We start from the raw sequence: 66,440 nt of genomic DNA on the forward strand, positions 1-66,440 counted from the left end.
TGTAAAAACCAAAAATAACCGATAATAACCGAAAAATAACCGAAAAACCGAACCGAAAATAACCGAATAACCCAAAAATAACCGAACTATCCGAAATAACCGACTTTAACCGAAAATATCCAAATATTTTGGAAAAAATATACCAAAATTAACCGAAATTTTTTAAAATCGGTTATTTTCGGAAATAAATTTGAAAACCGAACAAAACCGATAACCGACCGAACCGAAATTTCATTCGGTTTATTTCGGAATTTTTTTAGAACTTCGGTTAACCGAAAACCGACGGTTCGGTTCGGTTCGGTTCCGGAAAACCGAAGTCGCAGGCCTAGCTGTTAGGGAGGATAAAAATGAGAGATATTTTGTTTTTTTTTCCTTATCTTCAAGCCAAAGTCGTTTTACTTTAATACATTGTTAGATTTTGATCCGCCCTTAAAAAGAACAGATATATCTTTAGTTGGAAAATTATTTTACATAATAAAAATCATGACTTTTGATAAATTATATATTTTAACATTTTATGAAATTTATCTTAAATTTACCAATATGACTTAGTTTTGTTATTTTCAATATGACTAAATTTTAGAAAACTCTAAATAATTCTAACCCGTAATATGATTTTATTTATTTAAACTGAAGTTAAACTTATTTTACACTGATTTTTTTAATTTAAATAAAATATTTTATATTTTTAACACTCTTATATTGAAAAATTCATTTTTGCGTTTCAAAATATTTTCTATAATTTTACTAAATTTAGTTTATGTGATTTAGTTTTTATTTTAAATGAAACTATTTTTTAAGAAGTTGATATAATTGAAACCCGTATTATGATTTTGTTGATTTAATCAATTTTTATTTTAACTTGATTTTATTTTGAGTTTTCATTTAATAAATGCTTTCAAATGATTAATAATGTGAAAGATTTTTTGGAAAGATATGGTGCAAACATTTAAGAAACAAAATTTTCAAAAAGGTTAAAAACTGAATTATATTAAATATTTTTTAATGTAATTGCAAAATAATGACATTTAGTTGGTTGCAAATAATGCTGGGAAAAAAATACAAATAATTTTTGTAATTATTTAAAAATTTCAGACGCAGATTCATAAACAGTCATCTGCTCTAATAGTATATATATATAGGATTCTTAATTTTTTTAAAAAAAGATTCTTTAGTTTTAAAAAATAAGATTCTTTAATTTAGAAAAAAATATTCTTGAATCAAACAGAGACAATAACTTGTACAGTTAGTCGACGTCACTCTCAAATCTTGTTTGTAAGTTTCATTATAATATGAAAATTATAAAAATATAAAAATATGCGTGAGTGTTTAAAAAAGATGCGGACATAGAATCTGACGTGATTATGTAAACGGCCAAAAATAAAGAAGCATGGAAACTTGAAACTTGAACATAATGTTAATCTGCAAGTTTATCCGAAAACTGAAATAGACCAAAGTAGTCCGGAATATTTTTCTTCCCTCAAACAGCTAATTTATAACTCCATCCATTTCATGTATATTTAGAATTTTTACACTTAATAAAAAAATCACGTAAACAATAAATACAATATTTTCCTGTGTTTATCTATTTTCTATGATTTTTATCCAATTAAAAATTAGTAAACATAATTAATATTTTTAAAGTTTACAATTTTACATATATTAAAAATGAGAATTCGGCCAAAAAAAACTTCAACTTTGCACGAATTGCCAAAACAAACATGAACTTTTGGGATGGCCAAAAAAACACTAAACTTTCATTGACTTGCCAATTAATTAAGAATGTTTTCGTTGACTTGCCAATTTAGCACGCCGTCAGTTAATTTAACAAACGTCGTTTATTATTGGAGCTAAAGTGAAACGACGTCGTTTCATCGTTTTATATGATTTGAAAAATAAAACAAATAACCCCTGGATTCGAACTCAGATTGGGTAGAACATATGACAAGGTGTTTTACCAATGGGCTAGTGGCACTTTCAATGTACTTACTAACATATTTAATGTTATTTGGTGTTGAATATAATTTTTTTTCTAAGAACTTAAAAATATCTTTAAAATTAAAAAAGAAATATTTTTATAAAATTAATTTTGAAATTAAAATGAAAAATAAAAAAAAATCTTAAAAAAAATCTTAAAAAAAAATCAATATCTAGCTTAAAAAATCGAAATTTATTTTTTTTATAAAATAAATTTTTTTTTTAAATTTCGATTTTTTTTTTTTTTTTTAAGAAATTTTTTTTTTCATTTTAATTTCAAAATTAATTTTATAAAAATATTTCTTTTTTCAATTTTGGAATTTTAAAGATATTTTTAAGTTTTTAGAGAATTTTTTTATATTCAATGAGTACCAAATAACATTAAATATGTTAGTAAGTACATTGAAAGTGCCACTAGCCATGTGGTAAAACATCTTGTCATATTTCCTTCGCAACCTGAGTTCGAATCCAGGGAGCTACTTGTTTTTATTTTTCAAATCATATAAAACGACGTCGTTTCATCTCATTTAAAAATGATGTCGTTTTACTTTAATGCCAACAATAAACGACGTTTGTTGAATTAACTGACGGTGTGCTAAATTAGCAAGTCAATGAAAATATTGTTAATAAATTGGAAAGTTAATGTAAGTTTAGTGTTTTTTTGACCAACCCAAAAGTTCATGTTTGTTTCGGCAATTCGTGCAAAGTTGAAGTTTTGTTTGGCCGAATTCTCTATTAAAAATATAAAATATGAATTTTAGAAATAATTATTTTTCTAAAACATATATCATTCTTAGACGGAGAGAGCATTTAATTTTGAGGTTGGTCTGAAAACCCACACCAAAATAAAATATTAATGTAAATACAATTTTTTTTTTGTAACTGAAATGTAAATACAATTTTCTATAAAAGCTTTTTGGTATTTTAGTTAATGAATGTGCCAAAGGTTTTCAAAACGGAGAAGATAAATTATTAAATCTAGCCTCCAGTTTTGACAGCTACGCAATTGCATGGAAAAGCTTGACCATATTTTTGGATCCTGAATCATTGTGATTAGCTCTTTGAAGTCGTGTCAAAAACTTTACATGTCGACATTTGTAACATGCAATCGATTCCTAAGATATCGTTTCAGTTTCTGATGTAGAATTGATATCCTTTTTCTTTGATTTCTGCCACAACTTTTACGCTGGAATTCTTCTATGTCCATTCACAATCATTAAAGAGTAGATTATGTATCCGTGAGTCGTCGAATATGCAGACCTCTAAGATTGCATTTTGGGTGGTAGTTTTTCTGACTTCTGGTATATCATCTCCCCTGTTCTGTTTGTGTCAACCCATGCATAACATTCTGACTCTGGATGGCATTATTTGATTAAAGTTGCACGGGATTGTATAATCACAACTACTAGTTCGCAGCGTAAAACTTTAGAAAGTATCATAATACTGCATAAATATAAAAGGCTATTAGTTCAAACTGATAATCCGATCAAACCCAGCTTCAATTCCATTTGGTGGTTTACTTTGAATTAACAAAATTGTTAAAATTTATCTTCACATTTGATATAGTTGAGGTTTTTTCATAGTTTGTGGAGTTTTACATTGTTAGACAAGGTCTAAAGCGTGAATGGGTTTATTACTGGTTATATACATTGTTGTCCATTGAGTTTCCAAATCTTTCTAAAGTATACCTAAATTAATTGGGAACCAGCAAATTCCCAAGCTAAATAGTTATTCCCTCTCGCAAATATATTTTCCTAAGCCCTTCTTCAAAACGAAAAGATATACATATATATATATATATATATATATTCTTTTTTTAGAATTATATTAAAATAATGATAGATTCTATATATTTAATTAAATTTCGATCCGCACGTCTATACAGATAATTTTTTGTTTTATAAATATATAACTTTGATATTTACGCAAAAGTGTTAAATATATGATTTACATTTTAGTGCTATAAATTGTGTAACTTTATAATCATATTAGTTAAGTTTCTTATTCGATGTTATAAATATATAATATTTTTTATATATTTTAGTTTGTTATCAATTGTTATTATATATTAATATACTTTCTAGTTTGGTACAATAAATTCATAATACTAAGAATAATCAAATATAGAATCTTCTTCCATTTTTTTTTTGTAATTTCTACTGTTTATATACAATATATTCTAAAATATTATTTAGTTTTACTATACAAAAAATATCTTTTACAATAACTTATATTTCCACGTTATGTTTAAAAATAAAACGTATTATCTATTATTTTCTTATATTATGAAATTTTTTAAGTACACACATTGTTTAGTATGAGTAATTTAGCTCTATTATTTAAGTATATTTTAAACATAGAGAATCTATTATATTGTTTTAGTATATTTTATCAATATACTATACTTTGGATGGCTGACAAAAAAAACTATATTTTGGATGTTAAGATAAATTTTTGTTTTTTGAATTTTTGTTATTAACTTAAATTTTCAAAATACTATAACACTTTGATTTTGATAACATATATTTTTTTCTCGGGCTGAATTTCAGAAAAAAAACTTTAACATCTATGGTTTTATTTTTGTAAATTTGGAATATTATCATTTAAGTTTGAAATATTTATTTTCAAAATTGTATTTTTTATCAAGAAAATTTTATTATTTATTTAAATGAAAGTAATTTTTTAAAACATAGTTAATTTACCAATTTAATATAATTTTCATATTTAATTCATATATTATTCTATTTTAATATAATAGAAACTATAACAATAAAAATGATAAAATATCATAGAATTTCAGTTTTTTTGTATGATAAAATTTTATCTAATATTAATTAATATATTAATTTATAATATTAATATATTACTAATTATGAAATTAATCAATGCACTAATTAAAAAAAAAAATATATATATATATATATATATATATATATATGTTTAAATTTTTTTAAAGTTCTGGTAAGAGTTGTTTAAAAAATTCTCAACAGATTTTGTTAAACTAAAGGTAAAATTTAAATTTCTAGTGAAAATTTATTTATTATTAATGTCCTCATAATTTTTAAGATTTTTAAAAAGTTTATATATTTAATAGATTAATGTAAATAATCAAATATATGTAATTGATGAAATGAACCTAATATGACTTTTAATGGTAGATTGTTTTTTTTTTGTTATCAACATTACAGACTCAATTAAAACCCTACTAACCACTCTAGTGGCTCTGAATCCATGTGAACGATGAACGACGGTTGAATCCGAGTACCAGGCTATCCACTGTTGTGTTCTGAGTTATTGGTACATGGCGAAAATCCGAATAAGTAAAGCTCTCTCACAGACGCTTGATGTCTTCTAGATAAGATGCAAATGCAGTTCATTACGATGGTTCGGAAACCAGGTTCACCAATTGAGAATAATTTTTTGCAAAAGTTACAAGAAACTGCTTTAAATTCCTCATATATTCCAATATCCAGATGAGGGCTTCAAATTCTGTGTGGAGGGGTGACAAACAAGGTCTCATATTCCTCTTTCCTATTAATCCATCGAAACCTTCTAAAGTGTTATACCATCCTTGTACTGAAATATTTTCCTTTTTCGTTCAAGATCCATCTGTAAAACACCATCGCTCTCGTCTCTGTGGATTTGATTATGTTGATAAATGTCTATTCCTAGCAGTATCCTGAGCCATTTTATCATGTCCTCATACCATAGTGTAGATTCAGTTTCTGCTAAGGCAATGGTATCTCTTGGATCAATGTCTATATTACTAAACACTTTGTTATTCATCCCTTCCATATGTACCATATAATTCATGGAGAATGATGGTTATCTCCTCGTTGCAGAACTCTCCAAAATAAGTAATCCATATTAGTGTAAATCGACTTTGTTGGGAAAATATCTAGATTTGCTGGGATCTTTAGAAGTGCTCAAGTTTGTACTGCTGGTGGGCTTTTGAAGAAGACATGGTTTATTGATTCCTCCTCGGCTCCATATCTTTCACAATGTGTGTCTCCTTATAAGCCTCTAGTTTTTTATATTTTCCTTAACCGAAATACATCCTGCGATTAATTGCCATAAAAAAATATTTGATTTTTGGTGGACAGCATACTTTTTATACATAAGCTTGCAATGGTGTGATGTGTGGACCATAAAGAATGGGGGGTGGGGGGATAGCTCTATCCGGATACACTTGCTCGACTTCATAACCTGGTTTGAACATATAGTTTCCATTCTTGGTAAAATGCCATCCACTTGATCAAGCATCTGGGTCTGATTCAGAGGATGCTTTCGATTAACTGGGTATCTTCAGGGCTAACAATGGATCCTATTACTTGGGTGTTCCAAGTTCTCGCATTGACAATGATGAGGGAGTCCACTTTGAGAAGCTGGGGTGATGATTGGTTGATTATTGTTTGCTGGTTTCGGACGAGTAGTTGGAAGGCAAGGATAATTCTATACGGACATAAAAGTCTCTGATTCCACCTTTTTGATTAGTCTTTTGCTAATAAGAGATCTAGCTAACACAATATTATACAAAAGTTTTACTTCTCTGAGCATCTCCAAAAGATACTCTATAACTTCAAATATAGAGTTTTTTGCTCTAAAAAAAACTTCAAAACTTCAAATATGAAGTTTCATCTTTTTATTTGCATTTTGGTCCTACAATTACACATTCTATTTATGATTCTTAAATATTTTTTCATTTTTCATTTTATTCTTTTAAAAAAATTGTCTCATAAATCTCAGATTAATTTCTATAAATTTAAGTTTTACACATAAAATTAAATAAAAATTTTAAAATAAGCTTTATATTATTTTAAAGGTAAAATTAAACAACAAGAATATTACAAAACAAACTTAATAAAAACCTTTTAAAAAGATACATAAGACATAATTATTATAGAAATTTAAATATTCCAACAACACTAATAATCAACAATTTTACCTCGTAATCTACAAATTAAAAATAAAGAGTCATTTTTTACTTCGAAATGCACTAATTGATCATATATGGGAGTATTACGAAAATAATTTTGTGTAACAATGTAGTATTTTGCTTGTAGTTTAATATTTAATTATGTATTTCTATTTCTAGTTTTATATTTTAATGTAGGTTTTTATCAATTAATATTTTGTAATATTTTTATATTTATTAGTTATTTACTTTTGAAGAATAACACTTTAAAATTTCAAATATAGAATTTGAGAAACTTCAAAATAGAGAATTTTTGTAGATGCTCTCAAAATTTCAAATTTGAAGTTTTAAATTTTCTTTTTGGAAAGCAAAAACTTTATATTTAAAATTATAGAGGACGTTTCGGAGATGCTACGAGGACTGCCATTTATGCACGATTCGTTTTCAATTTTTTTGGGATGACTATTTGTTTGCCTCCAAATTGGTTTAGAACCAAGAAAGAGTGAGAAAGCATATGGAACAAAACAACAGCCAAAATATGTATGCTTCGTATTTATGGATATAAAATACAAAGACATATTATACAATATGATAAAAGTAAAATTTGTAACTTCACGTGTTAATCAATGTTAGAAAACCATGGGACGAAGTAATATCATCTGTCTTTTTCCCGCTCAGTTGATGCGACTTTCAAAAGCAGCCTCGTAATTAGATTTCGGCCCCTATTTATATCTTTTGGCTCCGCTAGTTTCCTCTTCAGTCTCTCATAAACTAAAAAACTCAATTTCCTTGAATCATCATGGAGATAAACAACAACGGTACTCATGATGAAGAACTATATTTACTGTCTGAGATAATCTCTTCGTTGTCTTCAGAACATCATAATGAACTAAACCCCTTGCAAGAGATATTCGGTGCGCAGTCGAGTTCTTCAGCGCTTTCCTTTTCCAAGCCTAAGGATGTTACCAATAACAGTGATCAGAGAGACAAAAAAGATAATTGCAACAAGAATAATCATGCTACTAAACGACAACGTTCCATGGAATATCGTGTGCTGATGGAGAAGGTTAGAAAGATCTACATTCTAAGTTAAAACTTACAACAATCTTTATATTTATTTTATTTTCTTGGTTTCTAAATTATGCAGAAAAGACGACGACTTATAAGAGATAAATTAGATATATTACAGGAGCTGACGCCTAATTGCGCAAAGGTTACAGTTACTTCATACAAATAGTTTAATTGAATACAAATATTGAGTTTCTAGTGCTTCTTTATAGTGTGTGTTTATTTACAGTCAGACCTTGCAACGAAGCTTGAAAGCATCGTAGAATACATTAAAAGCTTAAAACATCAGATAGATGTAAGCTACTTTTTCTCATCTACAATTCACACACACATTCACGAATTAAAGAAGTCTTATGTGGTCCAGATGATGTCTAAAGCATACACAGAAGAGCCTGCGGGTTACATGGCACCATTTTATGGAGCTCAAGCACCATGTATGTCTCCATACACCAGTCCTTGGTGCTATTATGCGCCAGGAATCCCAAAGATGCCTCACCAAAATATTCCCTTTAACCCGCAATTTCACCAGGTATAGCTCCTGCTATTCGATAATCACAACCCTATCTTTCTTTTTTTTTTGGTAAAAATCACAACCTTATCTTATTCAACAGTTTCCGATTTATGCCATAAATTTGCTAACAGGTATATGAAACGGCGCCGCCTAATCAAACTCAAATTTAGTATGATCTTTACTGCGTCTTATCTAAGAACCCGCTGGCTTTTGAACCGTTTCTTGTTCATGTAAATACTGTCGTTGTAAACTTATATATAAAAAAGTAGTCTTGAAATGGATAAAATTTCTTTTAGATATGAAGTTTAATTGATGCACAGAACTGTAACAACACTTACTTCCTCTGTTTTGCTGGACAAGTCCCATTGCCGTATGCAAAATTAATAAACACCTCCAACTTTTTTTTTCTTTTTTATTAACAACAAATTTGATACATATTAAAACAAGAAAGCAAGTATGATTTGTATTCAGATTCCTTGAAATTATTAATACATATTAGAGCAAGAACCTAAATTTGATTTGTATTCAAATTCCTCTAATCTGAACAAAACTGCCTCTTTAAAACAGACCCGTTTTAATTATCATAACCTACCAGTTTGTATTACTGCCGCCTTTGTGTCACCACTAGGCCGGATAATACACGATAAACTGCACCTTGTTGACAAAAAAAAAAATCTGCCAGCCGTTTTACCCTCCACAACCACCGCCACAGCCGGCGGCACATGCAGAGCCATGCACGTCGTCAGTTTGAGATTTAGAAGCTCCGTCGCTACAAGTGAAAGTCACGGCGGCTATGATGGAGAGAGCCAAAAGTGCTGCCCAAATGTAGAGTAAGATAGTAAAGCCTTCGCCGTTATCCGCCGCCACAGCCGCAAGTCCTTCTCTTACCATTGTACAAGTTTTTCTGCATCGCTCTGACGATTGCGACTGGTTGATAAAGAAAGAGAGAAAGGAGAGAGAGAGTAATTGGCATCTTTCAAATGTGTGGTTTTAGTTTATTTTGAGTCAGAAGTCACCAAAGATGCGAAGACTCTTTCTTTACTTTGGCCTTTGGTTTAACTCCAGGGTCAAACTAGTTTACCAATTATTCAAAAAAAAAAAAAAAACTAGTTTACCAATATGTATGTGGAGCCATTCGTCATATCTCACTACTGAATACTTGACTTCTTATTGTTACCAAACACAATAGTTTAAGAGTGATTACCTTTAAGAAAAAAATAGTTTTGAGTAAATTTAAGAAATAATGGCCGATGAAATTAAAAGTAACACCATAATTGACATAATTGTAAAGAATACGGCTACTTTAGTGTATCGATGGCCAAACATACCTTTAGAGACCACTCTTAAAGAACTCAACAAATTGATTTGAAATGAAAAAATCTGTGACGTAAAATAGCTCTACTCATGCAAAGAAATTTAGAGAGAGAGATATATAACTAAGGCTTCCAATGGTAATAGCAGACTGAGTGATGCAAGATAAGCGGTACAATTGCGATGCGGTTTTAATAGTTATGAAAACTTATATATAATATATGTATAGATTTTTGTTATTGTTAATTGCGGTGCGGTACGAAAAGAATTGTATCATTCGAAGCCTAAGTACAAACCAATTTTTCTCTTTTTTATTTTCATCTATTTTATGTTTCACAATAGCTTAACTCGAAAAATAAGTTCAGCTAACAGTTATATTAATCAAAATCGACGATAACAAAAGAACGAAAACATGAGTTACTTTGTTACTGTTTCAGTTTCTTTTTAGATTTTCAGAAAATCTAGTTTGTTTGATTCACCAGTTTTATCTGATTCACGAGTCTTTGATGGTTTTATAACATCTATAATCTCATTTTATAATTTACTATAAAATGGAATGAAATTGGAATAATGAACAAACAAAAAATGATTATTCTATTGATGGTTCAATACAATCATGGTTTTAAATTAAACCCGAACCGAAAAACTTACCGGTTCGTGCTTACCCGGTAGGACCTAGCTATCGGTCTAGTCAAGTTTTCAAACACTATAAAGATGAGGTATGCTTCGAGACAAAGCAAATAGATATGCTTCGAGGAGTGCCTTTGTCATTATTCTGAAAAATCAGGCTCTGATTAAGATCGTCTTTCCTAGAAGAATCCAAAGAAGCGTTGGCGTTTTCTTACGGAAAATCAGAGATTTTTTTCTTGAAAAAATCAGAGATATTTTAAACTATATAACATCAATTTATTTACCAGATATATAAATCAAATTGTGCTTGGTCATATATCATAATTACGGTAAGATGATCTTTCTCTGGAGTTGAGTTTTGAACATTACTAACAGAATAAGATACTGAAAATAACTGCACAAAACTGGGAGAATAAATAGACCAAGTGACAAACTGCAAAAAGATCACGATTACGCCTAACTATCATCCACTTATCTACTTCTTAAATAGCTATCTACATATTTTTTACTAGAGAAAATTTTATAATTTTTAGTGGAATAGATTTGCACACTACAAATCTATTTCCCATATAAATAATGATAGAAACCATATTTGAAAAGTGGAATAATAACAACTCAAAAGCTCCAAACAGATAATCTAATATATGTTGAGAATCTTTCTGACAGAGTTAATTTCAAGTTTCTTATACAAACATAAATGTATATTACAAATAAAAACAGAAGCTCCAATATACTCTTAAGTGGGATCATTGGAGCTAAAACCCGTGGAACGACCAGTCCACAACGAAAGTAACAAATGTTTTTTCATATAACATTTCTTAAGAAAATCCAATAAAATAAGAATCTAAGAAGTCTGAAAATATGTAAGAATTTAGATCCAAATTATAGTATCCTTGTTTCTATTTAACTTAAATAGTAGCTTTAAGGCGTGCGCGCACAAACACATATGAATAATCATTATAAAGATCATCATAATTCTACGTATTTTAAATTACATATGAAATATTTTTCTTATCATTTCGACAAACTTTTTCACCTTAAAAAGTATAATTTAATATGCACATTGAATCATGTCTTCCTGTTGGAGTATTCAGTATTCATGATTACTTGAACGAAGACTTATTATCAGTTTTAATATGAAATATGTACAAATTCAGAAGATTGATATAAATTTACATATGCCTCCTAGTTTTAGCATTAGCTTTAGGGATCTTGTTAATGACTTTAGAGTTGAAGTCTTTAAATAGCTTCTTCATGTCCCTCCCGCTTTTACTTGCTGCATAATTCAGCTCTTCTTCGTATAGCTCATACAGCATCGGTATCGTCTCCAGAGCCACGAATACTACACCAAAAAGTCACACAATGTAATTAAAGACACATTCTATAACAATCATCATGTTATTTTATTGCATGATATGATATATGTTATTATGCTAGGTGTAATGCACAGATGGATGTATCATTGTCCATTGAACATTGACTCCTAATTAGTTTTATAGCAAACTCTTGTTAGATATAATCATAAAGACTCACCGATGTATAGAAGAGTTAGAGAGCTGAAATAGTTTCCGACCACTGATAATATCCATAGTGAAACAACGGCCTGAAACACAATGTGTCGCAGGTTTCAATCCAAACAATATAGATGTGATTAATATTTCTTAAATTAAGGTACCAAAACCAGGAGTCTGAAGTCTTTTCCACTAGAAATTTCATACAATTTGATGATGAACCAATTGATCTTGTTGAACAAGAATCTCCAAGTTGATTCCGAAATCTTTAGATCGTTAATACTTGGTGGTTTCCTGAAAGAAATGGAGTGTTCTTTCAGTACTTGGTTTTATAAAGAAGAATCAACTGTTAATGTTCTTTTTACCGCTGAATTAGTTGTGAAGAGCCAATGTAAGACCAAATGAGGAATATAAAAATGGAGACCAATAGGATCTGGCAGATGAAAGTGATGAAAGGATATTCGACCACTTCAAACAAGAACCATATCAATGTGAATATCGCCAAGATTGTTCCCGACTCTTTCTTGTTCTTCCAGAACATTACATCAGCAACTACAACATTTCAAGAGTAAATCTCGTTCAGATAGGAAGACTAAAAACAAAAAAAGTAATATAAACAATAAGAATAAAAATATAATGTCACAGTGTCCTCCTCCTAGATTGTGGTACAGAGATCTTCGTTTCCTGGATGACGAAGCTCCATGTTCATCCATTTCGGGCCGTAAATCGCTATGATTGTTTAGGTTTCTGGTTTTATAACTAACTGTAGCCTTTTTACTAGCTATTAGCTAAGATCTAAAATTCAGGGTTTATATATATATAGTTCTCCACTCCGAAAATAAGCAAGGATTTGTTCTTAGATTCATAAAGAAGAAAGTGATTTGAGAAAAGGGAAAGGTATGGCTTTAGCATGTTGCAAAACTCATCCTTATATATTATTGCATGTGTAAACCATTTTTAATATCTTGTGAAGAATCGTTAGTTACTTGTACTGATCGAAAATGTATTCCAAAAAGTTATCAAACATTTGAGCTCTTTGTTAAACTCTTTCTCATGCAAGTATATTCCATATATTCCAAGTTGAGGTTAGGAATGTTGTCACTGGGCCTTGTAGTGGGCTATTAAATTAGGTCCGTACATTTATGATAAATGACCCCTGATTGTTAGCACCCATGTTGGAAAGCTAAGAGCATCGCAGGTATGTGATCGAATAATTTAACCAAATTTTAATATCCCTTTTTTATTAATATAGAAACAATTTTAGAGACTAAACTTTAATTTATAAATTATTTACATGCATGTCATACTTAGGTGGCGACTCACAATCATCCTAAACCTAAATATTAAATTGTCTTTTTTTCACTAGATTAATTACACAAAATACCACTAACATTCAACCAACTAAATTTCATTAATACAGAGACAAATGCACAAAAAATAGACATGGTAATTCGTATATAGGTAAAACAAGTTACGTTAAGTTCATCACTAACGATGACAAATACAAAAGACAGAAAAGAAAAACTTAATTTCTTTCATAGGTAATTTCAATGACAAAGATAACGAGATGAAACTTTTAGATGATCATGTCTTTGATTTTTGTTTTATTCTCTTTCATATTTCTTTTAACTTCATACAAAAATTAAAATATGTAATTCATGGTCTATTTTCCAGCATAGAAATAACCAATGGAAAATTAAAACATCCAGAAAATTCGTTGTCCTTATTTTGACTAAGTTCAGTGTCCATTTTCCACCAAAAAATAACCATTGGACATATTGCAACCATTTAGATTACACATTAACCATAGCTATTATTGTTTCATTGCAACATGCGATGAGAAATATAATTACGTCCTTAAATTTCATTTTATATCAAAAGAACCATATCATCTATAGTTTATTAATTAATAATTTATTTTAAATCACGTGAGGAGACAAAGTATATGCAGATTGCAAAGATAAAGTTTGATAATGTTTTTCTGGTATGGTTTAATGTTCGCAATTTTAAAAATTACATGCTCAAAGATATGTTATGCAACTATTCCTTTGTGTTATATTTGAATAAATGACTCAATATGGGAGTAATACATTACAGTTATGGCTGTCTTTAATTGATATATATTTTAGGCAAACAAATATATAGTATTTATTAAGGTATTTGCGTACACAACACTTTGCAATAATTTGGCAGTAATATACCATGTTTTTAGGTAATTATGCACAAATGGAGCAGTGAAATTGATTGTAAACGGATAACTATGCTAATCTCGGGTAAAACTTAAGATAGCCTTTGATTTTGGATTGATCCTAATTGCTATTGTGAAATGAGTGGTGTTGATTAACTCTTTCCTACTTTGTTTGTTTGATGAATGGAACAGAGATCCATGAAGACGAGGAATCAAAATTCTGGACACTAAGACTATTTCAGCAACTTCGATGCAGGTGACCTTCAGTAAGTGAGTGTCTCAGATGTTTCTAAAGAACATTATATGGATATGAATTGACTATTTTGCTATTGTGTTTTTCGAATGTTCTTTTGAGTGTACTCTTCTTCTGAATGTACTCTATATCAACTTATTCACAAGATTATCGTTTCAACTTGATGCATACTTTCTAATTTTTAGTTGTCTATAGATATACTACAAATATGTCCCATATTATATTTAGTAAGTTCCTCTAAATAATTAGTTCATTTTTATATTTTAAATGATATATATATATATATATATATATATATATATATAATATATATATAGTCACTGATGAAAGCGTTTTAAAGTAACTAAACTACCTGGTTTGCTATAAGCTACTAATTGATCCAGAGTCATTATAAAGATCGAATGTTTGGATATATAACAAATTTAGGTAGCTAAATGGAAAGAAAAAACTACAGAAATTATTTTCTAAAATAAACTACAGAACTTTTCAATAAAAAACTACAGAATGATAATTCTTAACGAACAAACTGATTAATTTACATTTTAAGAACTATTTGTTGAAAACTAAATAAATGATATATTCTAACAGATAAATTAATTTCAAACTAACCTCGTATACATATAAATTTCTTTTATGTTTTAAAACCTTGTATTCATATAAACTCTTGTTGCCTTTTATGTTTCATCCTAGTAGCATTTATTTTCTTCTCCTTTTTTGTAACTTCGGGTGATCCGGATCAGGGGGACAAGATTAAAGTCCCAATATTTGAATAGAGTCGATAAGTCGAAATACACTTGGACTGAGCCACCCTACTTTATCCAAAGTTAGGGTTGGAATTTCAGATATTCGAGTCGGTTCTGGGTAAATCGATATTTAGAAAGCGTATTCAATGAGTATGTGGTCGTTTTACAGTTAAGATTTATATCGGTTTAGAACGGTTTGGGTATACAAATATTAACCCAAAATTATATTTTTATATACTTTAAATTTTTAATTTTTTTAAATTTTCAAAAAAATTGAACACAAATAGACTATATATTATAGTATGTAATTTCAATGAAATAGAAGTGCTTTAGTGGTAAAGGTAATTATACATTTACCTTTCAACCTGGGTTCAAGACTCAGGAGATACAAATACATGTCTTGTAAAGTTTAATTGGGTATTCCAGCGGTTCTGGGTAAAACCGAAACCGAACCAATATCCACGTATTTATAAACATTACCGATTCTGGTCCATTTCGGGTCGGATTCGGTGTCCATTTCGGATCGGATTCGGTTTGGTATATTTGGTTCCGGTTAAAAAGTCGCAGGTCTAAGTAACTAATACGATCAAAAAAGTGAATCAACCCCAAACTAGGCTATCTAACACGCAAGTGAAATTATTTGAAAAAAGGATTAAAACTCAGAGAAAGCGATTCTACGACATGCCTCAAATTCTTTTTTTGCTTAAATTCCTGCTACGCCACCTTTATTATTACTTTGGTTATTTGATAGAGAATCCGGATTCCGGAGATCATTAATCGTAACATAAGACATGTTTCTCTATTCTCTTTTTATTCTCTTTCTGTTTACTTCACACATTGCATGAGCCTTTCACTATTAAATTATGAGTCACTAGGGAACGAACCTTGAAAATCAGGAAATGTTATATTTATTTATGTTCCTTTTTTATACTTAGATGTTGGTTTATGTATCTTAATAGTACTTAGATTCACCCTCTAAAATAAATTTTTAAATTCATCTCATCTTTAATAATCAATTAAAATGTTACGTAAAATAATAAATAAAAATATTAAATTATTAAAAAAACTCGAATAGCTAAAAATATAAATGAATTTAATAATAGCGATGCTAACACCGCATGCTAAAACCTTAGACCCTAAACTCTATATTCTAAACTCAATTCTTAAACCTTAAATCCTAAACTTAAACCATAGATCTTAAACCCAAACTCTAAATTCTAAATCTTCAACTCAAACTCTAAACTCTAAACCCTAACTTTAAACCCTAAATGAACAACATCAATATTAAGCTAAACCTTTAGGGTATAGGTTTGAGTTTAGAATTTACGGTTTGGATTTAGGGTCAAAGTTTAAGTTTATGGTATAGTGTTTGGGTTTATGATCTAGGTTTGGGCTTAGGATTTAAGATTTAGAGTTTAGAATTTAGATTTTAGGATTTTGGATTTAGGATTCAAGTTTAAGGTTTAGCTGGTAGCGTTAACGTCTTTAAAATTGAAAGTATTGATTTCAAGCTATTTTTTAAAAAAATTAATGTTTATTTATTAATTTACATGGCACTTTAATTGATTAGTCGACTAAATCTTGGTAGTTATGTCATATGTGATGAGTTACAAAACAAAAAAAAAATCTTTGTATTTTGAAATTCTTAAAAATTGTTTTTTCTTTCTGAACGCCTCTTGAAAATCAATAAATATGGAATCACATCTTTCTTCTTATTTTTGGTAACAATTTATAAATTTATGGATACATTCAGTTAATTCAGAAATTAGGAGTTTTCATACGAATAACATAAATAATAATTTTAAATATAACATTATTTTATTCTTTTTTAATTGGTTTCACTTTACCAATATTATTTATATATATTAGCTTTATTTCCTTGGAAAAAATAAAACTATAAATGTAACTATATAAAGTCTTGTTTATTTCTGTTTGGTTTAACTTAATTTAATTTTATTTAAACTTCAATAGAGTTATTATTTTTTCTAAAAACCCCAATTTTTATTTTAAATTATATTTAATGACTATTTATTTTAAATATGTGTCTTATTCCTTTATTTTAATTATGCCTATATTAAATAATAAAAATTCTAACAATTTTTGGCTTTTGCTTGTTTTAGTTTAAATGCATTCAATGGTAAGGTCATATTGTTAATTAACCTAATGTCTAATTTTTTAAAAATTTCTTTAACTATGAAAAAAATTATTAATTGATTAGTACTTTAGTTTGTATTTGTTAAGGCACACTTACAATTTATTCTGATAATATATATATATTCAATAATATTATATAAGTTAATGTACAAAAATTATATTTGTAATTTTTAAATAAATAGATATAATTTAACTAAACGTGATATAATAATTATTGTCATAAAACTGTATAGGAAATTTACTTTAATGGTGATATATAATTTATTATTAGTCATTATCATATTTCAAAAATTTTAACAAAGATATCAATATTTACAAAGAAATTTTTACATATCATAACTAAGTGATGTCATGCCACATTTTTGAAAAAAGTGTCATATTTTTCTTGTTTAAAATGAATATGGTGATGACAATTAAACAATCATTTCTAAAATAATATTTAGCGGATGTTTACTTTATTCCTAAGAGATAAATATTTCTTTTTAAATGTGTTTGAAGAAAAATACAGTATAAACTCTTTAAATTAATAAACTATAAATTAATAATACTAAAAATCTCTATAAAATAATATAATTTTATAATCCCAAATTGAATTTTTTGTTCAGTTAGTATATCGATAAATTAATAATCTCTATAAATTAATAAAAAAATTGTAATTTTGGTGTAGTTCCAACATTATTAATTTATAAAGGTTTCACTGTACATGTTTTATAAGTTTTCTATGAAATTTTATTAGTTTTAATGCAATTTTTATTAATTAATAATTTTGAATTGTAAACATTAGTAATGTTGAATTGTAAATTTCAAAAACAATTAATTATATATTTTAAAATATTATTGGTCTAAAATTATAAAAATAGTTTTTTGTGAAACTAATTATAAAAACTATTTTTAAAAATATTTAATTTAAAAAGACAATACATTTATAATCAAACAATGCACATGCTAGAACCGGTAATGTATTTAGGGATTCTTACAAAAGTTAATTTGTTTGAATCTACGACGTCATGGGAATACACTCCAGTCACTCACCAATTCACCATGTCATCAAATACGTGATGCGTTACACTGCACCACTACAATCAGTCACTAATTGCAAAACAGACCGATATCTGTTATATTATTATGAAACCCCCCCCCCAACAAACACATGCTATATAAACTCTCAATTGTTACATCCTCTAATAGCAACACTTCAAACATAACAACTACTATCATATAAAAGAAATGAAGACATCCCACACTGCTTTCCTTATCTCCATCCTTCTCTTAGCATCATTTTCATCTCTCACACACGGACTCATACTTAACGGTCTCCGCATCGGTGCTGTCAGAGTTAACGGCGTCCTGTTCTGTTCGCTTGACGGAAACCTCATTGGAAACAGTCCTCCATTATCCGGTGCCATTGTCCAGCTATCGTGCGCCGGGTCTCAAACCAATCTTGGCCAAGCTTTGACTAATCCTGCCGGAGCTTTCGTCGTCTTGGTGAGGCTTCTTGACACCCTCCTCTTTGATCCTTCCTCGTGCTTCGTCAGGGTTAATCTCCCTGTTGCCACGTGTTCTGTTTTCCCGCCGGACGGCGCCCTCACTGCGTCCATAAACCTAGTCAATATCGTGCAGACCGCTCTTCTCAACATTGCCAATTTCACCACCGGCCCTTTCGTCAGCTCTGTCCTTTGAATGAAATGTAAGGAAAGAGTACACAAAAGTCGTACGTGCATGTAATTTTTCTTTTTTGTTATTTGTGCTTTAGTTATGGTATGTTTATGCTGGCAACCAAAAAAATGTAAAAGCTCTAGCTTTATAGTTGTTTTGTAATTGTGTTCCGTTACCACCAACTTAATGAATAAAGCACGTACTTGTATGTTTTTTTTTTTTGAAACTACACGTACTTGTATGTTCTATTGGATGTTTTGCTACTTTTGGTCATCATTAATTGAACGAAATTTTACATGTACCACAGGGCCGGCCCTGAACCATGCGTAATGAAACATTTGCAACAGATCCCCAAAAATTTTGAAGAAAATTATATAGATATAAACCCCAAAAAAAATTTTGAATCCCTAAATTTTTTTTTTACATAGACAGTGCAAGATGTTCTCAAAATTTCAGAACTGGCCCTATTGTACCACACTGAAATTGTAAAACCTAGAAAACTGAACAGGTTATACATGTGTACTATTATCAAAAGATTATAGTTGTTTAGACCAGAAAAATTATAGTTGTGTGTTCGTCAACCTAATCTGACCAACATTTGGTTAATAATTTCGACACTATAATCATCTTACCACCACGACAATACATATAGAAAACCTTCCTCATATTTTCTCTGATTTTTATATCAGATTATCTCTTGAACTATCCTAAATGATCGAAAGCTTTTATCACTTTTACTTCAAATATGTAATCGGAAGAACATGTGTATACAAGTTGTTGAATTCCACCACCATTACATTGAAATGTACCAAGTCTTGCATTGAAATTGATTTTCGACCAATCTTAGAAAAGCAACAAAGGTATAACACAAATAAGGTAAAACACACAACACAATATTGTAAACGGCCAATTTTAGCAAAAAAAAAAATATTGTAAACGGTCAATTCCACAATGAACTTGATCTTTCTAGTGTTTTCATACACCAACTATTGGATCAAGCCAAAAATACCACAAATTACTTATTTTGTATTTCCAACAATTTTTTTTTCAATCTGGTTAATTACTACATAATTGAATCTGATTTCGGTTTATTTAGCTTCGGGTGATGAGGTGGCACACGAAGCTGTAGGAAAATTGGTCGGTTAAATGCCAGACCGAATTTTTTTTCTTTTTTTAATGACTTGATAAAATGACATAGTTTTATCATTTTCACTTATAAACATTTTGGGAAAATTAATATTTAAGGTTCATTGTGATTTACATAAACAAAATGAAGAATAAGAAAAAGGAAAAGAGAGGCGACATGCGAGATACATGAAGAGGCTCTTCTCCATACAGATATTGCTCGATCAATTTTGACTCTGAATTGGATTATTTTTTATCTTGAACAAGACTGCTGCTGATGTCACCAAAGAAGAGAAAGAGCAGAAACAAGAAGCTATTGGATAAAGATGATATATTAGAGATATATATTAGAAGATATATATGAGTTATGTATAGATAATCATAAAGTCCATGAGATAAGGACTATAGAGTTGTATATATACTTGAGTACATACATGAATAAGAGCACGTTGTTGAGTTATTTACATGGTATCAGAGCTTTGATCTAAAACAAATAAATTAGGTCAAGCTTAGTTCGTCAACATGGGCGATGATGATAAGCAAGTTGTGGCTAAGTCGAGTGAGGTTTCTTTGGTTTCTCCATACACACTGTTTTCTTCCGACAACCCGGGTGCGTTGATCACATTGATGCAGCTAAAGGGAGATAACTACAACGAGTGGGCTATGGAGATGTTGAATGCTTTGAGGGCAAAGAAGAAAGTTGGTTTTATTGATGGAAGTTTGGCAAAGCCGAAAGAGGATAGCAAGGAGTTGGAAGCATGGCTGAGCGTAAACTCCATGATTGTTGGTTGGATAAGATCTCTTCAATCGAGCCAAGAGTGAGATCAACGGTGACCTTTATCACTGAGGCTCACAAACTATGGGATAATCTCAAAAAGAGATTTGATGTTGGCAACAAGGTGCGTGTGCATCAGTTGATGGAGCAGTTGGCTTCATGTCGACAAAACGGACAGGCTGTAATTGATTATTATGGTCGCATGGCGGTTATGTGGGAAGAGTTGCAGACATATAAGCCACCACCGGCTTGTACTTGTTCAGATGCAACGACTTATGAGAAGGAGCGCGAAGATGAGAGAGTTCATCAGTTTATAATGGGACTAGATGACTCAAAGTTTGGGAACGTGGTTACAGCTATCACAGAGGCTGATGAGTTGCCAGACCTTGGCAAGGTATATGCGAAGGTGATCAGAGAAGAGGCGAGGATCAATTCGTCTAAAGGCAGAGAAGGAGGTCAAGAAGCTATTGGTTTTGTGGCTAAGAAAGAGACATCTCCTCAAACTGAGAATCGTGAACTCACTGGAAGTGGAGGTAACGTAAGAGGAGAAGGAAACAGAGGAAGAGACAGAACCTGTTATCATTGTGGCAAACCAGGTCATGAGAAGAATTCTTGTTGGCAGTTAGTGGGTTATCCGGAGTGGATCACTGACAAACAAAGAGCACGAGGTGATGGTCGCGGTGCAAGTAGAGGTACTGGACGAGGTGGTTATGGCAGAGGCAGTGGGCGTGGAGCAGCCAATGTTGCAACAGCGAGTAGTTCTTATGGTGCAGGCAATGATCTCACGCCTGAGCAGTGGAATAAGATAACTCAGATCATTCAAGAAAGGAAGTCTGGAGGCGGTAATGAGAAACTCTCAGGTAAATCACTTGGTGATGTAATAATCGACACATGAGCATCGCATCACATGACTGGGGAAAGTTCTCAGCTTGTGAATATACGAGATACAGTGCCTTGTTTAGTAGGCTTTGCAGATGGAGGAACGACAACATCAACACGGAAGGGTGACCTTGTGTTGAGTGATACTATATCACTGAAGGATGTTCTTTATGTTCCAAACCTGGATTGTTCATTGATATCGGTGTCTAAACTGCTGAAACATATGAACTGTTTTGCCTTATTTACTGATGCGATATGTTTGTTGCAGGACCGTTCTTCGAAGACACTGATTGGAGCAGGTGAGGAACGTGATGGGGTGTACTACTTCAAAGATGTCTCGATGGCGAGAGGAAACAAGGCAGATGGCAGTTTTGATCGTTTGTTGTGGCATCGGAGACTTGGACACCCAGCTTTTTCAGTTTTTTCTAAGATTTCTGGTGTTGAGAATAATGTTTGCTCAAGTTTTTGTGACATTTGTTTCAGAGCAAAACAAACTAGAGATGTGTTTTATGAAAGTTGCAATAAAACTACGAAGTGTTTTGAGTTAATTCACGTTGGGGCCCTTATCGAGTTCCATCCTCGTCTGGTGCTGCATATTTTTTAACTATAGTAGACGATCACTCACGGGCGGTTTGGACTTATTTGATGATAGCAAAGTCAGAAGTGAGAAGAGTATTGGAGAGATTTTGTAAGTACACAGAGAAGCAGTTCGGCAAGAGTGTACAAACGGTTCGAAGTGATAATGGCCAAGAGTTTTTGAGCTTAAGCAAATTTTTTATGGACAATGGGATAGTTCATCAAACAACATGTGTGTACACGCCACAACAGAATGGCAGAGTAGAGAGGAAGCATAGACATATCTTAAATGTGGCAAGAGCTATGTTATTTCAAGCAAACTTGCCGGTGAAGTTTTGGGGAGAAGCGATATCATCTGCCACTCATGTCATTAACATGACTCCGTCAAAGATATTGCAAGGGAAGTCACCGTATGAAGTTTTGTTTGGAAAGAAACCACACTACAGCTCACTTCGTGTCTTTGGTTCCTTGTGTTATGCGCATCGAAAGGACAGAAGCAGAGATAAGTTCGGTCCTAGGAGCAGACGATGCATATTTGTAGGATATCCTTTCGGGAAAAAGGGTTGGAGAGTTTATGATACAGAGACAAATGATTTCCTGGTGTTGAGGGATTTCGTTTTTAAAGAGGATGTCTTCCCGTTTCAAGAGGAAACCATGGCTCATGTGGATGAAACTAAGTTGACTGGGGGACCGGATGATGATTGGGTAATATCTACTGTCTCAGATACTGAAGACAGGGGGAGGTGACTCTGTTATGCCTGAAAAAGGGATTACTGAGACGACTAAGAGTGTATCAGAAGCTACAGAGGTTCAAAAAGAAAAGTCTGGAGCAGAGAAAACAGAAGTATCTTCTAGAACAGAGAAAACAGAGGTGGGAACAGAGTCAGAAAAGACTGTTTCATCGTTGGTAGAGAAAAATGTTCCAGAAAAACATACGGTTGAAGAAGGGATAGATAATGAGAAGGCGTCTGGTAGTGGAGTTACTAGTATTAAACCAACTGTTGAGGATGACACTGTTGTACAGACACAAGAAACAGAGCTAGGCAGAGGCTTGAGAGAGAAGATACCATCAGTAAAGTTACGTGACTATATCAGTTACAGTGCGTCTTGTCTTGAAAACCCCCATCACAATCTCACCAGCTCCGATTCAGAGTCTTCAACGATGATCTCAGGTACGGCTGCAACTCCATATCCTTTAGTAAATTATATTTCTGATGAAAATTTTTCGGAATCACATAAGGCATTTTTGGCGGCCATTGTAAGTGAGACTGAACCTAAGAGCTTCAAGGAAGCTATGCAACACAAAGTTTGGCGAGACTCGATGAAGGATGAGATTGTTGCATTTGAAGAGAACAAAACATTTAGTGTTGTGGATCTCCCGCCAGGCAAAGAAGCTATCGGAAATATGTGGTTGTATAAGAACAAGTATGGAGCAGATGGTAAGATAAAGAGGCGCAAATCTAGACTGGTGGTGCTTGGTAACAGACAAGTAGAGGGAGTAGACTTTACGGAGACGTTTGCCCCGGTAGCAAAGATGACAACTATCAGGAGTCTATTGCGTGTGATAGCGGGCAAAGGGTGGATCGTTCATCAAATGGACGTGCAAAACGCGTTTTTACACGGGGATCTCCAGGAGGAGGTGTACATGAAGTTGCAACCATGCTTTGGTCACTCAGACCCAAAGAAAGTGTGTCGGCTTCACAAGGCAGTTTATGGTTTGAAACAAGCTCCTAGGTGTTGGTATGCAAAGTTAAGTGAAGCTTTAACAACAGTCGGTTTCAACCATTCATATGAAGATTACTCATTGTTTATGTTCACGAGTGGTAATGTTGAGATCAGAGTCTTGATTTATGTGGATGATCTACTGGTGTGCGGAAATGATTTGGATTCTTTACTTCGGTTTAAGGAGTATTTAGGGAGATGCTTTCACATGAAAGACCTTGGAAAGCTCAAGTATTTTTTGGGTATTGAAGTTGGGAGAGGAGATGAAGGTTTTATGATTACTCAGAGAAAGTACACGTTGGATTTGATTACAGAGGTCGGACTGCTTGGAGCAAAACCGAGTGCTACACCCATGGAACAACAACACAAGCTTGGGAGAGATGCAAGCCCGTTCATTATACAGTCACAGAAGTACAGAAGATTAGTAGGAAGACTAATATACTTGTCGATCACACGACCAGACATCTCTTATTCTGTTCATGTTCTAGCTCAGTTTATGCAGAAGCCAAGGGAAGCTCACTGGGATGCGGCTCTGCGTGTGGTGCGGTATCTAAAGGGTACGGTTGGACAGGGAATTCTGTTAAGCTCGAGTTCTGATCTTCGACTTTCGGTTTACTGTGATTCAGATTGGTCTTCTTGTCCATCTTCTAGACGGTCGTTGAGTGCATATGTTGCAATGGTGGGAGACTCACCTATATCATGGAGGACTCAGAAGCAAGATGTTGTCTCTCACTCATCGGCTGAAGCAGAGTATAGGTCGATGGCGGAAGCTACAAGAGAGATCAAGTGGTTGAAGCGGTTGCTACATGACTTGGGGGCGCCAATGAAGGACCCTGTGAGGCTATTTTGTGATAGTAAATCAGCCATTTACATAGCAAACAACCCAGTTTTTCATAAGAGGACCAAACATGTGGAATCTGACTGTCACCAAACAAGAGATGCTATAAAGTCTGGACTGATTTCGACGGTACATGTCAAGACAACGGAGCAGATAGCTGATGTTTTAACCAAGGCGCTTGGTCGAGTTCAATTTGAGAAGCTGTTGTTCAATATGGGTGTTAGGAACTTCCATCTTCCCAAATTGAGGGGGAGTATTGGATAAAGATGATATATTAGAGATATATATTAGAAGATATATATGAGTTATGTATAGATAATCATAAAATCCATGAGATAAGGACTATAGAGTTGTATATATACTTGAGTACATACATGAATAAGAGTACGTTGTTGAGTTATTTACAGAAGCCGTGGACTAGGAGTTGAGCTCTCGCTCTTATGGCTGAAGGAATGTTCGTATTATCCAATGACAGACGTTCTATGACATACTTCTGTTTTTTCGATAATTTGAAACAAAGATGGACGTGTGGGCCGTGTTATATCAAACCCAAGAACAGAGTCTACATTGACAGTGAAAAATCAGATTCGGTTATGTAATAATTAACCGGATTGAAAAAGTTTATGTGCGAAATAAAAAATTAGAAAGTAGTTCGTGATAGTTTTGGCTTGACCCAGTAGTTGGTATGTGAAAATAATGGAAAGGCCAAATTCACGGTGGAATTGACCGTTTTCCCAAACATACACTATAGGAGAAGAACTCCACACAATGTATCTTTTCCAAAAGAAGATGTGTAGTAAATGCAGATGCAGTAAAAAGAAGTCTTGAGCTTTTCCCGAGTGACAAGCTTCACACACGGAATTGGTGAACTGGCTTATTTAAATAAACTTGATTATAGATAGAAATGAAGAATCTACGTGTGAGAATGTCCAAATCTTTTGTGTCATACAATAATATCACTCGTATTATGGTGTCGAGTACAATAAAAGGCTTAAAGATACGGCTCCTCCAAACATTAAAAACCATTATTGATGTTTCTCAGTACCAGCAAACTCTTTGATATGTCTTGACACCGATAAGAACACCATCACAATCAAAGTCAAATGTACGTATGTGCCTCCAATTTAAATTGGCTTCTTATGATACGATGTCGTTGCCGAATCAAAGTTTTTCTTTCTTTTCTTGTCAACCAAGTTTTTCTTAATCTTTAGATTGCAAAGTTGGGTAATAATTAATTAGCTATGATTTCTTGGTGTTGTTGTGAGCAATGTATTCAGTTCTAAAAAATGGTATAGCGGCAAATAAGTTCTAACAGATTTTTTTTTACAATCTGATTAACCGGTTCAAATTCTTTAAATGGGTCAAAACTGATTTTAAATGTTTAACTAAGTAAAATAAATTAATATCAAAATAAATTATGACAGATTTAATTATACTCTCTCTGTTCCTGAAAATAAGATTTTTTAGAGTTTTCACGTTTATTAAGATTACAATAAATATTTGTCAACTTTAGTTTATTATTTATGTTTTATACAATTTCCAATAACTATCAACCAATAAAATTTAATCAATTCAAATACTCACAATTAATGATTTTCAAAAATATACAAAGTACTTTAAAAATATAGAAAAACTTTTTTTTGTGGAACAAAAATAAAATCTAAAAAAATCTATTTTCAAGAACGGAGTGAGTATTATTTTATCATCAATTTATCTATGGAGAAATGAGAAATTTTCTCTTTATTTTGTTTCTAAGCTCCGGAGGAAGCGGATGAAGCTCCCTGCTTGCGGCCGATTATTTAATATATTAGTTTCGGCCACATTTTTTATCCTCTTTAGCCTATTGGTAGTGCAAGGGTTCGACAGCCAAAGGCCACAATTGCACTTTATATTTTTTTATGTTTTTTTCTTTAAAAGGTGGCCACATTTTTTTTTCTTATTTCCGGTCTTTCAAATTCAAGGATCAGCTTTGCTTCTACGAGTTACGTACCACTTCCAAAGGAAGCAAAGATAACAAATTGATGATATTTACATTAAATATAGTCAGTTTTGTTTCACGAATCCATAAACGCCTATTTTCGCCTTTAATGCTCGTTGCCTCTTTATTAATTTTTCTTCTTGATGTGCATTTTTACTCCATTCTCTCACATTAACCTAATTTTAGTCTATATACAATTACTATTTTCACACAATATTCTTGTTTGCAATATCTTTGATGTTTTTCAGGTACTGTTTGTTATTCTTTCTTTTTTTTTTACTGTTTGTTTGTTATTCTTACATCTGCAATATTTCTTCAATTACGGGTTAAACTTTATAATTAAAAACATTAAAGCATAATACGATAGCCATGAAAGTTAAATCAGGAGGAGGAATCTTACCGAGGAGATTATGTACCCAGTCAAACATCATTTGGAGAGGCCACAAAGAACAAACCCGAGTTCGAACGCGATTTGATCGAACATTATCGAGGTTGTGAGACCGTCCTTCGTCAATGGGACTACGGGAAACGCCTATGCTAACCTCGGAGCGACAAATGGGACAAGTATTATGAATATTCAACCAAGACACAATGCAGCTTGGATGGTACAAATGCAAACATTTCAACTCTTTTCCTTCTTCTCCAACCTCAAACTCCTCCTTGCATATCGCACAAACCTTCTCTTTTGCCAAATTCTCTTCCGAGATCGTCACCGTATTTACAGCCTCAATGGCGAATGGAGATGCCGGTGGTGGACCGGCACGTTCGTTAGGCAAGACATCAGCGAATTCGTCATCGGTGTTAACTAGTTCATGATTGAACCGGTTGCTTCTCGTTGAATTGATAAGATGGAGAGTGATCCAGTCGGTATCGGTATCCCAATAAGGTTGGTTTAGCCTCATAATGTCAAGCTCATCGTGGAGATTGATCTCTCTAGAACAGAAAGGACATAAAGGACCATATAGACCATAGTTTCGAAGCCTAATGGTGCGGCTGCAATGACGGCAATAGAAGTAGTGGAACGTTCTTGTTCTTCTTGTTCCATTCACAATAATTCTTGGACGATACTCAGATGTCATGTCTTAACGTGAAATTTAGTCTTTTTAGGATTAGGGTCTAGATATATGCATTTATACTTACATACGTGTATATGTTTTAAAGACGAGGTAAGACAAAGTCTGTACGAGTGAGTTATTCTTTTCTGTCTAGAGGAAGAATGGTGTCGTGTTAGTCGTGACCTCTGCTTTTGTTAACTCGCGAATCTTTGGTGATTTGTCTTGTACGAATCAAACATTTTAAAGATGCTTGGAGAATCAATTAGGATAAAGGGTTTACGTTAGCAAAGAAGGGAGTTATCAGAACGGCTCATTATCCGCCCAGTTCAACTTTGTCCGAATATTAAAACATCCACATCGCAAATGAATCTAAAAGATATTAAACTAAAAATGAATATATGATAATTAAATATTAAAATTATAATAAATTGGTGTCTAAATTAATATTAATAATAATATTATTTATTTCATATGAAACAAATCCTTATGAGTTTTTGGGATATTTGGATTGAGGATGCTTATAGATTAAAATTGTATGGTGTTCAAAAGATTTTTTTTTTTTTTAAGAATAAGATTAAAGTTGAACATAATTATGTTTTTAATCGTTTTTCCTCTTCTACATTACACATATGCCTCAGAGTTCAAATTTATAAAACACAGTTAAGATTTTACAATTTTATATTTTCTTAGAGAAACAATTTTATATTATTCTCAAAAACTATAGTTCCGAGAAATAAAAATTTGTTTTCTTGATGTACTCCCACATCATAACTTGAAACCTTCAAGAAATTTTCATCACATTTTTTTTGCCATTTCTTCATCACATATAACATACATAGAAAAATTAATATTTCATACTAGCTAAAGCCTAGAACAGGTAAAAAGGTAATTGTTGGTTTGTATTTGTATTTTTATTCAAGGGACATTTGTACTTAATGTTGGGAGATTGTTGAGAGAGATGTCTTTGCTAGTAGTCTTATTTGTTTCAATAAAATCCGAGGTTGGGGTGATACTCTTCATTTCTTTGTTCTTACCCCATAGCACAAGGTATAATCCTCCCACGATAATCACTGTACCAATTATGCTGTAATTTCGACATGTAAGATAAACCATTATGTACATACACAGATAACAAATCCATCTCCACAAAGAAATATAAAATATACATGAGTATTTGTACCTCCCCACGTGAAGTGTTTCGTTTAGAATAAATGATCCAACAAGAGCTACGAGGACAAGTGCTACAGGGCTAAATACCGATACAAATAAGGGTCCTCTAGATTCGACGCACCATGCGTTGACTGCTATCACCATTCCGGACATCACAACTGACTGCAACAGACCACATGAAAGATATGCTTTAAAGCCAACTTAAAATCTTCTCTCATGGACTCGTATGAATGTGGTATATGTACCAATATGACCGTCTTCGTTTTAGAAGAATTATTTCGTTTTAGAAATTTTTATTATGCTATGTTTGATAAAAGAAATAGTTTGCATATGACCTTCAATTAGTTTGACTGAACAAGACATAAATAATCGATATTTATATTTACCGCATAAGCAATCGTAAAGAGCCTGATATTCCATCCTAATTTCCATTCGTTCAAATCGCAATTCCAGCAAAGAGCGATAATAATAGCTACAACGCTTCCCGTCAGGTTCATTAGCGTCGCGTTCCAATAAGCCCCTCCAAATTGTTTGCTTACTTTCACCTGTAAACCAAAAAACGTAATCATAAATTCAGACATTTGATATCATTTATATTGTGCCTATCAAAATTTAGATGATAATAAGCCACGTCACGTCAATATTGTCTAGTACTATCAAAAAGTACTATGCATTATAATATATATATTCCGAACTATATTCCTTAATTGATGTATATTCCTTAATATACACCACATGCACAGCGATATGGAGAAGATAAAATAAAAAATCTTGCCTGCAATAATAGCCAAAATGCGTAGGAAAAGTTGCCACCAAAAACTAAAAGAGCCCCGAGGATAGAAATATGGTGGGAGGTAGCATCACGTGAGGGGTCATGTGATTTGTTCATTAGGTCAATGTTCGTTGACCACATATGAATATCACTTCCTCTGTAGAATATAAAGACAAGAGCTCCACCAACACCAAAGAGTGTCCCAACAACTTTAGCCTTCCCTTCTCTTGTTCCAAACCGTACACTCTCCATCCTATAGACCCACCAGAAATTGAATAGCGTATCCATACTATTTTGTTTTTGTTTTGAGAGTATGAACATGCAAAAATGGATTAAAATTGTTCTTTATTATGTAGACTTGCCTAAGAAACGCAGCCAATACGAAAGTGATCAAGGGAGTGAGAACGGCAGCAGCAGAAGCGAATGTTGCTGACGTTAGAGCCAGACCAGTAATGGTGAAGGTACTCGGTAACACCGAACTATTCAGTTATCATAAAAAAAAATTTGGTGCAAATTATGATCAAACTATAATAAATCTAACATATATATATATATATAATATCTGGAGTCCACAAAAGACTTGGAATAATCTCTAAGACATGTAAAAATTTAAGTATTCTTGTCATTTAAGACATCTCCAGGGGCCAAGAAGGAACCATATCGAATTGAATTGATGAGAGAACTCGATCCCTAGACAGCCAGACTTAATTCATATGAAGAGTGTTCAATCCACTCGAAGGAACCACTGGACCACACGCTCTTGATTAACTATAATATAGTTGTTTTTACATATTAATCTATATTAATATGTTAGGAACAAGTACTTATGTCACCATAAATTTAATTGACCTTCTATGTTTTTAGTACATGTTGGTTTTAAATGTAAAACCATTGGTTGGTGATATTGGTTAAATTGGTTGATCATACTGATTACGTTGAAACGTAATCGTCTAGAATTTTCTACGTCCAGGTACGTGCATGTTAGACTTCAAATGTAAAACTACCGGTTGGTAATATTGATAATATATGTTTTTACTATATGTAGACGATTGCTTGAATATTCAGTCTTCTCGTGAATGTGGTTAAGAATTAAGCCCTATTATCCTAGCTAGCTATTGCATTAAAATGGTTAAGTTATGTAACAGTAAGAATTAAGCAAAAAACGGTTAAGTTATGTAACAGTAAAACCCTATATGTTCGATCATTTATTTTGAAGAAAAAAATGGTTGGGACTTGAGGAAACAGAAACATAAAAGGAAAATTTGAGTTGCGGTTTTCAGCACATGTAGAGCGTGAAAAACTTTTGTGTGTATGTGAAAATTGACGTACCCCAGTATCCCCGAGAGAAGTGCTAGTAATAGAAGATTCCATGTAAACTCTGGCCTCTTCTTCCTGGCCGATCACATGGAGTTATACAATGAGACAAATTGGTCAAAGTTATTAATATCAAAGCATTATGAGAAAAACAACCTTTGAAAGATGAAAGAAAGCGGAAGCATGAAAAGTGTAGCGAAGAAGAGACGATAAGCCACGAGAACTCTTGGCTCCATACCATCTACCACCGCAAGCTTGAACAAAATGTTCAACACTGCTGTTGCTATCTGAACCACCACCATTGCCGTTATAGCCTTCATTTCTCTCCACATTTCATATATTTTCCTAGCCATTTTTTGCTTCTTTCTTCTATTTTCCCACCCAACAAGTGAGAGAGAGAGAGAGAGAGAGAGAACACGTAGCCAAGTGAGATAGAGACACTCCTGAGCCCATCAGTTATATTTATTATACCCAGATAACTATTTCTTTTTTATTTCTTTTCTTACCCAATATTTATTGTCTCTGTGGTCCACTAAATTTTAGTACCATAAATGAGTTGTGATATGAGAAGATGCTGAATTCAGGTAAAAATATGATACCGGAATATTATTATAGATTTAATAATTTATCATATCTCACAAGTTTAATTTAAAGTGCTTCTAAAGTAATGTATTCAAAAGAAACTATCAGTTATCCAAAACATTATAATTGAAATCTCTACGCAAATCAATAATCACCAATGGCAGTGATATAGCAAACAAAAGATTTCGAATAGTGAACATATCTCTTCTCTAATTTTCATCTAAAAATATTTTTGCCATCTTTATTTTGATGTTACAGTTAACATTTATAATTATGATCAGTTGAAAAACTTACTCTCACTCATTTTAAATTTTACAAGATTTTTCCATAATTTCAATATTATTTAAACTAGACATCTCTTACATAAATGTACATTATACAAAAAAAAAGTAGATCTTATATGGTTAAATAAAAAGTAAATTTTATTTAACCATCAATGTTATTTATCTTATTATAAAGGATCAAATAATACTAGGCATTTGCATATAAACCGATAACCGAAAACGGAACCAAGAAAACTGAATCCGAAACAAAACCAAAGTTCACAAATAACTGAGCGGTTTCTATATTTAAAAAAAACTAAACCAAAACAGAACTGAAACTAACCTTGAACCGAATGGGTTATGAATATCTGATACATAGTCTATAAAACCAAAAATAAAAATTATTTTTAGTTTTAAAATTACCAAATATTCAAAATATTACTTATAAACCAAGTTTCCAAAAAATCGGATTCTCCAAATATTTTATCTAAAATATTTAAAATTATTTGAATTATCCTAAAGAACCAAATTATCCGGATATTTTTTATTCAAAATATTTAAAATTTTATTCGGATTATCTGATTTTCTCTAAAGAACCAAAAATTCTGTTTTATCCGAATTATAAAAAATTAACCAAAAAAAACAAAACCGAATAAGAACTGAAGGTTTATCCAATATTAGTTGGTTAATATAATTTTACTTAAACCAAATTAAAGTAAAATTGAATTTCGTAAATAACTGAACAGTTAATATATCTTATAGAATTAAAAACTAAAAAAATCAAACCGGAACCGAACCGTAAACTTAACGGCTCTGCTTAATTAATACATCTCAAACAGAGAAATGAAATATTTTATCTTTTGTTTTCTAAATCTGATTTATAAAAGTGTCTTTGTATTTATAATGCTCTTACACAAACAAGTCCGAAGCCGCATTTCAAGCATGAAAAATCGAGAGAACTCAGTTTATCAAAAGCTATGGACACATGGTTTTACTTTAGATAATTTATATTGTGATGTAAACATAGATTGTTTTGGGTTGACTCTCGAACAAAAGCGAAATTTGTTAAAAACAAAATTTGGTTGAATTAATTTAACATTCTTAAAAAAATTCCTTGTATTTAATTTATATAAAGAATAATTATTTAATTAAAAATGACTTACAAAGTTTTTTTAGTAATAATTGTAAAATTTTAAATCTTAAAAGGATTATCATGTGAAAACTGTATTTCTATTTACATAAAACATTTTTATATCTCCAGAAGTATTTATTTAAATTATAATAGTAGCAAGCTATATAATTTAATTAAATGATCATTTTAAAAATGAAAATATGATTTTGTAATACAATAATGCTATTTCTATAAATACTGAGGAAGTATAGCAATATCTATTTTACTGAAAATATAGATAGACTGAAAATTCTTTTTTTTTTGCTATTATAATATTTCGAGGCAGAAATATTAATAAATTAGGAATGCTCTTAGAAGTATACATGATAAATACAGAAATGAGAAAACTAGGTGGGTCTGTATTTTCGTGTTTATATTATTATAATTGTTATTTACAGTTTATTATAAGTGGGAATAGTTATAATATAAAAATAATTCATTAACCAAATGAATAGTTTAGTGCCAAAGTGATGGGGAACTACTCTTTTTCCTTTGACTCATGCAAATTTATATAATGAACGCAGACTACAAAAGTTAGTTAAATTTTCTAGAAATATATATTCCGATTAGATAAACATAAATGTGGGAAAATTTTCAATTTCTTTTTAAAAAATTAGTAGACATCCACACGTAAGAACAGTTTTACTCCACCTTATGCAGAGTGCAGACGTGAGGTGCGTGATTTTGCTAAATAATTACTAACTCGTAGCAAATAGTCTACCTTTGTAAACCGAAATGCGTAAGGAATCCAGCAACGTGTTTAGATGCTGTTGACACGTGCGGCGCATGCTTTCAGCTTTGTGGTTCTCCATAACGTACGTACGCCAAAAAAGTGTACAAAAAGCTTGTAGTCCATATGAAGTGTCACAAATTGTTGAGAGTGCATGTATTAGTATGAAAGATAGATGACTTATGAAAATATATATGCTTTTACCTTGGCCGTTGATTTTGTATCCAGCTTTAAGGAATCTCATCTTTATTTCTATTCACGAATACAATTCTAATAACGTACGTCAATTTTGTGCTATACCATCATCAGTATACACCGTTACTTTAAAGTTACAGATGAGTTATAATTTTTTTGTTCTCTGACAGTTTTATACTCTTGAGATTTTGCTTATTCCTTTTTTATAGATCATAAACAAAATTTCAGATTAGTGTCATGTAGAAAATCGAATTTTCTTTAAATCGAACATTCTTGTCATCTAAATCATTTTTAATAATTCAAAGAAAATCTTCAGTGATAGTCGTGGATGGTAAAATTCGATATGTAACATTGATCCATAGGGCGAATCTTCACCAAACACCACTTGGTTACTCTGAGGTCTTAATAAACTTTATATCTAGCTCCAAGACTTGTATTTCTTTTTGCAAATTTGAAATATATATAACCCTAAGAATCTGAGCGGTTTCAGAAAGTTAGCCAAGAGTCGGTTACATGAAGAGAGAGATCAATGTCAGTAAATGATACAATGATTTGTAGATGTGTCATTAACATATGTTGTAAAAATTATTCTTCAAATTAAAATACAGATTAGCGGCCACAACTTTAGAACTTGCGGGTAAACGTAGTAACATTAAAAAAAACGTAGTAACATAATATCGAATCAGAAAAAAACATAGTAATATAAAATAATTAACAAAAAACCTGAGAATATGTTGAGGTCATAATGTTGGGTGTGGAAGAAACAAAGGGTAGAGAATAATATAGGATCGTAGGAACGCCAAGAGTCCGTGTCCACGAGGCACGAGCTTTTAGTTGAGATGAGCACAGCTAATTAATTTTCTGGTAGTTAGAGCATCCTCGTTGCTAGGATTATTAAGAAGTATCTTAGGATAGTTTATTAATATATGTAGATTAAGAGATGAGTTAAGATACTTGTGTTAAAATAGAGATTATTGCTAGATACTTTAGTTGGTTTATAGTTAAATAGAAATTGGTTTTTAGTAAGTTATTTGTGTTTAAAATAAAACATATAACATTAAAATAGAAAACAATAGGAAACTACAAAATTGAAAAATAAAAATACAAAGTATTAAAAAAATTTATAAAGTTGTAAAAAACCTTAAAATAGCAGAAGACAATTATTTTACACAATTCATAGAAACTTAAACATGAAATGCTAATTTTCAAACCCAAATTGATCCCATATATTTTCGATCAAATCAAGTTTTAATTGTTTATGAATTTGTCTATCTCGAACTCTTGGTCGACGATCAAGTGTATTGAAAACCTGAGAAGGCATTTTGACGCAAAAAGAAATATTCTCACCTTGAAACGTGTCATCTTGGGTCTGTATACGTCGTTCATCTTCGACAATCATGATACATGCTCTCATAATATTTGCTATACAATTTAGATGGATTTTTAATAACGGTGAATCTAGCTTACAGAACCCCAAAGGCACGCTCAACATTTTTTAGACTGATTCTTGGGTTTAGCAAATAATGAATGTTTTGGACCCTGTGTTATTCGGATAGATTGAATAAATGTCGCCCATTCCTGATAAATACCATCTGTGAGATAGTAGGCGAATCTAGCTTGCAGAACCCCAAAAGCACGCTCAACATCTTTTCGGACTGATTCTTGGGTTTGAGCAAATAATGAATGTTTTGGACCCTGTGGTAGTCGGATAGATTGAATAAATGTCGTCCATTCCGGATAAATACCATCTGTGAGATATCCTGGGCTATCAACGAAAGGACATGCACCGAGAGGACTTCGACAGAGGAGATGCACCGACAAGGTTTCGATTTGGGCACTCAACGGCGGGATCTAGCTACAGATTGATGTCGAGTGATCGGAATGAAGGAGAGGATGAGGATTAGGGAATCGACGAGGTCTGCGGCGAACATAGGGCGATTCAATCGGCGACTCTCTCTCAACAAGAAGAAGACAGAAATGAGAAGATCAAACCCGACTTTCCTTCGTCTAAACCTAAAGCCAATACCGACGAGACACCTGTCACTAAGAACGCAGAATAAAAACTTCTTAATTAAGAAGTTTCATGTCCCGTTTCCAAGCTTATTATCTCTTTTTCATTTTCTTTTCGGTCTAAATAGCCTAAGAAATGGGCTAAGAAGTGGGCTATAATCATGCTCTTAAGAACATAACATTATCAGCAATTTGAATTTTTGAAAAATATGTACAATTATAAAACACTTTAGACTTGTTGAGACAACTTTCACTGCCATAATTTCTTTCTTTTTTGTGTGTGGTTTTTCTTTCTTTATCCGGAGTCAGAGCATAGAAATGGTATTAATTGAGAAAGCAAGTGTATAATACAAGTTAAGACACTTAATACTACCTAGACAGTTTTCAAGGGCAGTTTATATTCTAGGGCAGTTTTCAAGTTTTATTTACAAGTTAAGACACTTAATACTATCCAGACAGTTTTTTACAACTAGAAACCAAACTATTACAACTAAGAGTCATCTATCTAACTAAATTGGTCCCACCATTTTCTTAAATTTTTTATTTTCTTTTCTTTTTTGAAACAAACAAACAAAAATTTAAAAACTTCTTCTTCCCATTTCACTTTTGGATATCTCAATCCATCGTGCATCATATCATCTATGTTCCAGTTCCTCTTCATGGTACTTTTTGGTCTTCCTCCATCATGTTGACAAAATCGAGCGGAAGCCGCCGCGGTTTTGTCTTCTCCTTTGCCGCGAAACCATCAGAACATCTTCCTCCTCCACGTTGTTCTTTGCAACAATTACCAAATCTCAGAAAAAAATCACTATTTTTGAATCTGAAATTGAAAACTTTTTATAAATGACAAAACTACGATTTTGAAGTGTAATCTACAATTAAAGTGTAAAATCATGGAAAATTGTGAAAAAGAAATCAATGGCGGCTGCAAAAATTATTGCAGAAAACCCTAAAAAATCTAGGAAAGACGAAGAGATATTTACCAAAATGCCACTTATTAAAAAATTGAAAATAAACAAGACATATACACGTTCATGGGTGTACACATGGATAATAAGGTGTATGTACACTATTATATATGGTATTGTACAGCTAGTAGTGATGGAAATACGCTCTCATATTTAACAGAAAACAATAATTTTCATACATCATTTGAGAAATTTCCCCATGGTTCTTTTATTTGTTTGCTCCATTATCTTTGTACATAGTGAGATTAGACTTGTGTAAGTATTCTACGAAAACAACTGAAAAATCACATTGGACCAAGATATCTTCAATGCAAAAAATAGATGTCACATTACAAACCAGCAATACTCACAACTAAAAATTTGATTGGATCAAGATAGAAGCAAAAAATTAGAACTGCAAACACCGCCAACGTGTACTCATGTATTTCACTGTCTACATGTACAATTATTTTACATACAATTTTGTTATCAATATTATGTACATGTAATACATACTATTTATAATTTGTATTCAAATATTAAAAATAAACCAAATACAAAAATAAACACAGTTTTACATGTGTATACATGATAAAAAAAATCCAACAATCTTTTTCAATATGAAAGCATGTTTTAAACTTCTAATTTTTTCAAGTTTCTACACGTGTACACGTCACAAAGTGTACACACATGTCGTTTGTTATTATTGTTCAAAAACAAAAAATGGTGTTACATGTGAGTGTCTATGCATAAGTGTACACGTGGACACAATTATTCAAGTGAATCATTGTACATGATAGTAATATTTGTATGTACACATGAACATCCTTTTGTTGTACATCATTTGGTTGTACACATGAACATCATTTGGTTGTACACATTTTGATGGTGTACACATGTACACACTGATGGATACATTATGTAAGATGGACAATCGTGGTCGTGTACACATGTGTACATTTGTGGTTATTTACATGTGTACAACCGTGGTTATGTACAAGATTATGTATTATTTATGTACACATATGTTCGAAACATGCTTATCCCACATGCGTACATTGTTTATCCAAATGTACATGAATGTTCGATATTCCGCATCTATACCATTTTACTTGTACATGATACACAAATTAAATGATATTTCATGATTTTAATGTCCTTGTACATGTGGATGATAGAAATATCCATGTGTACACTGGTTACTAAATATATATATACACATGTTTTCAAATAACTTTATATACACATGATACACATAGAGTTACATAATTTACAAACTTAAACGTACACATACTTTAATCGATCCACATATACATTGTGTACACATATTGCATTATTCATATGTACACTGAGCCGAATGTACACATATTGCATTATCCATATGTACTAAACATGATGTACATTGTGTAGACATACATCGTGATACATCGTGTGTACATCGATTACACATACATATCATCATAGGCGAGGACTCACATCTGTTGGCTTTCACCTTGATTCCACCTACACAAGTTAAAATTGAGTTGTGTATATTTAATCCATAACAATATACATAATCTAAGAAAAGAAGACACCCATTTGGAAAGGAACTTGGTAACATACACTACTTGCAACAGTGTAAAGGATCTTTGTATCTCCGAGCTTGGGATTCACAAAAGAGATGAGCTTCTACACTGATGTGATTTACGTATCCATCGTTGTCCTTAACGTTTTTGTCGTCTACGCCATCGTTGACACCGTCATCATCTCTGTCACCGTCAATCATCTTCGCCCCCATCGCAGTCGTCGTCTCCGCCATCATCATTGTTGTCGTCTCTACCATCATCGTTGTCATCGTCACCGTCGTCTTCATCGGCACCATCTACCTCTCCGTCGTATTTTCCTATGTCTCTGTATTGTGTCGTTAGTGATAATAAACAAAGAAACAAGCATTTAATGAGATGAAATCTGGATCATTGATATTGAGTTTACATCAATAAATCTAACGGTTAAAATTAGAGGTAGATATGTGTCAAATCATGTTTTGTCTAGTTAATAAAATAATGTTTTTTCTTTTCCAAATTATGTTACATAGAAACTAAATTAGTTAGAGGAAGTTAGAAGGTAAGAAACGAAAGTGGGTTTAGTTAAAGAAAAAGTGTCGTAGGAGTAGAAACTGACCTAACATGTAATTAAAAATTAGAAACTGGCTTTGAATGTAATATTTTCTATAAGATATGCAGGCCTAGTTCTTGGCTCGTAGTGTTTTGGTAAAAGTAAGACTATCAATTTTAGTACTCGCATAATCATCAATTATATATTTCAAATAATCTTTATTTCTTAAATGACAATCTTCTAGACATATATATATATTCTACAATTACGTTCAACAAATAAATGTGACATCTCTATTATTAAAAGAGAAGTACACTTAGGAAATGCCCCTGAGTTTTCAATGTTAATTATATTTACATGCCACTGATCCTATTAAATGAAGTACTAAATAAAACTATATTTAAGTATGATTGTCTTTTCCTTATTTAAATAATAGATTTAAGCATTTAATATATTTTCCTAATTTAAATCCTAGATGTCCTTAAAAAAATCTTAACCAAAATATATTTCCTAATATATTTCGCATTAACATATTAAATATTTTAAATATTTATTAGTAATAAATAATAAAATAAAAAATCACACATCATAATAAATTTATATAACATATAAATAAAATATAAAATAATTATTCATATAGTATTAGCATAATGCTTCCATAATATAAGTCCAATAAGTTATAAATATAAAATTTGTTTATACAATACATTATGATATAATAGACGATTAAATCACAAAATATAATTATTTTAGAGTAATAAATAAAATCATTATGTTTTAAAATGTTATATTAACAATTATGTAATACATTTTAATTTACAAATATATATATATATATAGTATACCATTAGTACAAAGAAAAAATTAAAAGTGAAAGAAAATATTTATACGATCACGGGTCGAGCTCTAGAAATAAACAAAAACAGCGCAACATTATTTAAAAAAAAAATTATAGAAATTATAATTCCAAATATGCTTATATATTTTGTGTATTTATAAATTTATTTTCTTTGTTTTTGAAGGATGATAAGATTTTTGAATTGGAAACACTTATGATCCACCTCTATATTATTTTAATTAAGAAATTTAAAATTTATATCATAATATTTTATTAAAATTTTAATTTTAATTTTTATTATAACTGCAAAAATTAATTTTCAATCTAAATTTATATTTAAATATTACAGATACATCATTTAATATTAAAAAAACTAAAAACATAAAATAAATACCCGCCCGGTCGGGCGGGTCAAGATCTAGTGTCATATTAAAATGGATGAAATGACTATGTTAAATAAGACATGAAATTAAATTTAATGCTGATTTAAAATTTTGGTAACTTTTTTAGTATATGGTAGAAAATATACATCATCATTAAAAGTAAATCTATTCTAGTATGATATTAAATGATATATAATAATAGAAATAGAATCGTATTTTACAAATTTCAAAATGTTATTTAGTTTTATTTTTTATAACTATACAATTTTTATTACTAAAAAAATTCACTTTTACAATTTCTTAAAAACTTACAAAATGTTAATCGTAATATCATTATTTTATTTTATATATTTACGAATTTTAGAAATACTTTTTATTTTAATTTTTTTGATAATATACAATTTCTGTATCAAAATTTTTTTTAATACAAATTAATTTAATATATTTTAACCGAAAGAATAGACAAAAATATATTCTAAAGTTATCGTTTTAAATATATAAATTTATTTTTAATATAAAATAAAATAAAAGACTTTTATTTTATCTTAATTTTATGTTCAATTAGATTAAAATATAAATTAAAATATTTGAAAGAAAATTATAAAATTTAAAATAACAAGAATATTTTTTTTAAATATAAATTAAATTTAATGTTTTTACTGCTACACATGGTGCAAAAATATATTTACCTATCATATCATATGCCATACTGAATAATAACTTAACATACAACAATTTAATAATGTAGTTCTTTCATTAACATTCGGACCGATATACTAATCTACATATACATCTTTGATAGACATGCTCTTTCTACAACACACAAGCATAACAAACAATTCTATCTGCAACACTTTGGATCTTTTAATAAACTTTACATCCTATAATTTACAAGATTTACCTTTTAAGAATCAAACCCCAAATTTAAAGTGAACGATTTGTACAGAAAATATCAACTAAGTTGATAATTTGTAAAAATGGAAAAACAGTAAAAAATGGAGAGAAAAAGGTTAAAGTAACATTTTAGTCCTTTTCCTTTCTTACATATATCCCAAGACTTATTTTATATTATATATTTACCTTTCTTACATAATTTATCTTTGCTTTTACATGATATTTCACTTTCTTTTTCACGTAAGCATTTCAAAACTTTTTTTTTGATTTTAACATACAATTTTCAATGGTGAGAGAAGTACGATTCGAGACGGAGTTATCACAGATGAAGACAGAGTCGTGCCTACAGTGCAAAGACATTCTCCCCAAACCCCAATTAGTATAACTTTGTTTAGGGTCCCAAAATTTAAAATATTTTCTAGTCTAATAGTTTAGAATTATTTTTCAAATTCTTTTCCATGAGAATTCGAATAACTCACCTTTTGAATTCATATATATATTTTTATATAATATAACTATAGCATATTTCGTAATAACTTATTATTTTACAGTTTTAGATTTGTGTGTTTGGTGAAGATTATATATGGTTTAAAAAAATTATTTTCATTATAGTTTTAAATAAGTTTCTTTTAAAAACTTGCATTAGGTCCCTAATCCTTCGCACGACACTGGATGAGGACGATGATGACATCAAAAATCTCGCTACTTGCTTCTGCCCACAAATAAACCTTTTCATGTTCAGTTAAGAAAAATAATATCAGTTTTCAATAGAAAGATAAAACCACACGTACAAAACTGTTATATGTATGCACTCAAAATTATTGGACGGATAAATATTTTCATGTTCAGCTAAAAATAATAGTATTAGTTGTCTGAATTGTGTCCGGATTATTGGATGTAAAAAGTTCACGTATTCGGCTAAATATACTATTAGCTTCCTAATAATCTGCAATAACATATAATTTAATGAATTGTTAGCCAGATAAGAATGTTTAAGTAGTACTAATTATTTTATTAGTTATCGTTTTAAAATGGTACAAATTTAAAAATACATTGTTATATGTTACTAGAGATGTTAATATGCTAACAATGTTACAAAACATGCTAACAATGCCACAATATTATTCAAAGATACATGAATAGATAAAAGTCTAAATGTTATTAAAATTGTTAGTAGCCTAACAGTAAATAGACTGTAAAATATGTTAACAGTCTAGTAGTTAATCATAGATATGTTGATATAATTTTTTCGTAAAGAATCACTAGAACAAGCACTATTTTCGCGTCGGACACAGCTCTTATCCACTGTCCAATGAAGTTCACATACACTGTTCCTCTGATTCCAATAAAAATGTAATTTGCGGTAGTGTTTTTGTGAAAGTTGGTGATGGAGCAGTTCATTAATGGTTCCAAAAATTGATATCCAGCAGCCATCATGTACTCATCGAACAAAACAATAGCATCAACTAGTGACCTGATCTAGTCGTCAAACAAATAAATAGCACCAATTAAAACTTAGCTTGTTGATCAAAGATCATGAAGGATCTTACTAATTAAGTAATTATGCGCCAATACCAATAAGCTCAAAGATCACATGTTCCATTAAAACGGAGTTACAAGAATGTATTGGAAAAGAATCTGAACTGCTATGGATCTTGAACTAAAAATCTAACTCACAATCAATTAAAACAGAATCAATATATAGAATCAAAACCTTTTTGATGCAAAAGATGAAGTTTCTTCTCTCTAAAGTAAGCCTTTTGGATCTAACAAGAATCAGAAAATAGAACCAGAAAAAAAGGAGCAAGAGTTTTACAAAATAGAACGGAGAGAGCCATTTAATCGTTACCCAAAGCTGAAATTTTTGTGTGATAAAGACGTATACAAATATTTCCTAAGACTATTCATTTTTGTATCCAGATGCTGTACCAAAATGCAAATATTCAGATGTTGTTTGTTTAAACACTATTAGAGCTTGACCCGCACGTCTGTGCAGATTTGGTTTTGACAGTTTTATAAATTGTTTAGTGAAACTTTTAAATATATAGGTTATTTAGATTTTTTAAGTTCATACAAACTTATCCAGACTCGAAATAATTCAAATTGAACAGTGTCCAAATTTTTTTAATACCAAAATATAATTTATTTTTAAAATCTAAAACCCCGATACTCATAAAAATGTTTTGTAATGTATGCATGAATGTCCATGTCTAATTAATTATATAAACAAATAAAATAATTTTGTTAACCGATTTGAATTCTTGTCATTAATGGAGAAATTTCATTTAAATACGTGAAATTATTATGGCAAATATGTAAAATAAATGTCATCGAGTTATTATGGGAAATATAGTTAATGAAGTAATTTGGAAGAGTGAAAAAGAAATGTAAAATATGTAATAATACACTTAAATGCAATGTTTTGAAAAATGACCCGGACACTGAACCGGATGATTTACCAGGTCATTGGGTCATTGGATTGACCGCGAGTTAATAAATGAATTAATTTTATTATACATTGATATATTAGCTATGAAAATAAAATATAGAAACTAAAGTTAATATTTTCTAATTTCTTAAAAACATAAAATAATAGTTTGGATGTGTGTATATTTTATGTTTTCAAAATATTTAGAAAATACTTAACTTTACTTTTTATATATTATTTTCATTTGATATACAAAATATCTAAAAATAGTTTAGACTATTTAAAAAAAATTGTGGCTAATTAAGAGTTATGAAATCTAAAAAAAATCATGAATAAAATTCATAAATATTTATTTCTGATGTGAATAATAAATTAAACTTCAAATCCAAAATAAACCAAAAGTAAAACATCATTGTAATAAATTGTCAATAACAAAAATAAATTAACACCAAATCACATCAACTAATTTTGGTTCTCTCTACCATAGTTCACTTCATATTCTTCCGGTGGCATAGTGAAATCTTTATCAAAATCTAAAAATTATAAATAAAATAGTATAATTGGTATTAGGGAAAATTTGGAGAAATACACTTATATGAGATTTTAATTTGAAAATTAAACTATCATTCAATATTTTTTAAAAAATACACTTTTGTATTTATGAATTTACTAAACTATCCACACTTAATTTTTGTATCATAATTTATTTAATATATAGAATAACAGTTTTAACAAGAATAAGATTTGTTTTAAAAAGAAATATCTATAATATCCACACAATATATTTTTAATATATCTGAATATATTTTTTAGTATGAAAAGTAACAAGCTAACGTCGTCTTGTCTTCTTTGTTCTCCATTTTTTTAAAAAATATTTATCCCTGGATTCAGATTTATTCTTCATGTCATCAGAAATTGAATTAATTTTTCCCCACCCCTTTATGTATAATTGGATTTCGCAAATTCTATTTTTCTATTATTGCACACATCGTATATTGATCTTCAAACATAAATTTGATCTCTGTAGCTTTCTCACCTCGATTTTTATGGTTCTCTTAGATCTAGAGAATTGGAATCTGGTTTTGATTGTTCAGTTTGGTTGTGACCTTGAGTAATCAAAATGTGTCTTGCTTATAAAAAGAAAACTGAGTTTGAGATAACAAGTTAGTTTTTTTTTGGAAAGGCTAGCACTGACGTTAACTAATTTTTTTGGCTATAAAACATAAAGAGTTATAATTTTATTAAACATAAAGAATTATAATATTAATATTATTATTAATTTTGAAGCTATATTATAATTACCGAGATATGTAATCTGGATAAAAATGTATTTTCGCATTTAACAAAGTGTAATTTTCAAAAAATAGAAAAGAAGGTGTAATTTTCAAATTTTTAACGATTTCAAGAGTATTTTTCAAATTATCCCTTGGTATTATATGTGATTAAAAATCAGAAAGTTGAATCTAAATTTCAAAACTTATCAACAAAACAATATACAGAGGACTTAATAGGTAAAACCTAGTACTACAGGTCTATAATAAACAAAATAATCAAAAACAAAAAAGAAAAAGAAAAAAGAGATACAAAATCTCTAAGAGTTAGCAGAGGAAGAGGAAGACGGCAAAGAAAACTAAAAAAAATCTTAATTTTTAATTGGAAATTTAGAATATAAAACAGAATCTAAAAACATAATTAAAAACTTAAAAAATAATAAAAAGTTATATATTGGTTCAACCATTGGTTCAACCGGTACTGGTTTTGGTGGGTTTTTACGGGTTTTTGCGAGTTTTTAAATTTTGGGTTTTTCACAAAACCCAAACCGGATTTATTTCGGGTCACCGGATTTACCGGTTCAACCACGGGTCCGGATCGAGTTTTAAAACACTGCTTAAATGAAAACAATAAATGAACCGGTTATAGTTAGTCGAAAGATAATGAAAATCTATAAGAATCTACTTAAAATTAGGTAACTATATTTTTGTACTTTAGTTTTAATAGAATAGACTAGATCTTGACCCGCCCTTTTAAAGGGCGGGTATGTTTCCTTTGACAAATTTATTTTTGTAACAAATGTGTTTCAACATAAAATGTATATCAAGTGTCTTAATGGTTTTTCTAGGAGTTGTTTTTAGGTTTATGTTCGTTTTCATCTATACAAAATGTTAGTATTGTGAAATAATAATTTTTTTTATTGGAAACTGCATTAAGAAATTAACATTCTTTTGGGGTTCAGCCAGTACTGGAATGTCAACTTCAGCTCTTGAGGCAGAAGGAAAATCTCTACTAGCATCAATGCAACATATCTGGTCATTGGGAATCTCTTACGTTATGTTTGAAGGAGATAGTCAACAACTTGTTAACATTCTCACTGGCAAACAAACAAATATTCTTATTGATAATTTGATCAATGATATTCACTTTTGGGGTAGAAAATTCAAAGATTGTACCTTTAGTTTCACAAAGAGAGCTAATAATGAACCTGCAAATAGTTTGGCTAGGTTTTTAGATAGGAATGAAATCTTTAATTCATCAAGATTGTATCCTCCTCTTTGGTTGTATAACCTTTTGTATTTTGATTATGTAAACTCTTTTAATTAATAAAATTAAATTTTGACGTTAAAAAAAAGAAATTAGACTTAAAATTATTTTCAGTAAAATTAATTTGTACATTTACTTGTAAAATTTTACAAAAGTCTAAATGAATTGTAATATTATTTAGATTAATAATGGCTATTGATATGATCCACTATATTCATAATCAGGTTTTTAAATGGATACTCGAAAATATAATATATTCAAAATGTCTAATATCCATTGTGAGAACTCCTATAGATCTAGATTTTGATCCGCGCTTAAATATGGCGGGTATATTTTTTGTTGAAAATTTTATTTTAAGTAATAAAATTATAATTTTTGATATATTATATATTTTCAATTTTTATGAATTTTATCTTAAATTTACTTATATGATTTTATTCATTTAACCCATAGCTAAACTTATTTTACACTGATTTTTTTCTAATTTAAATAAAATATTTTATATCTTCAACATTCTCTGTATTGAAAAATTCATTTGTGCGTTTCAAAACAAATTCTATAATTTTATTAAATTCAGTTTATGTGATTTGGTTTTATTTTAAATGGAACTGTTTTTAAAAGATGTAAGATAATTTAGACCCGTATTATGATTTTGTTGATTTAATCATTTGTTATTTCAAACTTTTTTTGAGGTTTCATTTAATAAATACTTTCAAATAATTAATAATGTGAAAGATTTTTTGGAAAGATATGGTGCAAATATTTAGAAAAACCGGGAGATCTTATTTCTGTTTCTACATTGTGTTGGTAACAATTAGAGATAATATTAAATTACAGAGAATATTCCATGATCTGTTTTGAGTAAATATTCCGATAATATATGAGTTGAAAAACGATTTTGCTTATTGATATTTTTTGGTTCATGCGTATTTAAAAATTACAGGATTTTGGTTATTGAATATTGAAGGTAATTGATTCAAAATATTAAAGCCCATTTCATTGATTCAAAAATTTAAAGTCCATTTTGTTTTATTGATAGAGAGAACAAAAAGTTGGGTTGTCAATTTATATGAAGACTTTGTTGGGCTTTTATTTAGAGGATTTGATTTAAAAAAAGAAATGAAATGTGATGTTTTGTAATTACTTAGAAAAGTCAGGGGCAGTTTCATAAACTGTCTTCTGCTTTAATAGTATAGATTATATCAACATTTATATGTTTCATCTCGATGCAAAATCTATAATATCTAAAACTATCTAGATTTTTTTTGGTCAAAACTATCTAGATATTTAAGATGCAAAAATGGAAGGCTTAAATGTAACATTTGCATCTCAAAATTTTGAAAGACTTATATACCCTTCAACTCAAATATAAAAACAATTTAATTAGTTATTGTAATTACTATTTAATATTTTGAATCAGAAAATTAAATTTTCTAGCTAACAGTAAAAATGAGTTTTCCAGCCAAAACTTGAAATCATGTTTTCGCTAAAACGGTAATATTGAGTTTTCATGCAAAATCTTCAAATCATTTTTGTGCCAAAATTGTAAAATCGACTATTCCCACTAAAAATATAAAATCGTGTTTTCTGGCAAAAATAGTAATATCAAATTTTTCTTTCAAACTCGTTAAATTTAATTTTTTTCGCAAAAATTGTAAAATCAAGTTTCCTCGTCAAAACAGAAAACTCAAAATTGGAAATAAGACTTTTCGCATGACCCTAGCATTTGACTCCCAAGCACACCCCAACGCAGATCCTCTAGATGTAGAGCAGCCAAGGCTTTGCAACTAGCTTGCTTCGCTAGGTTGCTTTGCTAGGGACTTAAGGAGAAGTGATTTTTGTCAAAATCAATAAAATCGAATTCGTTAGCCACAACCGTAAAATCAAGTTTTTTGCGAAACCGTAAAATTGAGTTCTTTTGCCAAAAAATTAAAAAAAAATTCTCACCAAAACCGTAAAATCCAGTTTTCTGTCAAAATCATAAAATCAAATTTTTCTTTTAAAACTGTAAAATCTCGTTTTAACCAAAAATGCAAAATCATGTTTTTCACCAAAATATATATAAAAAATGTTTTTCACCAAATTTTCATTTTTCACCAAAATCACAGTGGCGTGTCTTTTTGTTGAAACTGTAAAATCATGTTTTTCTTTATCAAAATCACTAAATTAGGTTTTCTTCAAAATGAAAAAAAATCATATCATGTCCTTTTTATTTTTTATAATTTTTATTATATAAACCATGCCATTTTCAGTCTTTTTGAAGATTTTGCGTGAAAACCCAATATTACCGTTTTATAAAAAAATTGCTTTATAAAATCAAAAACAAATAACTATCATTTAAACGATGTATCAAGACTCAGATACTAACTATAAAAGTGAAGAATGTTTTGATTCAGTTATCTGAGATGATGTCCATCAAGATGTTCCATCAAATTAAAAAGGAACATGACTTAATGATTTAAGTCTTTAGAAATTTAAATAATTATTTTGTTGCATCTTGTGGTGGCAACGTCGTCTGTTCATTATGTTTACTAGGTTTCGACTTGTAACTAAAAATTAGCTTTTGATCCGCACATCCGTGCGATGTTATATTAATTTTTTATGATTTTTGATATTGTGTGTTTTGACATTTGTTGTTCAAAAAAAATGTTTTTGACATTTATCGACATTAAATATTACTTTAATATAACATTTATACACAAACTTTTATTGCTTATATTGAGTAATTTTATTTATTGTATCAAACCGTCAATTGGATTAGTTTTTATATATGTTTTCCTTATGTAATTTACATTGACATATAATTATATAAAATATGCATGAATTAACAAATGTAAACAGCCATTTTTATTTAATATAATTTTCTAAAACTGACTATTTACAGTGGAATTGTAAAGTTTTAGTTATTATTAATAAATAATTAGGAATAGATTATAATACCATAAAGAATATATTGATGACCATTTATCTCCGTTTGCTAAAACAGAGAAAATATCCGCAAGTAAGGCTTTTCGTATAATATATGGATTTATATATAAAATGACTCACAAAGTTATTTTCATTTCTTATTTGCAGAATATACAAAGTGTATGTACACATAAGGTTTAGAAAATACATAATATACAAAATGTATGTATAAGGTTTAGAAAAAATGTCTTATTTCAGCTGTATATGCTTTCAACATAGTGGCAGAGAGAACTCAGTTATGGGAAGACATCAGGGGGACTAAGGCAGCGTATGATCACCTTGGGCTTCCTTGGATGCTGATAGGTGACTATAATGAAACTCTAGCATCTGCAGAGCATTCACGTGCTTTTGACTATAGAACCAATCAGGTGGGTATGCGGCACTTCCAAGAGGTGGTCTCTGACTGTGGTTTAACGGATTTACCTTATGATGGAGCGCAGTTTACTTGGTGGAATAGTAGAAGTGAGGATCCTATTGGTAAGAAGATTGATAGAGCTTTGGTTAATAACGCTTGGCTGAGTTGTTATCCCCAGTCGTATGCTCATTTTGAAGCTGGTGGTGTCTCTGATCATGCTAGATGTTACATTCGATGTTCGAGTATTCAGAATGAAGCCAGGAAACCGTTCAGATTCTTTAATTACCTGACAGAGCATCCGGATTTTCTTCATACAGTAGCAGAGGTTTGGAACAGTTCTAATACCATACATCAATCTCGAGCAGCTTTATCTAGCTTTCACAAGAAACTAAAGACCCTAAAAGAGGCATTACGGGCTTTGAATAGAACTCATTATGGTGATCTTCCGAATCAAACAAAGCAAGCTTATGAGGAACTGTGTGAATGTCAGAACCAGGCCTTGCTTGACCCGGGACCAGTGACTTTTGCAAGGGCAGCAGCAGCATCCGAGAAATGGAACCATCTTGCTCGCATTGAAGAAAAATATTTCAGGCAGAAATCATGTGTACGGTGGCTTCAAGCAGGGGATCACAACACCAAATATTTCCATCGTATAGCTCAGGCCCGAGCTGCTAGAAACAAGATCAGACGGCTGATAACTGCGCATGGAGACATACTTACGTCACAACTTGATATTAAAAAGGAGGCAGTTAATCATTTTCAGACTTTTCTACAAACTCAGGACTCCTCTACCGTAGACGTCTCAGTGGAGTATCTTCGAGGACTTCTTACTTATCGTTGCTCTCCACAAACTGCTTCCGGGCTTGTTGGACCTGTTACAGCTCAGGAAATTCTGAAAGCGGTGCAGGCTCTGCCAAATGATAAGGTACCAGGACCAGATGGCTACACTAAGGAGTTTTTTATCGCAGCATGGCCAGTAGTGGGGAGGGAGTTTATTGCTGCGATACAATCTTTTTTTCTATACGGGTTTATGCCAAAAGGAATCAATGCCACCATTCTCACATTGGTTTCAAAGACTGAAGATGCTCATAAAATGAAAGACTATAGACCCATTGCTTGCTGCAACTTTCTCTACAAGGTTATATCCAAGGTACTTGCTTCAAGACTCCGAACAATTTTTCCAGAAGCTATTGAAGCTAATCAGTGTGCCTTCATTGAGGGAAGACTCCTTTTAGAAAATGTTCTACTGGCCTCAGAACTAGTGGATGGGTATCACAAGGCACAGGGGAAAGCTAGATGTGCGGTGAAGTTTGACATAGCAAAGGCATTTGATACGGTAAAGTGGTCTTTCATTACTTCGGTTCTTCAAGCCATGGGATTACCAGCTCAGTTTATTAACTGGATCAGACTTTGTATCTCCACTGCTGCTTTCTCTGTCTCAGTCAATGGCAGTCTTGAAGGATTCTTTACAAGCGCCAGGGGTATTAGGCAAGGTTGTTCGCTCTCTCCTTATCTTTATGTCATCCTCAGCAATGTTTTGTCCAAGCTTCTCAATCAGGCCGCAGAAGCAGGGGAATATGATTATCACCCGCAATGTGCAGGAGTCAAGCTCACACATCTCAGTTTTGCTGATGATATCTTGGTTTTCTTGGATGGTACAACCCGATCTCTAGCTGGGGTAATGGGTGTAATGGGAAGGTTTGCGAAGATGTCTGGTTTACACATTAATGTTGTAAAAACTTCAATCTTTGTGTCTGGAGAGAATGTGACACCCTTGCTTGAAACAGCTGCAGGGATGGGGATTAACGTGGGTACCTTGCCTATTCGCTACTTAGGGATGACGCTCACGACTAGAACCCTCACGAGTACTGATTATGAGCCCTTGATTGACAAGATAAGACGGAAGATGATGTGTTGGTCGACTAAAGCACTCTCATATGCAGGGCATTTACAACTGATCAAAACAGTTATTGCGAGTATTGTTAATTTCTGGACCTCAGTGTATATTCTACCTGTGGGTTGTTTGGAAACAATTGAAAGCATGTGCAGTAACTTTCTTTGGTCAGGAACGCCTACACAGAGTCATAAGGTGAAGGTTAATTGGGAAGATATCTGCTTACCCAAAGATGAAGGAGGTTTAGGGGTGAGAAAGCTCCGTGATTCAGGACTGGTGTTTGCTCTGAAACTAATATGGCGTCTTTTTACGCAATCGACGTCACTCTGGGTTTGCTGGACGAAGCATTATTTACTGAAGTATTCATCCTTTTGGGACATCCGAGATGACTCTAAGGGATCATGGATATGGCGGAAATTGCTTAAACTAAGACCTTTGGCTTATAGTTTCATGCGATGGGAGGTGAGAGATGGAGCTACAACACACTTCTGGTTTGATAATTGGCTTGACAAAGGTCGGCTCATTGATATCACAGGAGCAGTGGGAACCACTTATCTGGGAATCTTGCGGCATTCCAAGGTTAATGAGGCAGTGAATCGCGAAGGCTGGAGCATTAGAGGGTCTCGCACTCGACGATTCGAGACTTTATATGCAGACATCACATCAGCAAACCCACCTCAGGCCAGCTCTGGGAGAGACATTGTTAAATAGAAGTATAATGAAAATGATTACCGGGAAAGTTTCAATTCCAGCAGAACTTGGAACTTGATTAGAGTGAAAAAGATAGAGTTCATTGGAGTAAAGTAGTATGGCTTGCTCAGGGTGTTCCAAGGCAAGCTTTCATCACTTGGCTTGCTATGAAGGATCGGTTATCAACTGGGAGTAGGATGAGGCAGTGGGGAGTAGAGCAGGGCTGTGAATTATGTGGAGAAAGGGATGAAACAAGAGAGCACTTATTCTTCGCATGTCCCTACTCATACACAGTATGGGAAGCTTTGGCAAAAGGACTCTTGGGTCGAGGCATAAATCCGGATTGGGACTGGACAGTTCAGCGTTTGAGTGGTATGAATCATGGTATGGACTCTATACTATCCAAATTACTATTCCAGACAACCATCTATCATATATGGAGAGAGAGGAATGGAAGGAGACATCAAAACCCAAGAACAACTGTAGAGCAAATGAAGAGAAGAGTAGAAAAGGCTGTGAGGACAAGGATTGTGTCTTTGAAGTATACTCATGATCACAAGTTTGCGGGCCTGTTACAAAGGTGGTTTCATCACACAATCTAGTCTATAGAAGAAGTTTTCAGTTTCTTTCCAGTTTGAGTTGTAGGATGTAAATAACAGTCATTCTTTTTTGATCATTCAATAAATTTGAAATTTCATCAAAAAAATGTCTTATTTTCATTTCCTATAATTTATTTTATTTTTAATTAATGTATGTCATAGCGTGTTTGTAAATTCACCAACCAATAGAATTTTGTGTGTTTTATATTCAGAATCTTTTGAAAAAGGAAACAAATTATTTTTAACTTATATTATGTTTTAAAAAATAAAAAGAATTAAATAAATATAGTAGCTGATAAAAAACGAATTTGAAAATATTTTTAATAATTTTTAAAACCATCAGAAAACACTAAACCCTAAATCATAATCCCTAAGCCCTAAACCCTTGGGTAATTCCTAAACCGTTGGAAAAAATCATAAACTCTAAATCGTGAACACAAAAATACTAAATTTTAAAAAACTAAACCATTAGTACTAAACTCTAAACTCTTGGGTAAATCTTAAACCTTTGGATAAACCTTAAATCTTTCGTTTTTTGGTTTGTGGTTTATTCAAGAGTTTAGATTTTAGTATTTAAATTTTATTGTTTACGATTTAGGGGTTAGGGTTCGGCTTAAAAAATTAATATTATTTATTTTTACAACTATTTTATATTTATCCTTTTTATTTTTAAAAATATAATATAAGTTATCAGTTATTTTGTTACCTTTTATAAAAGATATTCAATATAAAATAACATTTATTGGTTAGTGAATCTAAAGGTTAAGAAAAAAAATATTTTTATATATATTATATTTTCTTGTGGTAAGTAAAAGATTACAATATTTTACGTTTAATGTATAGCTAAATTTTAGGAATCTGGTAGTAATACATTAGCCATGTCATAAATATTAGGAAAAAAATTTAGGAAGCAAAGAATATTGTTAGTGAACTAATCGTAAAAGTATAACATTTTGAATATCTCATATACAATGACATCTACGAGGTTATATATTGTGTCATTTACTATCCTAATTACTTTAACATAGTAACATTTATTGGTTGTTTTGAATAGAAATATTCATATTTTTCTATTACTGTATTTGTATAACTAAATGCATATGATTAATGGTTTGTGAAGAACTCTGACTATAATTTTTTACTTGATCCAAGTATCGAACAGATAAAAAAAATTCACCAAAAAAGATGAAGATAAAATGCCATAATATGAAAAAACGAAAAGATGAATCCAAAGATTCACGATTCCTCACATATTATTCATCAACATCATTAAGTTATTTGACTCTATCGAGTTCAAATTAAAAGGGAGATTTTTCTTTTTGGCCAAAAATATCCAGGAAAAAAACAACATCCAGGAAAATTCAAAGAAAAAACAATAAATAAACAATCTTAAACCAACGTTCTTTAAGGTAATTTAGCTAGAGTAGTTAAGTAATTATTTTCTTAAAATTGGTATTTAAAGCTAGTAGTATACCACTGTAAATATTAGGAAAAAATTAAGGTTAATTTTTAATTGTACTTCAGTTTTAATAGATTATAAGATTTTAATGCATATTACCCCAAAAAAATATACAAAAACATCTGTTGATTACTCTGTTACATTCATAGATACTAGATAAAAAGGAGGAGCATGCAAAAAATTAGAGAAAACTGCAGCAAAATTAAGACATCAATTTCATTAAACAAAAACACACTTGACATGGTAAAAATTGCAAACACAGATATATAAATTAACAATAGCATGTTACAAATTAGAGAAAACTAAAGCAAACATGTTGACTTTCTTAGGTTGAAACATCTTTCGGATCTTGTTCATCATGGCCTTCAAGATTTCTGTATGTATAGAACCAAGAGCAGACGAGAAAATATCCAAAATTTAAAACTCCTGCAACAACTAAAACCCAGTAAACATTGTCAACTCTTCCGCTGTTAATGTCATTTGGTAACCACTTGGTAGTCCTCTGGAGCAGACCGATCAGAGCTGTGCTCAGATAGAATGAGATTCCAATCACCAGTGAGGTCAGTGAAGTCGCGGTGTTCCTCACAGACTCCGGGAATTCTCCATAGAACAGTTCAATGTTTCCTGGAAACTGGAAGGCCTCGCCTATTCCCACTATAACGAGAGGAGGAAACAGCCAAAGCACTGACATGGGATGCCCGTTTTCAACTGTTCTCAGCCTCTTTGCTTCCACAACCGCAGAGATCGCCATGCTTAGGATGGTGAGAACCTGACCTATACCGACTTTTTGAAGCGGTGTTAGCCGCTTATGGGTTAGCTTCTGATACATGGGATAAAAAAGCCAGTTGTTCATTATGATAAAGGTGGACGCAGAGGTCATTACAATGACTTGGAGGGACCCGGCCGGGACTTTGAAGTGAGGACCAAGCCCACGGTCCGTGACTAGCGCTTGGAGTACCATTAAGCTTGTTTGCATCACCATTGGAGTACTAACAAAGATTATGGCTAGCCACAAAGGTAGAAGTCGGAGAATGGCTTTGAAATCTTCTACTTCCTGAACAGAGCATACCCTCCAGATGTTGTTAACTGAGCCGTCCTCTTCGGTTTTCAAGGCTGCACGATTCAAGAACCTGCACATGTAAAAGCTCTTTAAGTTCTTGTATAAGTTAAATGAGTCAGACAAAGTTTTTTGTTTTGTTTTGCACCTATAGCTCTTGGAGGGCATTTCAGGAGAAGTCTTGGCGAGTCCCTGGTGATAGTCCTCTTCTTTTGATGAAATCGCAGCCTTTCTTTTCACTGTAGCAGCGACTACAACACTGATGAGGCTTTTGAAAGGACTTCCCATGGGTTTGTCATGCTTGTAGAGTCTTTTCCCGCAGACGAAAACAACAAAACTTACGAAATTTGCAGCAGCGCAGAGGCTAAACCCAAGTTTCCAGCTAGCATTGTCCTGTGTGTATACAATCGCTGTTGCTCCGGTAATAGCCCCAGCGTATAGTGTGAGGAAGTACCAGTTGAAGAAGCTTCCTTGATCCTTAGGTTTGTCGTATTGGTTTGCACCCGCAGATGCCAAGGTGAACCGTGTCCCACCTGCTCCAGTGGTTACTAGAACTAAGGCTGTGTACAAGATCCCAAGCTGGAGTTCTGATGGAGACTGGCATAGGGCTGATCCGGTTGCACAGGGTCTAGGTTTCAACAAGTCCAAATATGCGATCAGAGTCAGGAGAAAAATCCCCTAAAATATTTTAAAAACTCCTTTAAACTGTTGATCATTGTGTATAATAAATTATGAACATATAAGATAATAATCAGTCGTGAATTTTTGGACTTACAGTTAGCGAGATGAAAGTGGAGGCCGAGATGACGAGAATGTTTCCAAAGAAAGAATCAGCTAAAATGGCTGCTACGACAGGCAACATGCTGAGGCATCCATTTACAATGTTTGAAATCTGAGCAGCAGCGATGTTCTTGATGTTGAATTCCTCGATCAAGAAGACAATCAAGTTCAGTACCCATCCGAATGAAGTTATGGACATACCTAACAATGTAGCTGCACCACATAGACAACAATATGTATAAGTCTCGCCTTCAAAGGAACATAGGCAACAACAACAACAAACAAAAAAAACAGACAAACCCATCATGAACGGAAAAGTTATCCAGCCACCGGGCTTCCTGCTTAGATCTCCAGCGCGCTGCGCTTCTGTATCACCCGAAACTGGACCAGCCATGGAAGAAAACAAGTGGAAGCACAAGTATCTTTGAAACTTTGGTGTGTGTGATGATGCATATATAAACAGCCGTATATATAAGCAAATGCACAGTAATTATGTTGGTGCAATGATTTAGTAATGATATTCTGTAGTCCCCAAACTACCTAATCATATCCTGACATTCCATCTACTTGTGTCCTATTCTGAAATCAAGTTGGTGAACCAATTCAAAAAGGATTTGGTCAGATCATTAATGGCATCAGAATCCACATCGAATAACTTTGCTTAAATTAATCAGTAGGACACGAAGCAAACAACCACATAGAGTATTCGCCTTTTGTGTTATTTTCAGTAATCTTTATATAAATTAATCAATATTCTTACGAAGACACAGGGCTCACAACCACATATAGTGTTCAATATCATCTAGATCTGTCTCAAAAGAGACTGCCCCAGCCACTACAGAGCACTGAGGAAGCAGAATAAACGTGTATGAAAAGTAGATTTAAAAAAAAAACTATATATAAGGCAGTTCAGGATAACTTTTCCCATTGAAACGATTCTTAGCTGTTATCCAAATAATACCTAATCCATTTTTACACATTAGTCTATGATGTCGTTTTCAAACATTTGGTTGGTGCCCCTCTAAATATGAATAAGAGGGAAATGGTAATAAACATGAATCGATCGTTTGATCGCTTAACTAAAGAACACATAAGAGTTTCCGGCCTCGAACTAGTACGTCTCGGGTGGGAACCGTTTCCCACAACTTCCACTATCAATCAAAGAGATTTACACATAAGAGTTTCCGGCCTCGAACTAGTATGTCTCGGGTGGGAACCGTTTCCAACAACTTCCACTATCAATCAAAGAGATTTACACAAACGCTTTAAGCGTTCTGTTCGTATAAAACATGACACCAACAAAAAATAAGGTAGATCAAAGAAACTATGTTCCTTAGAAACATGACTCGAAAAATATCTCTCCTCTCTCTCTCTCTTTCTTAACTTCTCTTGTTCCTAGGGTTTTTCTCGGATGATCCTTCAAAATGGTGATGTATACTTATTTATATATGAAGTTCTTAGAGCATGTTTATCAACAAAATCCACTTGAAGGTTCTTATTTTTTTTAATTATTAACGGTGGACCCCGTCGTGACCAGATCTTTCAATATGATCCTTCCATTTTTTCTCTGCTCATTCTTGTATCGACACGTGTATTAAGAACCTTCCCTTGCTTCTCTTAACTAAGATACATTCTTTGTATTTTCTTTTTTTGCTTTAATTTTTTAATCTTATTTAATCTAAGATATGCTGTTAAGAACTACCTATAAACATGCTCTTAGACTCCTAGTTCTGTCGGTCTTATGTATTATTACTTTTTTTCATAATGAGAAACCAAATAAGTCACCGGACTTAAGAGAATCCTTTGGGCTGATTTGGGTTAGAGAATCAGGTGAACCTCTCAAGCCCATATATATGTGAAGATAAACCCATTATTCTCACAATCTCCACCTTGGGCTTTATTCTTCACATTTGGCCCAGCCTCTATCACTTTTTGTCTTTCTCTCCGATTTCTTCTTCGATGTCTCTACTGAACAAAACCAAACTTCAGATCAGCTTTCAGTGTTCCGGTGACCTCACCATTTTCCGTACTTTTCGTCACCTCTGCGGTTTTTCTGTGTCAGTTATATGCAAGTGGCGAACTTGTCTCGTTTCATCTCTTTAAGGCCTTTGCGTCCTCTTTCTTTCTCCGTAGCTGCCGCAGGTTCGAACCATTCTAATCCGAAGCTGTGTTCCGGTTTAACATTGGATTCTATTGCTTATGATTTGTTTTTTTTTTTTTTTTGGATTCTTCCTTAGCAATGGATGGTAATGATTCGTGTAGCTTGGTTTTATGTGGGAAGTCCTCTGTTGAGAACGATACAGCAAAGCGTTTGAAGAACGCCAACGTGCTTAAGCTCCCAGATGATTCTCCTAAAGTTTCACTCTTTTTAGCTTCCGAGATTAAGAATCTGGATGATGATGATTCCTTCAATCTTTCACTCTTCATGAACTCGCTTTCAACTTCTCGGTTCGGTCGGTTTCTCATTTGGTCTCCTCGCTTGTCTTCCACTCACGATCTTGTTTCTCAGTAAGCGTGTTTCAACATCTGTCTGTTAAAGGTTTAACCTTTCTTCAAAGGTTTGGTTTAAAGGTTCAAATCTTGTTTCTTTTTTTTTTTTCTTTTTTTTTCTTCAGTAACTTTTCTGAGCTTCCGGTTGGTTCAGTTTGTGTCTCAGACATTCAGTTTAAGGGTAGAGGTAAGAAGTTTGTTGGATTAGCTCTAAGAATAAAAGAAAATAGAATGTGTTAATTTTCGGACATATGATCGCAGGCAGAACAAAGAATGTCTGGGAATCCCCAAAGGGCTGTCTGATGTATTCCTTTACGTTAGAAATGGAAGATGGTCGAATCGTGCCTTTGATTCAATATGTTGTTTCTCTTGCTGTTACCGAGGCAGTGAAAGATGTTTGTGACAACAAGGTAATAAATCTCTCTCTTACTTTCCTCCCTTCTTTGCATCAGAAACAAAAAGCTCTCACTTTTTTTTTTTGATATTAATTGCAGGGTTTGCCGTATATAGACGTTAAAATAAAGTGGCCCAATGATCTTTACTTGAATGGCCTTAAACTCGGAGGCATTTTGTGTACCTCTACCTACAGATCTAGAAAATTTCACGTTAGTGTTGGTAATACCCATTAATTACTCTACTTTACAAGTTTGGCGTTGACTTGTTTGCTTCCAAGAAAATGGCTAAACTGATCCTTTTTTTTTTAATTGCAGGTGTGGGATTGAATGTGGACAACGATCAACCCACCACATGCTTAAACGCTGTACTAAAAGAGATATCTCCTGCTGCATCAATTCTACTTAAAAGAGAAGAAATTATAGCTGCCTTCTTTCATAAATTCGAGAAATTCTTTGTTCTTTTCTTGGACCAAGGTAAATGTTAAACCTCTTATCTAGGAGACTGCTTAAAGATTCATCACTCAGTTGTTGATTTAATCTTATTATCAAGCCTGAAGCCTCATGTAGTCATTCTATGTCATTGCACTTCGTTTTACAGGTTTTAAATCTCTAGAGGAGCTTTACTACAGGACATGGCTTCACAGGTACTAACACCTTAATCAATGTCATATTTTCCCTGCAATAAACTATAAGCTCTTAAAGATAAGAACATGACACTATTACTTGCCAATAATTGATGTTTTTTGCCATGTATTTTCACATGTGCAGCGGGCAAAGAGTGATTGTTGAAGATAAAATCGAGGACCAAGTTGTTCAAAACGTTGTGACTATCCAGGTAAAGAAAAGTCGTATAGATTGGTTATATACAATTTGTAGTCATTGTGCTTTAATTCCTCCTTACATCTCTCTATAGGGTTTGACATCTTCGGGATATCTGCTGGCTATTGGAGATGATTATCAAATGTATGAGCTTCACCCTGATGGCAATAGGTAAATTTTTTTTTGAATTTTGAATCAGTTAAATGGATGATAAAGCTAATATGTAGTGTTGTGTGTTCAACTACAGTTTTGACTTTTTCAAAGGTCTAGTCCGAAGAAAAATATGATCCTTCTTCTTGGGGGAAGGAGATGTTAGCACCACCCCCATGGAACAAGGACTAATCTCTGTTTTCGCCAACTGAAAAGTGTTTATTTATATATTACTGTGGTGTTGTCCCTTATTTGAGCTATTTCCTTGTATCCAAAATTCCAAATTGTGTGTGTAATACACTATGAAAATGTTTCTTGAAATAAGCATTGGACCAAAAGGAGATTTACAAGAAAAATTTCAGTGGATGCAACTTTTAGCTAAAAATGACCGATTTGTGGAACTCTGTTTTGCCTGCTCTTTATGCATTTGGTTCGTTTATGTACTTATTTTTGGAACAGAATAGAGATGCAATTTACTGGAATACCTGAAACAAAAATTTTATTTTAGAAATAATTGAATAACTATCACACTTTAATAAAAGGTAATTGATGTAGTATAACACATTTTCCTTTTTTTTTTGTTCAACCTACCAAACATACACTCACGTTGATTTTACCTAATAGCAAGAGTCTTACCTGTATGGAAATGAGATTTCCATAGAACCACTCACGTTGATGGTTAAATACTAGAGCAGACAGAGATTCCTAAAGTAAACATAATGAGATTTTGTTTGGGGGTGTACTTTTGCCTTAGGATTGAAATCTAGTCTTATTGTCATCAACTGAGTTATTGTGATTATAACTGAGTTATTGTGAAATAGTCTTTTGAGTGTTTGGGTTTTATTTTTAGTAAACTCTTCTCTCATCTGCATAATGCTCTCTTACTTTCACCTTTTTACCAAAAAAAAAGAGAGAGAAGAAAAAACAGAAGAATTAAATAGTTGAAAAGGAATAAGTTCGAGCAAGGTATGTTGTCAATTGAATAAGTGACCTTCTAAATAAAAGCGATTTCTTTTTATTGCTTTTGAGATCAAGTTAAGATTGAAAGGTGATGCTAGTAATGGAATATCTTTTATATCTTTGATAAGTTGAGGTTTTGGTCCCAATGTGCCTTTTCTAGGAGGCAAATTTTCTAAAAGGATTTATATATATCTTCAGGATAAGCAGGCTGAATTTTCTTCGAGCATACCTTCTGTTTTGCCTGATAGCATGGCTCCGTACGGCCGTACCCTTCCTTGATGCCATTTACGAGCTCCATTCAACATATAACATGTGAAGGTTAGCATCTATTATCCAACTCCAGGTCTTCATTTTCATTAATATGCACTCACTTATATCATATTTTGTTGTCAAAGGAGGCAACACGTTCGTATTGCTTAGTGTATTAGTAGTGATTCAAATATCGTTTAGGTATATATTTTCTCTCGTAGTTGGGTGGTTAAATAGTTTTAGAAGTGTTTCAAAAAGAAAACATAGACTGTGAACATGACTTCATGTCCTCTCTAGAGTGCATTCTTGTCAAGCTGATGATCAATAAATATTTTCATCATGCTGACGCAAGAGGAGTATATATCGATAATGAAGCTACGTTGAAGTAGCTTGTAAAGACGATCCCTTTAACCTGTTAAATTCGGGTTTTTCATAGGTTTCCAACTTAAAATTAATTGGTGATTAGCTGCGTGTTGACTAGCTCATTGCATACTACGTTTTCTCTGTGTGTTGACTAGCTCATTGCATACTTCGAGGTCGAAATACTAAAACAAAAGCAGCGTACATCTGCTAAAGTAGGTCTGGACGTTCGGGTACCCATTCGGGTTTGGTTCAGGTTTTTCGGATTTCGATTCTATTTTGTAACACTTTCTAGGTCCCATTTTAGTAAATCTACATATTCGGTTCGGGTTCGGATATAACACATCGGTTTCGATTCGGTTCGGATAATACCCGAAGTAACCATATATCATTCGGATTCGGGTTATATTAGATCGGTTCAGATATACCCTAAGTAAAATCTAAAATTCAATAGAAAAACATAAAAAATATATACTTATTTATATATAATGGAGTATTTAAGATATTTTAAAAAAATTTAGATACTTATTATTAGATATCATGTTGAAATAAATATGAAATTGAATATTTGAAGTACATAGTTATGTTTTAAATATTTATATTATATATTAATTCGGACATTCGGATCGGGTTGTTCAGATATTTTTCGGGTTTTTTTGGTTTCTGGGTTTTTCGGATTATCCATTCGGATTCGGTTAATAATACTTCGGGTTCGGATATGTTTTGTAACACCCTACAAGATCCATTCGGATATTTTTTAGATTTCGGATTCGGTTCGGATCAGGTTTTTCGGTTCGGGTTCAGTTCGGATTTCGGACTCCGGGTTTTATGCCCATCCCTATGCTAAACATTCAGAGTTCCTACCTCTATTGGACCAAATAGTAGCTTTATAAAATATAATGATTAATATTTAGAATTTAATGTACTGTAAAATCCAGTTATTGAATATTAAAAATTATTGTTTATTAAATTCAAAAAATAAAAATAATTACCATTAGGTTTTTAATAATCTAAATTCTACAATGCTGTTTGTGATCAAATTTCTGCATCTATATAGATTTATTATAATTTTATTTGTATTTAGAGTTTTTGTTTTGAAATAATTTTATTAAATAAGTTTATTTGTATTTTGATGACAATATTTTATATTTTGTTATTTTTATAGTAGCAACTACACCGGCGACTCCCGAGAAATTGATCGCAGCGACACCGTTTTCATTCCTTTACTTTTTATTTGCCGTGGTTAACGTTGAATTTTTAGTCGCTTGTATCTGACGCAGCGACACAATACCGAACAGGGCATGATCGTGACATCACTTATAATGGGACCAAAAGATAGACGAGGGAACCTACACCATCCAGTTTAATCGGTTCTGGGAAGATGAAACATGGTCACCTCCTCTAAATGATGGATCATCAAAGTTGATCAAGCTTCTTAATGATTGATTGTTGCTGCCATTTTGTTGCAAATAGGAAGGGTGAGAGAGATTGTCACTGGAATCGAGTAACAAGAATGGAGAAGTGGAGGCAGTGGAAGCCATGGCAGTTGCTCCGACCGGAAGTGGATGGTTATGTGTTCCTTCGTAGGTTGTTATCAATATCGACATGTCTTCTAAACACCTTTGCACCTTCACAAATGCATACAACTCTCTTTTATAACTATGTACACACATTGCATACAAAGACAAAACTATATATAGACATAACAAATAGAATCATGACATGTGGTTTACTGATTTATAATATGTAGTGTCATCACATTATGCATTTTCAAATCTAGTAAATAAAATATTAAAATTTCTGTTATTTTTGTAAACAAAATAATAAACTTGGTTGTAGTATATTTTCTTATAATACCCTAGAATTTGAAGGCATGTGCATTTGAACTTTCTCGCAGAGCTTACCTGTTTCCTAACGGGACATCCTGGAGCCACGGTGCATCTGTAATAAGCTCTTGGACATGGATTCCCTTTCGCGGTTTTTTGGCCGTACTTTCTCCATTGGCATCCATCATTCATCTACACATATGATACATATACAAAATTTCTAAAGTTTCATATTACTATTCTCCAAGTTGAGTCTAAGATCGGAGATATAAAGAAACTCACCGTTGGAGTGTCACATCTGGCTCTCACAGATACCCTGGCCTTTCTATTACCCGGAGAAGACGTTATGACACGTTGCGTGTTAATATCTTGTCCATGGACTATGTTGCTCCTATTGTATATTTGCTTGTTATTAGACTCAGCTTCTTTTCTTCGTCTTGTTTCTGCTTTTTCGGCAAAGAAAGTGAAATCCCTAATTCTCCGTCTACCAAATCCAAGGATCATATCTTTCCACTCCTCTTTTCCAGTCCTTAGCTTGTTCTCCAAGGAACGTTTCAAAATCCTAAGTTAAAAAGATATCAAGTTATCTATACGTATTGAAGTGTTAACTATCAGACTACTTGTGAAATTAATATGTATGAAAAGACGATATCTCTCTCACCATCTTGTTGGTTTGATCGATAACCGGGAATTTCATTTCGAGCTGGTGATAATCTTGAAGGGTTTTCTCTACAAGCTTCCTCAACCTCTTATTCCTCCTCCACATGTTCCATCTCGATCTGCACCTGCAAGAGCTGATATCCATCCATGGATATTAACATATTATCACACAAAATGTTCTGATGTCTATTTCGACGTATCGTAAGTACCTCTTCACGTTCTTTTTCTTCTTCTCGGATTCTTGAACTTAAACAAGAATCTTCAATTTTGTCTTCTTTCACCTTTTTTCATCTTTATTTTCACTAGCATCTTCTTCTTCTCTCTTCCCTCTCACAGCTGTGTTTTGATCTTTCATCTTTCTCTTTCTCTAACTTGAGAGAAAGATCCATGCCCATTAATAGAGATGGAATTCAGATCTCTGTACTTGTTTAAAACTTTGAGTTTGAAGTGCTAAAGTCAAATTCCATTTTTTGAACAGAACTTCGTTTACTATTTGTATTATTCACTCTCGTACGCATCTAAAGCTTGCTTTTGACTTTCTTTAAATACTCAGTTTATGATTAATACCAATCCTTGTTAACTAATACTTCCTCAGTTCTAAAAATTCAACGTTTCAAAAAGATACAGTTTTGTGTTTTCAATGTATTGATTAATAATAAATTTCAAAAAATAATTGTATTTATTAAAATTTTATTGGTTAAAAATTATGAGGAATAATTCATTAAAAAAACAATGCATTGATAATTACAATTTTATGTTTTTTAATAAGTGTAAAAAACTTAAAATATATATCTTTAAAAACTGAAGGAGTATAGCACTTGTTTAAGCCTTTAAAAGTAATTAAACCGGAGTTTTTTTGCTCAAATTTGGATTAAACCAGAGTTACTATGGATACATTTGGTGGAGTTTCTTTAACATTATAACATAGTTTGTTATAATATCAAAATTTGGGAATTAGGGTCCAGGAAATTTCCCGTCACGTGTATGCTACCATGTGAAATACAGAGGACCGTCGATGTGTGTATATCTTTTCAAACTGTAAATGATGTGTTTTAACTTTTAAACTAAATAGAGCTTAATCCGCGCAGTATTTATTTTTATTTAGAAAATAAATGCTTACACATAATAACCATATTAATTAATGAAATCTAAAAAATGTAAGATTAGGTGATAAATGTAACTTTTAAATTTGAAAAGTGATTTAAACTATATGGTAGAAAAAATCAAATTAAATTAATAGTTCTGATTATATTTGGACATGAATTATTAAATTTATCCGAAATTAAACTATTAATTAGACAAAGTGTAAAAGATGAAATTAGAAACTCTAAGTAACAATTAAAAAGAAATATAAGAAGATTTTTGTACTTAATTTTAATAGAATAGATGCATAGTTCAAAACGTACAAGCGTATACTATTCCATTCAACACAAACATGAGGGCCCTTAAATCAAAGCTTTCAAAGATATATAGCGAGCGAACTGGATTTTAAGTAATGAGTCTATTATCTTGAATTTTTCCTCTCGAAGGGTTCTTGAAATTTTCAACTTCAACACGCTAGGGTGGTGAGGATATATTTTCTTGAAGTCAATTTTTTGTTTGGTGTTATGGAATTGTATTGGCGCGCAGCCCTCATGCTAGGGTAGTGAGGATTATTAATACGATCTCGTGCAACTCTTAGGAAAAGTCAGTTAACGTGATGGATGTTAAAAGACGTTGCAAAGTCCTTATCTTTTGTTTCTAGATCTCACTACTTTATTTATTGTTTCTACTTTCTAGATCTCACTATTTTATCAAAAGGCAATCCTAAAATTTGGGCTACAGAAAAATTATTACAAAAAATTAATAATATTATTTAACAGTTTATTGATTATTGTTTTTTTTTTGCCAACTAAGATTTATTATGGACTTAAAAGCCCAGAAACGAGTATACACAAACAAAACACAAACATAAAGCCCAAAAACCCAGGACAGTTAAAGGAGACAATCCATGGGCCGAACAGCCAGTCTCCAAACTACGCGCGCGTCAAACCACGCGTCAAAGAACACGCATGGACGCACACGTGTTAAACCACATCATCATCGATACACGCGTCTCACTTCCATCGAGTCACGACCCACCGACCGAGGCCGACATCGGAGAAAACGAAGCAAACTGCTGCTTCGCCGGGTCTCTCCGGAGCCAGAACCACCGCATCGAACAACATCGATACCGGAGCTCAAACTAAGCAGAGATCATCATCGGGACAGTCCCGAGATCGCCTCCCGAGCCTCCAGATCCATCTTCTTCTCCCTAGGCTTCCTTCGTCGGAGAGCTTCACTGAGACTAAACGGGATCTCATCCCGAAGCGAAGCCACCCGAAACACCAAATCCTAATCGGACTCTCCGATTAGCCAAACAAAAGAACCGCCGGCGAGAACAAAACCACCGCACGGCACCAGAACCTTAAGCCGACCGTTTACCCCTTGTAGTAGGTACAACGTCGGAGACAGAGCCGACCGGCCACCGAAAGAATGATGCGCCGCCGGAAGTAGG

At 32.0% G+C, this 66,440-nt stretch overlaps 10 protein-coding genes across 12 annotated transcripts; 4 read left to right on the forward strand and 6 right to left on the reverse strand.

The window, feature by feature from the left end:
* Positions 1-7,671: 7,671 nt before the first annotated feature.
* Positions 7,672-8,758, forward strand: LOC108840496 (transcription factor bHLH109). 2 transcript variants are annotated; one of them, XM_018613322.2, is made up of 5 exons: positions 7,672-7,958; positions 8,040-8,105; positions 8,190-8,255; positions 8,325-8,489; positions 8,603-8,755. In XM_018613322.2, the coding sequence occupies exons 1-5, from the start codon at positions 7,692-7,694 to the stop codon at positions 8,639-8,641; spliced, it is 603 nt and encodes a 200-aa protein (XP_018468824.2). In that variant the 5' UTR covers positions 7,672-7,691; the 3' UTR covers positions 8,642-8,755. The 2 variants fall into 2 exon arrangements, with proteins under 2 accessions (XP_018468824.2, XP_056847991.1); XM_056992011.1 differs by having other exon boundaries at positions 8,190-8,489; positions 8,603-8,758.
* A 157-nt stretch (positions 8,759-8,915) lies between these two features.
* Positions 8,916-9,504, reverse strand: LOC108840497 (uncharacterized). The gene has a single exon (XM_018613323.2). The coding sequence runs from the start codon at positions 9,360-9,362 to the stop codon at positions 9,159-9,161; it is 204 nt and encodes a 67-aa protein (XP_018468825.1). The 5' UTR covers positions 9,363-9,504; the 3' UTR covers positions 8,916-9,158.
* Positions 9,505-11,515: 2,011 nt separating this feature from the next.
* Positions 11,516-12,820, reverse strand: LOC108840371 (reticulon-like protein B14). The gene is made up of 5 exons (XM_018613204.2): positions 12,567-12,820; positions 12,289-12,475; positions 12,088-12,217; positions 11,946-12,015; positions 11,516-11,754 (listed from the first exon to the last, which is right to left on the reverse strand). The coding sequence occupies exons 1-5, from the start codon at positions 12,634-12,636 to the stop codon at positions 11,585-11,587; spliced, it is 627 nt and encodes a 208-aa protein (XP_018468706.1). The 5' UTR covers positions 12,637-12,820; the 3' UTR covers positions 11,516-11,584.
* A 5,668-nt stretch (positions 12,821-18,488) lies between these two features.
* LOC130508490 (phylloplanin-like) lies at positions 18,489-18,941 on the forward strand. Its single transcript, XM_057004028.1, has one exon. The coding sequence runs from the start codon at positions 18,489-18,491 to the stop codon at positions 18,939-18,941; it is 453 nt and encodes a 150-aa protein (XP_056860008.1).
* A 1,623-nt stretch (positions 18,942-20,564) lies between these two features.
* Positions 20,565-23,019, forward strand: LOC130508491 (uncharacterized). The gene is made up of 5 exons (XM_057004029.1): positions 20,565-20,810; positions 20,921-21,677; positions 21,768-21,859; positions 21,965-22,073; positions 22,490-23,019. Exons 1-5 carry the CDS (start codon positions 20,565-20,567, stop codon positions 23,017-23,019), a joined length of 1,734 nt encoding a protein of 577 aa, XP_056860009.1.
* Positions 23,020-26,814: 3,795 nt separating this feature from the next.
* Positions 26,815-27,955, reverse strand: LOC108835626 (uncharacterized). Of its 2 annotated transcripts, none has more exons than XM_057003680.1 (2): positions 27,211-27,955; positions 26,815-26,986 (listed from the first exon to the last, which is right to left on the reverse strand). In XM_057003680.1, the coding sequence occupies exons 1-2, from the start codon at positions 27,887-27,889 to the stop codon at positions 26,982-26,984; spliced, it is 684 nt and encodes a 227-aa protein (XP_056859660.1). In that variant the 5' UTR covers positions 27,890-27,955; the 3' UTR covers positions 26,815-26,981. The 2 variants fall into 2 exon arrangements, with proteins under 2 accessions (XP_056859660.1, XP_056859659.1); XM_057003679.1 differs by having other exon boundaries at positions 26,815-27,112; positions 27,211-27,954.
* Positions 27,956-28,678: 723 nt separating this feature from the next.
* LOC108840945 (WAT1-related protein At1g68170) lies at positions 28,679-31,527 on the reverse strand. Its single transcript, XM_018613745.2, has 7 exons — positions 31,278-31,527; positions 31,137-31,199; positions 30,170-30,286; positions 29,811-30,060; positions 29,422-29,580; positions 29,046-29,197; positions 28,679-28,949 (listed from the first exon to the last, which is right to left on the reverse strand). Exons 1-7 carry the CDS (start codon positions 31,472-31,474, stop codon positions 28,781-28,783), a joined length of 1,107 nt encoding a protein of 368 aa, XP_018469247.2. The 5' UTR covers positions 31,475-31,527; the 3' UTR covers positions 28,679-28,780.
* A 22,833-nt stretch (positions 31,528-54,360) lies between these two features.
* Positions 54,361-56,463, reverse strand: LOC108830805 (protein NRT1/ PTR FAMILY 2.3). The gene is given in 5 exon segments (XM_057000788.1): positions 54,361-55,288; positions 55,364-55,893; positions 55,991-56,208; positions 56,296-56,430; positions 56,433-56,463. Coding segments are annotated over 5 exon segments (1,704 nt in total). The 5' UTR covers positions 56,449-56,463; the 3' UTR covers positions 54,361-54,483.
* Positions 56,464-57,949: 1,486 nt separating this feature from the next.
* Positions 57,950-60,215, forward strand: LOC130501420 (biotin--protein ligase 2-like). Its single transcript, XM_056996349.1, has 10 exons — positions 57,950-58,137; positions 58,233-58,503; positions 58,611-58,672; positions 58,747-58,895; positions 58,980-59,100; positions 59,196-59,354; positions 59,479-59,524; positions 59,649-59,715; positions 59,794-59,870; positions 59,947-60,215. The coding sequence occupies exons 1-10, from the start codon at positions 58,062-58,064 to the stop codon at positions 59,984-59,986; spliced, it is 1,068 nt and encodes a 355-aa protein (XP_056852329.1). The 5' UTR covers positions 57,950-58,061; the 3' UTR covers positions 59,987-60,215.
* A 2,325-nt stretch (positions 60,216-62,540) lies between these two features.
* LOC108830806 (probable WRKY transcription factor 9) lies at positions 62,541-64,293 on the reverse strand. Its single transcript, XM_056995555.1, is given in 10 exon segments — positions 62,541-63,046; positions 63,323-63,436; positions 63,527-63,675; positions 63,678-63,746; positions 63,749-63,806; positions 63,906-63,999; positions 64,001-64,029; positions 64,114-64,184; positions 64,187-64,224; positions 64,226-64,293. Coding segments are annotated over 10 exon segments (969 nt in total). The 3' UTR covers positions 62,541-62,767.
* Positions 64,294-66,440: the final 2,147 nt, after the last annotated feature.

The sequence above is a fragment of the Raphanus sativus genome, chromosome 2 (genome assembly GCF_000801105.2).
Source record: "Raphanus sativus cultivar WK10039 chromosome 2, ASM80110v3, whole genome shotgun sequence".
NCBI lineage: Eukaryota > Viridiplantae > Streptophyta > Magnoliopsida > Brassicales > Brassicaceae > Raphanus > Raphanus sativus.

What these genes read in the sequence shown, in the direction of transcription:
- LOC108840496 (XM_056992011.1), top strand. Translation starts at nt 7,692, where the DNA reads ATGGAGATAAACAACAACGGTACTCATGATGAAGAACTATATTTACTG. An exon ending in TGACGCCTAATTGCGCAAAG is followed by an intron (nt 8,106 to 8,189) that starts GTTACAGTTACT and finishes GTTTATTTACAG; the next exon opens with TCAGACCTTGCAACGAAGCT. An exon ending in TTAACCCGCAATTTCACCAG is followed by an intron (nt 8,490 to 8,602) that starts GTATAGCTCCTG and finishes ATTTGCTAACAG; the next exon opens with GTATATGAAACGGCGCCGCC.
- LOC108840497 (XM_018613323.2), bottom strand. Translation starts at nt 9,362, where the DNA reads ATGGTAAGAGAAGGACTTGCGGCTGTGGCGGCGGATAACGGCGAAGGC.
- LOC108840371 (XM_018613204.2), bottom strand. Translation starts at nt 12,636, where the DNA reads ATGGATGAACATGGAGCTTCGTCATCCAGGAAACGAAGATCTCTGTAC. An exon ending in TCTTCACAACTAATTCAGCG is followed by an intron (nt 12,218 to 12,288) that starts GTAAAAAGAACA and finishes CATTTCTTTCAG; the next exon opens with GAAACCACCAAGTATTAACG. An exon ending in ACTTCAGACTCCTGGTTTTG is followed by an intron (nt 12,016 to 12,087) that starts GTACCTTAATTT and finishes ATTGTGTTTCAG; the next exon opens with GCCGTTGTTTCACTATGGAT.
- LOC130508490 (XM_057004028.1), top strand. Translation starts at nt 18,489, where the DNA reads ATGAAGACATCCCACACTGCTTTCCTTATCTCCATCCTTCTCTTAGCA.
- LOC130508491 (XM_057004029.1), top strand. Translation starts at nt 20,565, where the DNA reads ATGGGCGATGATGATAAGCAAGTTGTGGCTAAGTCGAGTGAGGTTTCT. An exon ending in AGTTGGAAGCATGGCTGAGC is followed by an intron (nt 20,811 to 20,920) that starts GTAAACTCCATG and finishes AATCTCAAAAAG; the next exon opens with AGATTTGATGTTGGCAACAA. An exon ending in GGCAGATGGCAGTTTTGATC is followed by an intron (nt 22,074 to 22,489) that starts GTTTGTTGTGGC and finishes ACAATGGGATAG; the next exon opens with TTCATCAAACAACATGTGTG.
- LOC108835626 (XM_057003679.1), bottom strand. Translation starts at nt 27,889, where the DNA reads ATGACATCTGAGTATCGTCCAAGAATTATTGTGAATGGAACAAGAAGA. An exon ending in CTGGGTACATAATCTCCTCG is followed by an intron (nt 27,113 to 27,210) that starts GTAAGATTCCTC and finishes GAAATATTGCAG; the next exon opens with ATGTAAGAATAACAAACAAA.
- LOC108840945 (XM_018613745.2), bottom strand. Translation starts at nt 31,474, where the DNA reads ATGGCTAGGAAAATATATGAAATGTGGAGAGAAATGAAGGCTATAACG. An exon ending in CTTTCTTTCATCTTTCAAAG is followed by an intron (nt 31,200 to 31,277) that starts GTTGTTTTTCTC and finishes GTGATCGGCCAG; the next exon opens with GAAGAAGAGGCCAGAGTTTA. An exon ending in GTATTGGCTGCGTTTCTTAG is followed by an intron (nt 30,061 to 30,169) that starts GCAAGTCTACAT and finishes GTGGGTCTATAG; the next exon opens with GATGGAGAGTGTACGGTTTG.
- LOC130501420 (XM_056996349.1), top strand. Translation starts at nt 58,062, where the DNA reads ATGCAAGTGGCGAACTTGTCTCGTTTCATCTCTTTAAGGCCTTTGCGT. An exon ending in TGTTCTTTTCTTGGACCAAG is followed by an intron (nt 59,355 to 59,478) that starts GTAAATGTTAAA and finishes TTCGTTTTACAG; the next exon opens with GTTTTAAATCTCTAGAGGAG. An exon ending in CTTCACCCTGATGGCAATAG is followed by an intron (nt 59,871 to 59,946) that starts GTAAATTTTTTT and finishes GTTCAACTACAG; the next exon opens with TTTTGACTTTTTCAAAGGTC.